Consider the following 61,879-nt stretch of genomic DNA (forward strand, 5'->3'; position numbering starts at 1 on the left):
TCTCTCTCTCTCTCTGTCCCTCTTCCTTTCATGCTCTCACTCTCTGTCTCTCTGTCTCTCTGTCTCTCTGTCTCTCTCTCTCAGAGTAGATAAATTTTTAAAAACATTTAAAAAAATTTAATATCGGATCTGGTGCTGCATATGTAATTGAAGTGCTATCAGCACCAGTTGGTTGAGTGACTTAACAATAATGTTTGTTCAAAGCATAGGGAACATAGTATTGATCTTGTAATGGCGAATGGTGACAGGTGACAGTGACACGGTGGTGAACAAAGCATAAGACTCAGAGGTGTTGAATCACTATGTTGTCCACCTAAAACCAGTGTAACATTGTGTATTGAGTAGACTCAGATTTTAAAAAATGTTTTTTTATGTTTTTGAAAGAGAGAGAGAGATACAGAGTACAAGCCAGGGAGGAGCAGAGAGAGAGGGAGACACAGAATCTGAAGGCTCCAGGCTCTGAGCTGTCAGCACAGAGCCCAACACGGTTGAGGTTACAGCCATGAGATCATGACCTGAGCCAAAGTTGGATGCCCAACCAACAGAGCCACCCAAGTGCCCCTAATTTTAAAAAAAATGTTTTAAGAAAAATATTGTTGATTCAAGCATAGGTATGTCACCAATTCTATTGTCTCCTCTTAGAGTCCCTGGGTTTATATCTATTTATACACATAAATAAGAATTCCATGTAACTGTAACATGCCCTGATCCCAAAGTCTCACAGAATTACAAATAGAGTAGAGGGGCACTGGGTGCCTCAGGTGGTTAAGTGTCAGACTCCTGATTTTGTCTCAGATCTTGATCTCACAGTTCATGAGTTTGAGCCCCCCATCAGGCTCTGCATTGACAGTCTGAAACCTGCTTGGTATTCTCTCTCTCTCTCTATCACTCTCTATATATTTCCCCGCTCCTCCCTCTGCCTCAAAAATAAATAAACTTTTTCAAAGTTACAAAAAAAATTTTTTTAACATTTATTTCTTTTGAGAGACAGAGACAGATCATGAGTAGGGGAGGGGCAGAGAGAGACACACACACACAGAATCAGAAGCAGGCTCCCGGCTCTGAGCTGTCTGCACAGAGCCCGATGCAGGGCTTGAACCCATGAACCGTGAGATTATGACCTGAGCTGAAGCTGGATGCTCAACCGACTGAGCCACGCAGGCACCCCAAAGTTACAAAAATTTTTGAATAGAGCAAGAACGACACTATTAAAAGTCTTATCTAGTTAACATATTGACCTTAAGGTGCATTGAAAACAGCTGTTTCCGATAAAACATTTTTTAGGTCTGGCAATTTTTGGTCCATCATCTCAACATTAACATATATCCAAACTTGCTTTTGTCTTTTATTTTTTAATGTTTTAATGTTTACTTATCTTTAAGAGCGGGAGAGAGACAGAGCATGAGCAGGGAGGGGCAGAGAAAGGGAGACAGAATCAGAAGCAGGCTCCAGGCTCTGAGCTGTCAGCACAGAGCCCAACATGGGGTTTGAACCCACAAGCCAAGCAGAAGATCATGACGCGAGCCGAAGTCGACGGTCAACTGCCTGAGCCACCCAGGCTCCCCCCAAATTTGTTTTTAAATACTAAAGAGGGAAACTGACAAATCTCAAAGAAGAAAGTTGCCAGCTGGCTTTCAGTCTCAAGGCGGTGAGGTGACCTTTCACTTAGCAGTCCGGTCCCCCCACCCTCCCCTCCACCCCGAGTGTCACCTACACTTGTTACTCAGACATTTAGGGTACTGCCATTTACTAAATGTGTAACTAGTCATTCAATCATTAGGCTTCTCTACGTGCTCTACACAAAATCACAACCAACTTCTTTTTCTGACACAATGATATCTTCTTGAAAATGTTTGCAGATGTGAGTCTGAAAGGGAAGAAAATGAAGATGGAAGTAAAGCTTTAGCTCTGGACAGATTTGCTTGAAGTCGATACTGATGAGCCTGTGAAAGAGCGCAGGGAGCATTATACTATGTTCACAAGATTACTAAACAGACATCGGATTCAAGCCCTGACTGGCACAGCATGTAATTGCTACTCTCGTGGTCTATTCATTTTATTTCTGCTTAATCTTGTTGTTGAGCTGACTTAATTTAGCAATCAAATGGGACAATGAACAACTGATTTAGACTATCATTCCAGGGAAAATGTTCATTTAGATCGCAAAATGCAAAATTTTGTCGCTGATCTAGACAGTCATTAGCTTGATGGTGGGTGGCATTGTTGCTATTTGGGAGAGCGTGCTAGCTGGTGCTGGGGGGCTGTTCCGAGCTGAACCTCAATTCTCCTCAGTCCTTCTTCGGGAACTAGTCCGTGAGAAGTAAATGGAGGCTGATTTTTGGACTAAAAATGATCCCACCCCAACGCTCTCACTCCAGATCTCTGTGCTGATTTAGTGGTAGTGATCTTGGCATCGAAAGACAACAGAAATGAGATTCTGGGGAAGGAGCTTCCAGTGGACAATAAGAGCTTCTAGATCCAAGTTACTTTGCCGCTGGAGTATGTATTGGTCAACGTATTTCTAAAGTACAGAGAATGATTCCTCTTTCTAAACCAAATGCTTCTGCGCCATTCAATTTTCCAAGGTAGTGATTTATCATAAAGATCTTCTTTATAAGCATCTATATTTAGTCACTCCATTTTCTTATCATCCATTTTTGTTATCTTAATGAATGTAATAATTATCATAGTCCTGTAAAAGAAATCATATATACATGCATATAGAGATAGGGATAGAAATATGCATATACACTACCAACAAAAATCATATAGTTGCTTTATTTATCTAGTAGTATTTACAATATGAAATCTTATATTTCTCTTATGTTAAGAAGAGTATTAATTTCTCCTGCACCTTAATAAGGATGTCCTATGAAGTATCACTGCTGTAGACACACTCCAAAGGACCCCCAATGAGTCATGCCCTTGAATAATCCTCTTCTCTAAGTGCAAAAACTGTGACTTCAAACCAATAGAATATGGCAAAAGTGAAGGGATTTTACAGATGTTATGAATGCCCCTAATGATCTGACTAGCAGTTAATCAAAAGGGAAATTATCCTGAGTGGGTATGACCTAATCAGGTAAGTTTTATTAGAAGTGAATCTGAATCTTCTCTGAGGTCAGAGACTTGAAGCATCAGAGATGGTGTGTGCGTGTGTGCATGTGTGCATGTGTATGCCTGGTGTTGATGAAGCCAGCTATCAGGAATGCTTCAGAGAAAAGAAAGTAAATTCTGCCAATAACCTCCAGGAGCTTGGAAGCAGAGCCTTCCCTAGCTGAGTCCCCAGCACACGCAGCCCAGCCTGCACCTTAATTTCAGCCTGTGGAAATCTTAGCAGAAAACCCAGCTCGACCATGCCTGGACTGCTGCCCCACAGAACCTGTGAGATGCTAAGCGTGTATTGCTTTAAGTTGCTGAGTTTGTGAGAATTCACCACGAAGCAATCGATAATGTATACAATAAGGTTTAAAGTCATTATTTATGACACCACAAGCATTTCCTCTAAATCAGGAAGGAGACTATGGTGACATCTCTTGTCACTTTCAACACCTCACAGGAAGGAGGTAAAGGTTTGCAGACGTTTTCACTGTTCATCTGGAAACCCAAAGGGGCTCTGTTGTTATCTATCAGAAACAACATGTATGCTAAATTAGTCTACACATATTCATGTTTCCTACGTATAAACCACAGTTAACAACTAAAAATATAAAGAGAAGAAATTATACTGTTTATGATAACAACACAATAAAACACCTAGAAGGAAGCTAGAAGAAATGTTCAGAAACTATATGAAGGAAAAATATGAAACTCTACTCAGAAACATCCAAGGAAACTTGAATTAAAATATATTTTGGAAATCTGAAGGCAATTCAATATCATAAAGATGTTCTTCTGCCCTGATCAATCTACCAATCCAATTCCAAAATAAATAAGCTTTTTAGGTGGCACTTGACACAGTGATACCAAAGTTGGCATGGAAGAATAAAGGTAAGAAAATCTTAACTATCCTGAAAGTGACTGGTAGCTCACACTTAGTGGGTGTTAACCCTGTTCCGAACCCGAGCTGTATGCTAGGCTCATCTAATCCTTGCACAGAAGTATTATCATCCTGATATAGTATCATCTTCATTTTATAGAAGCAAAAACAGCATCCCAGAGATGGTAATTATCTGATACGCATCCAATCCAAGACTTGAACTAAGCATTCATTCCTATATCAGAGCCTGAATCCTTCATTTTCCATTCTGCCTAGAATGAATTAGGCGGTCCCACCAACTCTTGAAGCGTATTACAATGCTACAGCAATTAAAAAAAAAAAACCACAAGTATTTTCCTGGCAGAAGAATAGACAGCAAAAAGGAATAGTTAAAACATAATCAAGATTTCAGATGAATCCTTGTGAGAAGTTGGTGTACACTAAACGTAGCCTTTCAGATGAGTGGAGAAAAAATGGGTGCTAGATAAATAATACCGGGGGACACCCGGGTGGTTCAGTCGGTTAAACCTCTCTGACTCTTGAGCTCAGCTCAGGTCTTGATCTCAGAGCTATGAGTTCAATCCCTACATTGGGCTTCCTGCTGGACATCGAACCTACTTAATAAAAAAAGGTTTTTTTAATTTAAAAATAAATTATATTGGGACAATTGATTACCCATTTGAAATAAATAAAAGTAAAACAACAAAGCTAGATCTTGACCTTAATTGTTACATCAAAATTAATTCCAGAGAGGTCAAAGATGTAATGCAACAATAAAATGTTGAAAGGGCTATAGGAAGACACAAGTATATTGTTGTTTTAAATAATCTAGTAGTGAGTCAGATCTTTCTAACCATAACAGAAAAGAAAGAGAAAAAGAATGATACATATAACTATGTTGAAACTTAAATGTTCATACCAAAAAAAAAAAAAAACAAAGAACAAGATGGGAAAATATATATATCAAACATATATATCAAACATATATATATCAAAAATATATATCAAACATATATATCAAAAGAAATTTCTTACCATACAAAGGACTTTAATCAATCCATAAAAGAAAGATGAAAGGTGAGCACAAGAACAGCAAACTGGACAAATAATTTGAACAGAGTTCAACACAAATATGGAAATACAATTTTTTAAAAACCTCTTATTGTGGAGAATTTTAAACATATAGAAAATTGGACAGACTGGGTCAAGGGACAATGCATGCAGCCGTTCCCAGCTACAGTGAGCACCAAGGCAGCGAGTCACGGCCACTTCTGTTTGATACACACACACACACACACACACACACACACACACTCACACACACACACACACACACACACACACACACACATTTCCAACCTATTCATCCCTACCTACACTGCATTATTATGAAGCAAGTCATTTTATCTGCAAATGTATCAGAGAGTATATGTAGATTAGAAAATGCTGTTTTTCCTATTATAGTGGCAAAGATCAAGCTAAGGGCCTGAAAAGAGGAGAAAACTGAAAAAAATATCAGCTCACACCTGATACTGTCTGAGAGGGGAAAAAGGGGGTTTTGATGGTTTTCAGCCTTCGGCCACAACAGCGTGAATACTGAATCTAACACACAGGAAACCTTCATAGACAAAACTGCTCAGGAAAAGAGTTGGGTCGAGCAGTAGTGGGCAAAGGAGTCTGAAATCAATGCTTTCTTTAAAAACATTTTTTTAAATGTTTATTTATATTGGGGGTGGGAGGGGCAGAGAGACAGACACAAAATCCAAAACAGGCTCCAGGTTCTGAGTCATCAGCACAGAGCCCCAGGTGGGGCTTGAACTCGGGAGCACTGAGATCATGACCTGAGCCAAAGTCAGATGCTCAACTGACTGAGCCACTCAGGCGCCCCCAAATCAGTTCTATCTACGTGCGTTATCTGTGTCCCAAGTATTTACAGTCTGGGGGATGGTGGTGTTAGCCTCTACACTTCTTGAGGACAAGGCACTTCAGCTTTTCTTCTGCGCTAAAGCCTTCCGGTGCATCTGCCCAGAGGTCAACAACAACCATGACTGGCTGCTTCGGTGGACACACCCTCCCTCACAAGGTGACTGACTGGATGCCATCTGTCCAGAAACTCTCTGTGGCTTCATGTCAATAAAATGCATAGCAGCTACTGAGAAGGGCTGGGCGTCCAGGGTTCCCAGGTACATTCAGGAAGGTGAGCTACCTGATACAGAGAACAGGTTTTCTACCTGCGAACGGCCCCAGTCACTTCTTTCACGTGATCAGCACTGTCCTGTCAGCTTCTCCTTCCTCATAGTCCTGCTGCAGGGACGAAGCTGGTGACTCAACAGACTGGGATGAGACTTCGGGTAGACTTGAAAGGCCACGCATGACTTTCGTATTAGGCATTTCCTTTAAGATGGTTTGAATGACCTGGGTTTGGTCCTGGACAGGCTGGATGAGAGACCCTGCTGAGCCTGAATCCACAAATGTCACTTACCAGCCAAGTGAACTTCTTAATCTCCTAAACCCTGACCATGAGCGAGGAGACTTCATTTTGTTCCACAAGCCTTGGGCTATTCAAGCACATGCCTGTATGAACACGCCGGGAGGAAGGGCACGGGTTACAGAAGTGACTGAGACAAAGCCTTCGCCCTGGGCGATTCGACAGTTGAGAAATGATGGACACTTGTGAGTGAAACGAGTCATTTTTGAGTATCCGCAACACTCCAGGCACTGTTTTAGGGACTTAGTGTGCATTATCAAAGGACAATTCAAGATCAAAAGTGCTATGAAAGCTCAGAGAGGTTTTGAAGTTTTCTCGAGGAGCTAACATCAGAACTAGCACTTGAACAATAGGTATAATGTTAACCAGGTTGAAATGGGGAGAAAATTTGTGATAAAGAGGATGTATTCATTGGGACACGTGGGTGGCTCAGTCGGTTGAGCGTCCAACTTCAGCCTGGGTCATGATCTCACAGTTCTTGGGTTTGAGCCTCCTGTCGGGCTCCAGGCTCCATGCTGACAGCTCAGAGCCTAGAGTCTGCTTCAGATTCTGTCTCCCTCTCTTCCTGCCCCTCCCCCACTCATGCTGTGTTTCTCTCGGTCTCAATAATAAATAAACATTAAAAAATTAAAAAAAAAAGAGGATCTATTAACCAAAGTCCAAATAGGTGCTGGGCTTTAGGAAAGGGACATAGGCTGTTTGGGTCTGCTCACCCTTTTCTCTACAACCTAACACTTGCAGTCGCCAGCTACTTGGTCTTCCCGCCTCCTCCCTCTCCCTGGTGCACTCTTCCAACAACTGTGAGATCCATTTTCATCAAACCAATATTGAACTAATCTACTCTACTTTCTTCTAAAAGGAAGAAAGTTAGAGAGGAGGGATAGGAAGAAGGGCAGGAGAAAGGGAGGGGGGACCTTCCAATCCTTAGTCCCTGCAGAACAAGATCCAAACTCTCTTATCGTTCAAAGCCTTGAGCACCTGGCATTTTTAGCTTCTCTCCTGCCACCCCTTCCCCAAAATGCCTCTTGCTTCCTACATTCCGGCCTTCCCTCAAACATGCCAGATATTTATTCTCCTGTGCCTTTATTCATGCTTTGTCTTTGCCCAAAATGGCCTAGATTTTGTCAAAATCAGTTTAATATTTTAAGACTTGATTTAACTGACATTTTCCCTGAGAAATTCTTAACCACTCATTCCAAATCAAGTGTTCTCTCGTCTGTGGCCTCACAGTGAAACCTGGCCTCTATTCTACATTTGTCATTGTCTGTCTTCTAACATTGGATCTGGGGTCATGTGACCTGGGCTCAAACTACAGCTTTATCACTTAAAAGCTCCATAGATTGGGGAACATCTATCTCTCTGAGACTAAGTTTTCCTTATTTGTAAAGATGGAATACTTAAGATCTACTCCACAGAATTAAGATCTACTCCACAGAATTAAGAAATAAGATAACGTATGTGAAGTACCTTATAAACCATTGCACATGTAACAATTTTAGATTTACATTTTTAGACATGTAAAAGGTAACTAGTTTCTATACCACTTAATGTAAGCTCCCAAAGAGCAGGAATTTAAAATAAAAAGCTTTTATTTTTAAAATAATAGTTACAAAAGAGTTGCAAAGATATTTAGAGAATTCCCATATAGTCTTTTTGTTGAAGTTTGTTTGTTTGTTTGTTTGTTTGTTTGTTTGTTTTGAGAGAGAGCATGAGCAGAGCAGAGGCAGAGAGAAGGGGAGAGAGAGGATATCAAGCAGGCTCCACACTGTCAGCACAGAGCCTGATGCAGGACTTGATCCCACGAACTGCGAGATTGTAACTTGAGCCAAAATTAAGACTCAGATGCTTAACTGACTGAGCCACCCAGGTGCCCTGCCCATCTACTCTCTACCCCATATTCCCTACTGTTAACATCTTATCTTTTATATTTATCAAAACTCAGGGCACCTGGGTGGTTCAGTCGGTTGGGCATCTGACTTCGGCTTAGGTCATGATCTCACGGTTCATGAGTTCAAGCCCCAGGTCAGACTCTGACAGTTCTGAACTGACAGTTCAAAGCCTGGAGCCTGCTTCAGATTCTGTGTCTCCCTCTCTCTCTGCCCCTCCCCTGTTCTCTCTCTCTCTCAAAAATAAACATTAAAAAATCTAAAAGATGTGTTTCAGTATAATACTATTAGCTAAAATCCAGACTTAATTTGTGTTTTTATCAGTTTTTCCACTAATATCTTTTGTTGTTGTTCCAGGATCCAAACCAGAATCCGAAATTGCATTTAGTGTCGTGTCTCCTGAGTTTCCTGCAGTCTGTGACAGTTTCTCACTCTTATCTTTCATTACTTTGACATTTTTGAAGAGCGCTAGTTGGCAATTTTTTAGAAGTAGCAAAGTCATCAATTTGTGTTTTTCTTGTGTTTTCTCATGAGCAGACTAAAATTATGGATTTTTGAAAATACCCTACAATGATACCCTTCTCTTTGAATATTGAGGGTACATGATACTAACATGATTTGTTAATAGTGATAAAAGAGAGATTTGGGGCTGTTTGGTTCATATCCAATATCCAACGCAGCCTGGCACATGGTGGAATTTTATATTAGTGAATTCTCTTTTCAGTATTATATCTCTGTGTCTTCCACTAAATTGTAAACTCCTGAATGGCAAAGACTGTATCACATTCATTTTTGTCATTTTTTAATACCTAGTAGACTTATGTTTAGTGGGTGTTCCGTAGACTCTTAGGGACTGAAGTGAAAAGTATATTGGAGTCTGGTTGTATCTTCAGGGAAAATCAAGTTTATCCAATAGTCATTAAGCAGCTCAGTTAAAAAGTTTAGTATTTATTAAATGTCTGTGATGTGCCGACACTGTAAGGGCTGCAGTCCCTACCGTATTTATCAGTAATTGGAAGGGGACAGAGGGGTGGAAAGGTGCACTGCCAGATGCAGGGAGAGAGAGGGCTGGCTCCAAGCTTTGAGCCTGGATGATGGAGTTTTAGTAATGTCAATCTGAGAAGTTTGGGATAGATGATCATTAACTTGGCTTCAATTGTGTTGAATTTGTCTTGTGGGAAAACCTGTGGTTTTTGGAGATCTCTGGGAGGTGGTTACGAATGCTATACAGAGGACACCATGGGCCTAGAGATCTAGATTTGAAGCCATTTCTATTCTATTGCTATCAAAGGCCCAAGATGGGGATAAAATAAGCAGGGATGGAGTAGTTTGATTAAACAGAACATCAGACTCTTGAGGCAATGCTGCATATAGAGAAGAACAAGAAGGGGAGACAATAGGGCACCTGGGTGGCTCTGTAGGTTAAGCGTCTGACTCTTGATTTCACCTCAGGTCATGATCTCATAGTTTGTGGGACCAAGCCCCACATCAGGCTCTGTGCTGATATCGCTCTCTCTGCCCCTCCCCTGCTTGCTCTCAAAATAAATAAACAATAAACTTTTTTGAAAAAAAAGAAGGGGAGAGAGCAAAGGAGACAAAGAATATTAGGACTCTCTACAACTGAGAGTTCTAGAACAGTGTAGTTGACAATATCTAGTAAGAAGGGGGAGGGAAGTACTTTATTTCGGAAACATCAGATGATTGGAAATAATTAGGGAGTGAGTAGGGAATAAAATGGAGGAATGATTAAATATCTATTTCACTTTCCTTTGGGAAGCTTTGGGATGAAGAAAAAGGGGATTTTGACTGCAAACAATAGAAAGGCCAGGAAAGGGCTTATTGTAGTCTCAGACTAATCCCTGATAGGTGATCTCACATAAAGCACTTAACTTCTCAAGTCATTAACCTTCCTTTCAAATGGTGTAAAATATATCTGACTTGCCAGCGAACCGGGAGCTCCTGGAGGGCAGCAACCACACCTTTTATTTACATTCTCAGGACCTCACAGAGCGATGACAACTTAGTGAATAAAGTGTAAAATGTTGAGTAATAGGCGCTGAAGCTTACTGATCACTCAACACTATGCTACTAGCATTTTTAACAATCCTGCGGTGGGTACTATATATAATTAACCCCATTTTACAGAGAAGAAAACGGAATGAATGAGACACAGTAAAGGAACCCAAAGTCCCCAAACGGTGGGTCTTGGGGACGGGGTGACTTTTTCACTCAAAAGCCACTGAACTACAGAGCACTCTCCATGATGTGAACTGAAAGGAGCCCGAACCAATAATTCATCAGACATCTAGAAATAGAAGAAAACAGAACAGATCCTGGCTCTAGGAGGTATCTCCGCCCCTAAGTAAGAGCCGCATTGCGCTTGCGCCCAGTCTGACTTCCACTGGGCCCGGGAGAGCGTCAGGGCTCCTGGCATCGCGAGACCCCAGGGCTGAAGTGAGACCAGAATGGTTGGAGACTGGGTGGCGCGCCTGCTGATGACGAAAGCGGAAGTGCTCCGACCAGAGGCGGGACGAGAGCCCGGAGGGGGCTTGGAATTGCGGAAGTTTTGAGAAGGGTCGGTGGCTCTTGAGGCGCCTAGAGGTTTTGGAACAAGTTCGCGAAGGGGAGCCGTCGCTCGGGGTCCGAGAGCTACCAGCCCGCGCACGTTTGAGGCAACACCGGGCGCGATTCGACGTTGCCGCTGTTGGCTCCTCTGCCCTCGTTCTTCCCCAGGGAGCCGCCTCGGACCTCCGCCATGGCATCCACCTCGTCCAACCTCCAGGTATCACTGTTCTCCCGCCCCCTGGAGAGCCGGAGCCGAGGGGGCGGCGCGGGGTTAGGATTGGAGACCCGGGCGGAGGGAGGAAGCGGCCGCGCCCCTGGTGCCGGACGGAGAAGGGCGGCGTCCCGACCCAGCCGCAGGTGGGAGGGTCGGGCGCTCTCCGCTGGCTCCGCGGTCTCCCAAGCCCACCCTCTGTGTGAGACCCTTCCCTTTTGGTGAGTTCCTCTTTTGAACGGAACTGGGCAGAGCTTTGAACCAGAGGCTCAGACGCTCCAATCACTGTAAGACAGAGAGGAAGGAACGTAATGTTTGCAAAGCACTGCTCTGACTCAGTTGTTGAAGATAGGGTGATCTTAGTTCTCCGTCTCAAGCTGGTGGAGCAAAGCCCTTCCTTTTTAGCTGTCAGGTGAATAGAAACGTGAGGACAGTCTTGGAATTTGAGAAATCCGTCAGTTCATTGAGCTATGCATCCTGTGCACTCTACACTGGCTCCACAATGTCTATAAAATCAGGGAATACCCCACCCTTACCGCAGTGAGGACAGTATTTTGTACATAAAGCATAGAATCCTAAACTTTTAGACGTCGTTGTGGGGCATCCGTGGAATTCATTGAGAAGAGAAATTAGTGAAATCGTGCCTCCGGTCCCCAGAATGGATTTGAGGTTTCGGAGGGATTTAGAATGTGATTTAGCCTCGAGGATTCCCAGCCCACTGGATCGTTTTGGGACAAAAGATCAGCATAAAATACCTGTATTGAATCCTTGTCTTCATCTGGGAGTAGTTGGTCAGACATTTATTGAGTGTCTCGGACAAGCACCAAGGATATCGGAGGACCTGCTCAAACGGCAAGAAAGACCACTGAAAGTAGATTCATTTAAATAGAACTCAGAATTTCACACACAAAAAAAGAGTTGGGGTAGGAAGGAGCGTTCTTGGGATTTTTACCTTGAAAATCGACCCAAAAGATTATGAAGAAAAGTGTTTTCTATATCTCAAAATATAATTGCAACGATGACTTATTCCTTAGAATAACTCATGTGTTGATTTTTGTGTGTACGTTTTTCAACAGGATTGCGTTAAACTAAGATTTAGCGATCTCCGCTTAACATTGACTTTTTTGTACCCCCATTCAGAAAGGGTCTCTTGGGTAAATGTTTTTGGAAAAAGTATTGTTTCTTTGATAAAAGTATTGTTCCTTTAATACCAAAAGTGATTTCTTTTGAAGTACTGTCTTGTCTTCATATTTGTTGGTTTTTCAGTTAATTCATTTTATTTCATCAGCTTTTCATTTGTCAAGACTGCATGTAATTTGGACATTCTGCCACATAATTTTCTCCATTTACTGATAACTTTTTTCTTTTTCTTTTTTTTTTTTTTAGTAAAGGTTTTTATTTTTTGAGAGAAGCATGAGTGGGGGAGGGGCAAAGAGTGAGGGGGACTGAGGATCTCAAGCCGGCTCTGCACTGACAGGCTGACAGCAACTTGAAAACTTCAAGATCATGATCTGAGCCAAAGGCAGGTGCTCAACCCACCGAGCCACCCAGGCACCCCTCTTTTTTCTTTTGCAAGAATTGCACTTTGATTCTGTAGTCAGTTTGCATCATACTCGAATTGGGTTGTTGGATGTTCCTCAATGAATCAGCTAGAGATTGACACATATGAAAAGCTTGTTGCTAGTTTTAAACAGGGAGAGATGTTAAAGTATAATTTATGGTGGTTGGGTCATAGGTGCACTTTCTCATTCAAACTTTTTAACCTTCTAACCTAGGAAATTTGGATGAAGCATATTTGGATAACAAATAACTTTCCCACCAAACAAGGCAAAATTCCCCATAACCAGGTGCTCATAATCTAATGGCGAAATGCAGATCACTAAAACTCAAAATGATAAAATAACACAGTAGTGCTTAATAGAATTAGAGGTTAGTATGGGACGGCAGAAAGGAAGGTCTTATCTAACTCTTCAAAAATAACTGAGAAAGGATCCACGAGGAGATGAAGTGAGCTTCGATAATGTGAAAGCTACTGACACTAATTGCCTGGTGTTTGGTGTGATCTTAATCCTCAAAATAACTGTTCAAGGTGAATATTACCACTTTCACAGTATAAGAAACCAAAGTTTATTAAGGTTATGATTTAACCAAGACATGCAATTAATTAATATAGAAGACAGTTTTGAATCCAGGTTTATTTGTTACATGTTTGTGTTTTTTTTACCATGGAGTCATGCCTTCTTGGACCAGAAAATGGGACGCATTCCAGGTAAAAAAAAAAAAGAATACATGCCTCTAGAAGTATAATAAACCTTGGAGAGGGTTGGGAGAAATTGCGAGTGTTGCAGTATACATAGAACTCCGTTTACTCAGTCCTAAATGTGCCATACGTTTTGCTAAGTCTTAGGGAATCAGAAAAGAAATATATCATCCTCGAAATCCAAGGGCTATATTCTGATGTAAAAAGACATAAAGTGGCTGGGACACCTTGATGGCTCAGTCAGTTAAGCGTCTGACTTCAGCTCAGGTCATGATGTCACAGTCCATGGGTTCGAGCCCTGCATCAGGCCCTAAACTGACAGCTTAGAGCCTGTAGCCTGCTTCGGATTCTTTGCCCCTCCCTCTCTCTCTGTCTCAAAAAAATGAATAAACATTAAAAAAAATTTTTTTAAGTGGCTAACGGGAATACTGTGTGATCTTTGGAACTGTGTCACAGAGGCAGTGGAAATTTAGAGGTAGCATAGGCTAGGCCACTGGGGGGGTATTGGGGATGCTTTGCAGCAGGGGGACATGACTGTGCTGAGTCTTGGAGAAGCTGGAGTTATGCAGGGAGATGACTGGATGGGATATTCCAGGTGGAGAGTATGCTATAAACAAAGGCCCAAAGTCTCAGTTGACCCATTAGTTTGCTGGGCCTGGGACTGGGTACCTAGGGTGAGAGGACAAGCCCAGGTGGGCCTTGGAAGGGTGTGTGCTGACCTTCCATCCAGATTGGGCCTCGTCCATTCATCCATTCATCCAGTCATCATCCGCTGGGAACTCAGCGAAGGTAGTAGCCTCAGGGGTTTGTTTTAGAAGGAAACTACCATGCCTGTATGGGGGCACGGCCTGCTGGAAACACAGAGACCAGTTAGGAGGCAGGGTTCTGGGTGACGGGAGATGGTAAGGGCCAGGTAGTGTGGTACCTCTTACGAAGAAAGGATTGATCAGAGACAGATTGAAGAGGAAGAACAGCCAGGCTTGGCTCTGCATTTAGAAGGTGGGGTGGGGAGGAGTCTCAGGTTTCTCCCAGGTTCCTGGGTTAGATGTCTGTGCGAGGAAGTCAGTCCTGGGATTACAAGACGAGGTGTGGATTTGGGGGCAGGTGACCTCGAACTTTCTGGGTTTGAAATGCATGTACAGACAGCCAGGTGGACAAGTGCAATGAGCAGTTGGATACATATGTGTAGAACTAGAGGGAAAGAGCTGGAAACAAGGGTTTCAGAGTTGTTAGCGTGCAGATGGGCAGGGGGGAGGGCATCTCGGAGAGATCGTAGAGTGAGGGAGAACAGGAGCTCTGTGGAATACTGGCGTTTAACGAGAGAGAAGAGAGAGCCTGGAAAAGAATCACTGCATCAAGTAAACCCGAGAGAATGGTGCTGTGGGTCGGAGCGGGATGGGGGGGGGTGGCCAAGTCCAGATGGTTGCCAGGAGGGTCACGGGCTGGGCTGCGCAGAAACTTAGGGAAATGTGAGACTGGCAGGCAGCGGGAGGAGGAGTCAAGAACCGGCCACGCACTCGCGGGAAGCGGGGGTTCTCTCTGGGGGTGAAGGGATGAGTGAGATGTTAACCAGAGAGGATGCTAGAACTGGGGAGAGCCAGTGTGTTTTCGTTTGTGTTTTGGAGACAGGAGTCTGAGCTAGGACTTGACTTTACATATATTTCAATGCTGAGGAAGCCCCCAATTAAAAAAAAAAAAAGCTTAGGTTGGGGAGAGCAGTGGAGTGGCCTGTGATTGATGGAGCGGATGTCAGAGAAGTGGCCTCCGGAGCACAGGGGAAAGAAATAGCATTGACAGGCAGGAAAATGCCCAGTGGAGAAAAACTGTTAGAGACGATAGGGGTGCAATAACTGAAAGAAAGATTTTGAGAAAGCGTCGGGGGATGTTTTTCGTTTGTTCAGCAGCGTTATCGGGGCCGTGTGCGCCAGGCACCTTTCCGGCCCCAGGGCCATCGCAGCATTCCCGGCGCAATCCCTGCGCTCCCGGAGCTCACCTGTGTGTGAGAGGAGATAGACGCTGAAGGAGTCCACCCCCGTGACCCTGAGGATGGCCCCAGCAATGGGACAGGGTGGGCGGAGGAAAAGCAGGGGTGGAGCGCAGCCTCCGCAGTAGAGTAGGCAGGGCCTCTCTGCGGACTCGGACTTTGAACTGTGACTGGAAAGGAGACTGTGCTGCACCTGTTGGGGACGAGCAGTCCAGGCAGAGGGATCAGCCGAGCACAGGCTGCCTGGGTGAGGGCGGACTGAGGTTTGCGGTGAGACCAGGAGCCAGGGCGCAGGTCATTGAAGGCCTTGTGGACCACGACCCAGGATCTGGGATTTATTGACTGCAGTGCGAACCCATCGGAGACGGCCCGTTGTGCGTGGGCTGCCGTGTGGACATCCGGGTGTTGAGTGGAAGCAGGCTGACCACTTAGGCTTGGTGGTAGTTGTGACCCATGTGGTAGTGGATTCAGCTAAAGTGGTAGCCACGGAAATGGTCGGGATGAGGCATGATTGGCACTCCCAAACCACCCAAGAGAGTTAACTTCATTTCAGATGAAAAATGCTATAGAACCAAGGTTGAAGTGGGGTGTTCAGCAAGGGAAAACAGATGCATATCCTCAAATTATCATTTTTGATTAAAGTTGTAACACACGCTGTCTAGTACTGTAGCTACATGTGGCTATTTAAGTTTCTTTATATTAATCTTTTTTCATGTTTATTTAATTTTGAAAGAGAGACAAAGGACAGGCAGGGGAGGGACAGAGAGAGAGGGAGACACAGAATCCGAAGCAGGCTCCAGGCTCTGAGCTGTCAGGGGCTCAAACTCGGAACCATGAGATCATGATCTGAGCTACCCAGGCGCCCCTATTTAAATTTAAATTTAACTCACAATGTAAAACTCCTCAGTCACACCAGCCGTGGGTGCTCAGAAGCGCATTGTAGCTAGTGGCTCGCTGCTGGTCAGTGCAAATACAGGCCTGTCTATCCTCAGAAGGGCTGGTTTAAAGTCATTGTTACCTGGGTGCCTGGGTGGCTTAGTCTGTTAAGCGGCCTTCGTAGGCTCCAGTCACGATCTCACGGTTCAGGAGTTCGAGCCCCACATGGGGCTCTGCGGACAGCTCAGAGCCTGGAGCCTGCTTTGGATTCTGTGTCTCCCTCTCTCTCTGACCCTCTGCCGCTCATGCTTTGTTTCTCTCTGTTTCAGTAATAAATAAAACATTAAAAAAATTAAGTCATTGTTACCATATTTGGAGCTAGGTAATTAAATACTGATTTTAAGAGTTTTCCTTTAATAATCAGTGTGGTGCCAAAAAGAGGCCTGACTGAGGTGAAGGGAATGTGTAGCCAGAGAGGCAAGCGGCACAGCGACTCAAAATTCTAGAAGATTGTAGCTGGAATAAGAAAGAACTTCTTTCTCCTGCGTGGCTTAGCCATGGAGTCATCTAGGTGCATTTTTATATGGCCTGGTGCACCTGACCACCTGTTGCCCACGCATGTGAGTGCTGTCAGTTCAGACTTTTGAAAATTTAGCATCAAGTTCAGGCTGTTTGAACTGTGAAACATCTTATCAATTCTAAAACACCATTTCCCTGCTCCTGCAATCATAAAGGGAAGGTCTGTTCCTCTCATTTACAGCTTTCCTCCCATCTGTCTGCATTCCATTAGCAGCTGCTCCAGAATATAGTATCCTGGTGTGCGATTGGTTTGGGATGGTTTGATTTTTTCTTAATTATATGCTTATTTTTAATATAGCATAACCATGATCCTTTTTTCCTACTGCCTCTTATTTTTGTTCAATACCGTTTTACTACTCCGATTAATCCAAGTGGAGTGTTTTCATAAACCATGCTTGATCTTTATTTACATGTTTGTGTGCTCCTAAATATTAAAGATGGTTTTTTAATGAAAACTTTACTTTGTTATAACCACAGGTTCACCTGCAGTTGTGAGAAATCATATAGAGAGGTTCTCTGCACCCTTCACCCATTTGCTCCCAGGGGTTGCATCTTATAAAACTCTAGCGCAGTATCATAACCCAGATGTTGACATTGATACATTCCACCAGTCTTAGTCTTACTCAGATTTTCCAGTTTTACTTGTGCTCGGGTGTGTGTGAGTGTGTGTGCGCATGCACGTTTGTGTGTGCGCGTGCGCGCAGAGTTATGTCACATGGTAAGTTCCTGGATCCTCCATCACAGTCGTGATACAGAATAGTTCTACCCACAGGGACCCCTCCTGTGGCCCTTTTATAAATTTTTTAAAACTTTATTTTTTGAGAGAGAAAGAAAGCATGTGGGGGCAGGGCAGAGGACTAGGGAGAGAATCTTTTTTTTGTTTGTTTTATTTACTTTTGAGAGAGAGAGAGAGAGACAGCTTGAGCAAGGGATGGGTTAGAGGGAGGGAGGGTAAGATACAGAATCTGAAGACAGGCTCCAGGCTCTGAGCTAGCTGTCAGCACAAAGCCTGATGCGGGGCTTGAACCCACAAACCGCGAGATCATGACCTTAACCTAAGTCGGATGCCCAACCAAGGGAGCCACCCAGGCGCCCCCTAGGGAGAGAATCTTAAGCAGGCTCCCCGCCCAGCACCATCTCCTCACCATGAAATCCTCCCCTGAGTTGAAATCAAGAGTCAGCTGCTTAACCAGCCAGCTGAGCTATGGGGGGGAGGGGGGGGGGGGCTGTGGCCCTGTTAGAACCACAGTCACCTCTCTTTCTCTCCCCGCCACCATCTTTATGTCCTGACAATACTAATATGCTCTCCATCTCTGGTTTTGTCATTTTCAGAGGGTTATATAAATGGAATCATACAGTATGTAACCTTTTGGAATTGGCTCTTCCTCAAGGTCCATTCATATTGTGTGTATCAAGGTAGTTTCATTTTTGTAACTCAATGGCACCCCATGATAACTCTGAACCACAGTGTTTAACCATGCTGTGGTTGAAGGACATCCGGAATGTTCATGTATAAGTTTTTGTGTGAACATAAGTCTTCATTTCTCTGGGATAAATAGCCAGGAGTGCAGTTGCTGGTTCATATTTGTAAAAACAAACAAACAAACCAGGTTCCCGGAGTGACTGTACTATTTTACATCCTACCAGTAACGTGAAAGTGATACCAGCGTTTGGCAGTATTGTCACTATCTTTTTTTTTTTTTTTAGCCATTCTGATGGATGTTTCAAGATATGGTGGTTTTAATTTGCATTTCTCTAATGACTACTGATGTTAAGTGCCTTTTTGTGTGCTGCTTCACGATGTATATTCTCTTTGGTGAAATGTCTGTTTTTCTCTTCAGCCCATTTTCTACCTGGATTCTTTTAAAACTGTATTCTAAATACGAGTCCTTTTCTAAATATGTAGTTTGCAAATAGCAAATGTTTCTCCCAGTCTGTGGTTTGTCTTTTCATTCTATTAACCGGATTTTTTTTTTTTTTACGGACTGAAACTTTTTAATTTGGTGAGGTTTGATTCATCATTTTTCTTTTCTTTCTTATTTCTTTCCTTTTCTTTTCCTTTTTTTTTTGGAGGTATGATTGACATGTAGCATATTCATTCCGGTTGAACAACAGGATTCATTATTTGTATATAGTGTGAGCTAACACCACAGTACGTCTAGTTAACATCTGTCCCCTGTCAGTGTTACAAAAATGGTTTTCTTGTGATGAGAATTTTAAGACTTACTTTCTTAGCAACTTCCAAATATGCAGTGCAGTGCTCTTAACCGTAGTCCCCATACTGTATGTTACATCCCTGTGACTTCTTTTATAACCGGAAGTCTGGATCTTTGGACTCCCTTCGCCTAGTTCACCTTTCCCCACCTCTGGTAACTACCAGTATGTTCTCTGTATCTGAGCTTGGATTGTTTTATTTCTGGATGTTTTGTCTTCCAATTTCGCACACAAGTGAGATCATATGGTACTTGTCTTTCCTTGATTTATTTCATTTAGTGTAATGCCCTTAACTCTATTCATGTTGTCACACATGTCAAGGTTTTCTTCTTTTTATGGCTGAATAATATTCCACTGTATACATAACCACATTCTCTGTATCTATTCACTTGCCTGTGGACACTTAGATTGTTTCCATAAGTTGGCTATTTTATTTTTTTAAGTATTTTTTAATGTTTATTATTTTCAGAGAGAGCGCGCACGCACGCGAGTATGAGTGGGGGAAGGGTAAAGAGAGAGAGACACAGAATTTGAATCCAAAGCAGGCTCCAGGTTCTGAGCTGTCAACACAGAGCCCGACGTGGGGCTTGAACTCACGAACCACTGTGAGATCGTGACCTGAGCCGAAGTTGTATGCTTAACCTATTGAGCCACCCAGGCACCCATAAGTTGGCTATTTTAAGTAATGCTGCATTGAACATTGAGGTGCATGTATCTTTTTGAGTTCATGTTTTCATTTTCTCTGGAGTGAAATTGCTGAATCATATGGTAGTTCTATTTTTAATTTTTTAAGGAACCTCCATTGTGTTTTCCAGTGGCTGCACCAGCTACAGTCCCAGCAACAGTTCACAAGGCTCCCTTTTCTCCACATCCTCCCCAACGCTTGCTATTTCTTGTTTTATTGATAAGAGCCATTCTAACAGATGTGAGGTGACAGCTCACTGCAGTTTTGATTTGCATTTCCCTGATGAGTAGTGATCCTGAGTGCTTTCATATACCCTTAGGCCTCCATATGGCTTTGGGAAAATATCTGTTCAGATCCTCGACCCATTTTTTAATTGGATTACTTGGTTTTTTTGCTATTGAGTTGTATATTCTTCTCGATATGTTTTGGATATTAACCCCTTAGCAGACACACAGTTTGTAAGTATTTTCTCCCGTCTGGTGGGTTGCTCTTTATTTTGTTGCTGGTTTCCTTCGCCGTGCAGAGGCGTTGTAGCTTGAAGGAGTCCCACCTGTTTATCTCTGCTTATGTTGCCTTTGCTTCGTTGTCCAGTGCAAACACTCGTCACCGAGTCTGGAGTTGGAGCTTAGCTTGCCTATGTTTTCTTTAAGGAGTTTTATGGTTTCAGGTCTTATGTTCAAATCTTTGTAATCTATTTTGAGTTAATTTTTGTAGCTGGTGTAAGACAATGGTTAATTCCATTTTTTTGCATTTTGCTGTCCAGTTTTCTCAGCACTATTTGTTGAAGAGATTGTCCTTTCCTCTCTGGATATTCTTGGCTTCTTTGTGGTAAATTAATTCACCACATATGCATGGGCTTATTTCTGGGGTCTCTTTTCTGTTCCATGGATCTATATGTCTTTTTATGCCAGTACCATATTGTTTTCATTTTATATATTGTGCTTTTTTGGTATATAGTCTTAAGAACTTTGCCTAGCCCTAGATGCTGAAGATTTTTAGTTTTTTCTAAAGATTTTATGGTTTCACATTTTATATTAAAGTACATGATCCATTGTGATTTAATTTTTTTTAAATTTAAAACAGCATTAGCTTATTATCTCTGTTTCTGTGGGTTAGAAGTCCAGGTCCAGCATTGCTCAGCGGGGTTCTAACTGAGAGTCTCACCAGGCTGACATCAGGGTGTCGACAGGGCTGCATTTTTGTTTGGTTGTTGGTTCATGAAGTCTCTGGGGATGTGCTGCTTCTATTTTGAATGTTTTTTTTTTTTTTTAATCTATTTTGATACAGAGAGAGACAGAGCATGAGAGGGGGAGGGGCAGAGAGAGAGGGAGACACAGAATCCAAGGCAGGCTCCAGGCTCTGAGTTGTCAGCATAGAGCCCAACACAGGGCTCGAACCCACGAATGTGAGATCATGACCTGAGCTGAAGTCGGAGGCTTAACCTACTGAGCCACCCAGGCGCCCCTGGGATGTGCTGCTTCTAAACACATTGGGGTTGTTGGCAGATTTCAGTTCCGTGTGGTTGTCAGACAGGGGTTCTTTCTTGTGGGCCAGCGGAAGGTCATTCTCCACCTGCAAAACTACCGCATCCTCTGACATCATGCTACTTGCTTCTTGGATGCCAGTGTGGTCGGCTGGATTTTCATCAGGGCTCTATTCTTTCTGACCTCTCCTTCCGCTTTCTATCTCCTCCTTCCAGCCAGAGAAAATTCTGTGCTTTTAACAGCTTATGTGATTCTTTTTTTAGGTTCTTCTTTAATTTCCAGTTAGTTAACATCCAGTGTAATTAATATTAGTTTCAGGTGTACAATATAGTGAGTTCATTTTTATACCAAGTGGTTTAAGTCAAGATACTCTGTCTCTGTCTTTTTTAAATTTTTTTATTTATGTTTTGCTAAAGATGTCTGATGGCTCCAGCACGATTTCTTCCGCCATTAACTTGCTTTTGCATCTTTGTCAAAAGTCCGTTAACAAATTTGTATGGATCTATTTCTAGGGATTTTGTTTTTTTAAATACTACAGAAGTCCATGTTCATTATGGAGATTTTTAGAAGATATGAAAAAGCAGAAAAAGAAGAAATGGAGTCTTAATCAAAAATGAGTTGTGCTCAGTTTTCTTTTGATCTATTTCCTGGGTTTTGTTTGTCTTGCTCTTGTTTCAAACAGTAGAACTCCTACCACCTGTTACGATTATACTGTGCTTTTTAAAAAATCCCATTAAAACACTTTTCCATACTATTATTAATGTTTTTAATATTATTTTAGTGATCCTATAAAATTCCAATTGTGTGGCATCTTTTTGCTGTTTAAAATTCAAGTTCTCAAGTTTTGTTTTGTTTTTTGAAAAGACCCCTCTGGTTACTGTCTTACTGGATTTAAAGATTTGGGTGTTTTCAGATTCTTGGTATTTCATTGCCCCATTGCTTCTGAGGGGGTTTTACACCATTTACATTTTACTGTTGTTGTGTGCTTTATCTGCCACAGCATTGCATTTCTGAGAATTTCCCTGAATGCTTTTAACTTGAATTTTCAGATTCTTTGATTATTATTCCTTTCTAGCTTTAAGCTTGACTTATGTTGAATGAAAATTATATGAGAATCTTAGTGATTGGTACTAGATAAAGCACTTACCCACGTAACAAATGCAGTTTACATATTGTAAATCATTACATTTTATAATAACATCCAATTGAGATTTAGGGAAAACAGGTGAATTTGTTTTGAGGTTGCTTTTATTTATTTGTTTATTTAAAAATGCTTATTTACTTTTGGGAGAGTGCAAATGAGGGAGGGGTAGAGAGAGGGGCAGAGAATCTGAAGCAGGCTCTGCGCTGACAGGCTCACAGCAGCGAGCCCAACGTGGGGCTCGAACTCAGGAACTGTGTGATCCTGACCTGAGCCGAAGTCAGACACTCAACTGACTGAGCCACCCTGGTGCCCCTAAGGTTGCTTTTATTTAAAAAAAAATTTTTTTTTCAATATGATCATTCACTTCACAGTGATGTTGATTTGATGTTGATGCTATGAATTTGCCTCCCTTCAAACAGAAAGCAATAGATCTTGCTAGCAAAGCAGCCCAGGAAGACAAAGCTGGGAACTACGAGGAAGCTCTTCAACTCTACCAACACGCTGTTCAGTATTTTCTCCATGTCGTTAAATGTAAGGCATAGTTTGTTTTCTATTTTAAAATGTTAAAGGAAAAGATTATTCTGTGTAATTTATAAAAGTTGAAATATAATCCCAGAAAATTCTAAACCATTCATTTACAAGAATTTCCCAGTAGCTTGTTAATAATTTTTAAGTAGTCAGCAAACAAATGTGCACAGCCATCCTGGTTGTTGTTGCTACTTTGTCTACCTAAATATATTAAAATCCCATATAACCAATGGCCATCGTTTTTATTTTACTGGTAATATACCCACGTTATGTATGGACCACATTTTCTAACTGTGTTTGAAAATACTCTTTTAAGTACTTAAAAAAAATAGGTCGGGAGCCATTTTGTTCATATTTTCCAGACACGTATTGCAAGTTTCCCATGTGCCAGGACTGCTGTAGGCACCGGGCACAACGGTGAGGGGGCCGTGGGTGAAAAACCCTGCCTTCGTGTCTTCAGCATGTAAGCTGAGCGCACCCAAAAAAGTGTCTTTCTGGCAAACTGAAAGTTTTTAATAAAAAGTTTAGCAGTTGGATAATTTAGGATTTTCTTTTGAGCTTCCCCATTTCATTTTGAGGTTTTTGTATCAAATAAAAATGAAACTAAATATGCATCCTCAGATAATTGCGGCCGGTCCCTGCCCTGCATGTACTGCTCAAGTCTGCTTTTGAAATAGCTCCCAAAGCGACCTTTGTGGAGTAAAATCCCCGTGTGGGGAGCTCCCGCCATAGACGGGGCTTCAGTCATTCTTTGACATGAAATGAAACTTACGTAGACATTTATGGAAATGGTGGATATCACTTAACTGTCATTGGTCTTATAATTAATAGGTTTTGTGTGAGAGCAGCCGCTTTCAACTATCTGCACAAAATGTTACGGGAAGAATATAAAACCCACAGGATATGAGAGAATTTCTTTTTATTATTTAGCGTTAACTTAAGACATCCTAGCGTGGTGCTCGGATTTCGCTGTTGCTCCCAGCCGTGCCGGAGGGAAGCAGACAAGAGCTGGTGGTGGTCTTTGGTCACGAGGCCTAGAGATACTCTTCCTCCCTCCCCCAGACTAGATTGGTCTTTCTCAAAACTGTGTCTAAGAGTTTAAACCTCCCTGTGTAGAAGACTAATGGAAAAATCTCTCTCATTTCCCTTTAACAGATGAAGCCCAGGGTGATAAAGCCAAGCAGAGTATCAGGGCAAAGTGTACAGAATATCTTGATAGAGCAGAAAAACTAAAGGAGTACCTGAAAAAGAAAGAGAAAACTCCACAGAAGCCGGTGAAAGAGGGGCAGCCGAGTCCAGCTGAGGATAAGGGGTATGTATTTTAGAGTGTTAGACTTTATTATAGCTAATTAAAAGAGAAAATGACATTTAACTTGAGAAATCGTTTCCTTTGTTTAAACCAGCTGTTGGCAACCCAGGGCTCAGAGGCCAAATCTGACCTGCTGCCTGTTTTTGTAAATAAAGTCTTATCGGAACAGAGTCTCTTAAGTCTAAGAAAACGAGATTGTGGGACGGGGTCCCTGGCCCGGGTGGGTTTGCAGGCAAGAGGTTCTGCTCTGCTCTGCAGCTGCGATGCTCGTGGGTCACGGTGCGCAGTGGCACAGCGTACTTCGGTGATCCCTGCGGTCGCCGGGAAGGGGGTGCCTCAAAGGCAGGGCTCCGGGGTGAAGGACATAAGGAATGGAAGAACGAGGGGTGACTAGCTGCTTCGCACCACATGGAAGGGTTTGAGGCAGTCACAGATTCACAGTTTTATATCCTCTATTGAAGACGTGGTCAGGGAGCCACTGAGTTCCTGCGACACCTAAGAATACTGTATCTCCTGCACCTACAACACGGGCGTCACAAACCTCAGACCCCAGCTGGCCTTACGGATTAGTGAGTGTCAGCATGGAACCAACTTCAGGGCCTCTTCCATGAAAGCTGGGCCATGTATTGGGAGACGGATGAAACTATTAGGAACATTTTTGTTAGCCTCGAGCGACCCCCTGACTCTTCCTGGGAGTCCCTTGCCAGGAGAAGTGCCCTCTCCTTCCTGTGAGTTGAAGCCCCTGTGGGGTCCCCTCCTGAGATGGCTCCCTAGCAGGGAGCCTTCAGTTCTGTATTGAATAGCAGGACCCACCTTTGCCAATTGAAGCAAAACGGATAACCTTATCGATTTGGGGGAGGGCAGGCAGGGAATCCATCGTGGGTTCCGTAGCGTTAGGAAAAATGCCCACCTTCCCCGGCGTGGTTCTGGTAAGGGGCCCGCTGCTGCCGCACACCCCCTGCCCCCGCCCCCAGGCCTCCTGATGCCAGGTGGGGGGCAGCGGGACCTCCGCAGAACCGGGGTGTTGGCTCGCAGGGATGACCTCCCTGCCCGCCGCGGCCGCCTCGGCTGCCTGCCTCCACCTTCGCGGAGGAACCTGACCTCACATGGAGCCCCCGCCACACGGAAGCCCAGGAGGACGGCTGTGTGGGAGCACCCTCTTCACTGGGCCGGGGAGCTCGGTGGATCAAGGCCGAGTGGGCGTCGGGCTCGCCTGGCCGTCACTGCTGTCCTCGGATGACCAAGCCAGTCCCATTCGGGGGGAAACCGTGTCCAGCTTTTTAATCCCCCTTCATAGCTTATATGTGAAAAATGACAAAAGGCCGTATTTTTTGCTTTACGACTTTTTCATTCAATATCGTGTTGGAAACATCTTCCCAGTAGACTGTTTCTACAACATCATTTTTAAAGATTGCAATGTGCTCTGGCGTATACTAATCCCTGTAATTAAACATACTCTGTTTCTAGTTTTTTCCCTCTTGGGAACAGTGTGGGCACAATTATCCTTGTAGTCAATTCTTTGAACTCATTTCAAATTACTTTTTTCAGAATCAACTCTTAGATATGAAAACTCTGGGTTGATTTACTTGTCTTTTGGTCTCAGTTCATTTTCATCAAAAGCTTCATCCGTTCTTTGGAACCGCCAGCCTAAGGGTTACAGCTTTATACCTTCAATAGTTAATATTTGGGGGTTTTCTCTCCTGGTTATGGCTTCTTGTTCTGACACGTAGTTGGCCTGGTTTGGTGTTTTTATGTTGTTTACAACTGTCCTGTACTTCATCGTGTCTTCTGTGGGGTGAGGTGTGGGGCATGCGTGTATGCGTGTGTACATACGTAGGCATGTCATGGGAATTTGGAGCTGGTTCCTGACTTCATTCTGGTCTTTTTGCCCCTTTCCTGTTCATGATTCCATATTAACGGATAATATGCCTGCTTACTATTTTATTTAATATATTCTTATTAAAAGTAATAAAATAAGGATAACTTTTAATGTGAATGTCTTATTTTGCCAAAGTACAAATATTTCAGATTAATTTTTCCTTCATTTTTGCCTTATTTCGATAGTGATGAGTGATCATTTGAATATATTAAATTCTTTTTATTAGGAATGACAGTGATGGGGAAGGAGAATCTGATGACCCTGAAAAAAAGAAACTACAGAATCAACTTCAAGGTTGCTTTAGATTTCTTTTTTAAATTTACTATCTCATTTAAAAGAAAAAACAGAAAGCTCATAGTGAATTGTCTATTTGATTTGCTTTTTCCACCTGTATTCAAATGAGGTTCAAGAACTGGCTTTGGTTCCCAGTGGCCCCATGCTGGCTTCGTTTAGACCATTTTCATAGGATTTTCTCTCTAGGATCTCTACTAAATTTTTTTTTTTCTGTGTAGTAAAAATACGGTTTGGTTTTATATGTGCCTTAAAAACCTGTTAGTCAGCTTACTCGTTCTCGTTTTGTCTTATTTGCCCCCTTGTAGCGGAGGCAGCATTTACGTTGCGAGCTCGCTGCAGAATCTCGCGGTATTAAAATCCCCAGCTGTCAGAGGGACAGGATGAATTAGGACTCAAGCACTCGTGGCTTCTGTTGCTGTTGCTGTAACATATCCATTGATGGGTTATTTCATGTTTCCAGACCTTTCTCATCTGCTTTTTGTTCTTTCAGTGTTGCCATTTATATGCATCTCTTCCAGCTTTCTGTTTTTACCTTCCACGCCCGTAAAAGCCTTTTCGTCCTCCTGTGCTCGCAGTGCAGGGCTGTGATGGGGAGGGTGTGGGCTCAGGTTCCGTGCAGGTCTGGACCCCCCTCCAGGGCCGCCCGCTGAAAAGCTGTCTGATGTTGGGCGGGTTCCCTAACCTCTAGAGTAGAAGACCCCAGCTCTAAAATGGAAACTAATAATGCCCTCTTTTCGCGGTTAAAAGATTATGACCGTGTAAAAACCCACAGTGTTCTGTCGGACAGACTTCAGGGACTCAGTATGGTAGTCGGTCTCTGTGAAAATGGCCTCTATTTAATTGCTGGCTAGATAGACAGATTTGATCGTTCTTCGATATGTTAGCTGATGGCTTTGGGGCTGAGTTTTACATATTTTGTTAATTTGGATCTTACCGAATAGAATGCATAGCTGGGAAGGATTTCCATGATTCAGGCACAGCCGTGGTGAGCGAATGGTGACTATACTCAGCCTGGCCAGTCTTTTAATCTTGCTACACTAACTGGTCTCTTCGTTTTTTTTCTGTTACCTGTTTTACCAACCCCACTGGGACATAGGAGAGTACTAAGGGCAGTACCTGGGAAATGCTACAGCGGGTGAGGATGTTTTTCTGTCCGGAGAACGTGAGTGCCGGATAAACTCCGGAGGAAAGGCCGGGTTTCAGCTGCCACAGCTGCGCTGCCCGGAGCCGTGTGAGCACACGCTTCCTAGTGTGAGCACGCGCTTCCTAGTGTGAGCACACACTTCCTAGTGAGTCTTGCTGGACAGCCCTGTGGTCTGTGCCAAGCCAAGCAGCCTTGTTCTGATTGTAAAGCAAAAAAGCGTTTCTTTCTGTCCCCCTGGCTTTGTTTCCCCTCTCTCCCCCACACAGTAAAAACTGGGTTGTATTTTTAGTTTTGGAAGAGACACAAGCCAATTTTTAATAGGGAATTTTTCTTTAAAAATCAGTAATGATGGGGCACCTGGGTGGCTCAGTCAGTTCCGTGTCCAACTACCACTCAGGACATGATCTTGCAGTCTGTGAGTTCAAGCCCCGTGTCAGGCTCTGTCCTGACAGCATAGAGCCTGGAGCCTGCTTCGGATTCTGTGTCTCCCTTTTTCTCTGCCTTTCTCTTACTCATGCTCTGTCCCTCTTTCTCTCTCAAGAGATGTAGAAAAATACAAATGCTGAGAACACATAAATGAGAAAATGTATTTGGAATTTCAAGATGAAGTGGAATATGAAATCCTAGCCATTAATATCAGAGTCCATTTTTTCATCTTTTCATTTACTAGTTGCTCATGGATTTCACTGTAAAATAGCCTTTCTTGAATATTTCCTTTTTTCCCTGAAAGAGTATTTTAAATCATTTGTTTCTGTTTTAAGTTATCACTTTAAGTATAATAATTGATTATTAAAATTAAAGAATTTATTATTTGAGTTTTCTGTTAGCTGTTTTTGATGCTCACAGACTTTTTTTGAGACTAAATAACATTAGTGTAATAAAGAGTATAATCAAAGGCTGGATAAATTTAATTAATTGGAAAACAAATCATTTGGCTTATAATCCCAATAATCCCTTTTCTCCTTTTTAGTTATTACTTTTATTAATTAATGTTACTTTTATCTGAATCTTTTATCACTAAACATTCCAAAGTCACCTTTAAACTTTGAAAAGTATTAATTAAATGTAAAGATAAAGTATGACATATTTAGAAAATTCATACCTAGATAAAACTTTAGTTGACCAGATGATACTTCTATAATACAAAATAAATTTACTTTTGTTTAACTGTCACAAAATCCTATGGGATGATGTAAATGTTTGCTTACGTAGGGTTACTAATCTGGAGCAGACCATAGAAAAGAAAAGGTGACTTGGCTTTAAATTATACTTAATGTGAACTTTTAGGATGTTTATCGTTTCATTTCAATTTTTTTTTAAGATTTTATTTTTTTAAGTTATCTCTGCACCCAATGTGGGGCTTGAACTTAAAACCCTGAGGTTGAGAGTCACATGCTCCATTGACTGAGCCAGCCAAGTGCCCCAGTCTCATTTAATTTCAATCTATAGCTAAAGATTTCCATAATTTAAGCAGGTTGTGCAATGTAATTACTCTTAGAATAGTAGATGATCCTGCCTAACAAGAAGAAATACCCATACAATTAAGCTCACTGGTAATCAGTAGAGGGGGTAAGTGGTAATGTTTTGCTGTACTTAAAACAATTACACATCACCTTAGAACTGGCTTTTGGAAAAGGTTTTATTGTTGTTAATTTTTTTAATGTTTATTTTGGAGAGAGAGGGAGAGAATATGAATGCGAGCTGGAGAGGGGCAGAGAGAGGGAGGTACAGAATCCGAAGCAGGATTCTGACAGCTCTGACAGCTCAGAGCCTGACCTGGGGGCTTGAACCTATGAACCGTGAGCCACAGTCGGACGCTTAACCGAGTCTCCAGGGAGCCCCTGGAAAAGTTTTTGATGAAAAAAACACTGAAAACGTTTGCCAGTAAGCTATATTAGAAGACATGTTTTGTGGGTTCTTATTGCAACAATTAGTGTGGCCTTTGAATATATTATAAATTCACTTTTTTAATGTACAAAAATTTTAAGTAGGTCTGTTTAGAAGCCACAGAAAAATTGGCAAATCTTAGGAAAAAACTGCAAATCTATAAGAACACGCTTTTTCTTTCTCCTCCATCATCCCCTCCCTTCCCTTCTCCCTACTGTTTATCTATGCATCCATCTGTCTGTCTGTCATCAGTTACAACTTTTAAGTACATTGTTCTTTTTGTGGTTATGGAGAGCATTAGATCACTGGGTATTTTTGTTAAAAAATAAAAAAGCAGTCGTAGATCAACCCCATTGAACAAGTACTTAGGATACTTCAGTACATTCAAACATTATAACCACTTGATGTAATGGCTGGTGCTCTTCCAAACTCTCTAATATTTGTTATGTCATTTGATCCTTACACTAACCCATCTTACGCAGTTTGGGCAGATAATATTGTTTTCATTTTACAGTGAGGAAGTGCAGATAGGAAAGTTAGGTGACCTGCCCTAGGTGATCTAGGCCCCCATCCCAGCTTTCTGACTCCAGTTGACTCAGCCCTAATAACTACCTTCTAATCACACGATTTCAAAAAGGTTTTCATAGATAAAACTTTTCCAGGCAGTTGTATGATGTATCTTCTGAACACCGTTATCTTGTGTTATATTCTACGTTTGATGGAATAGTTTTCCTTAATTTAAAGGTGACATGATATTTTTGTAGGTGCCATTGTTATAGAGCGACCAAATGTGAAATGGAGCGACGTCGCTGGTCTTGAAGGAGCCAAAGAAGCACTTAAAGAGGCTGTGATATTGCCTATTAAATTCCCTCATCTTTTTACAGGTGAGATGAATGTTAAATTTTTTTTTGATGATTTTTTAAAACTGCATTGATGGCTGAAGTAGAGTATTGTGAACTTTGGTCACCATCGTATAAGTTAACAGCTTAACTAAATTGTTATGAGATGGTGACATACCTTCACACAAAGGTAGTAGCTCATACACATACTTGGAACACCTGCGTGTAGCATGTGCCCCGTGAAAGTCAGCCAGTGGGGCGCAGGGTGAGTCACCAGCAAGCAGTGAGTGCTGGTGCTCGTTAAAATGTGGGGTGCGTTTGCAGATCTGCGTTAACATGAGAACACGTCCACATGTATGATAACGGTCAAAACCCAAGTTATAAATATGTGTAGCACGACTCTGTATTTGTGTGTGTGTGCTGAGAAGTAAATGTAGACTGACAAAATGTTAATGTTATGCCTGGGTGATAAGATTAGGGGCGAGTTTTACCTTTTTTTGAACATTCATCTGAAGGTTTTGCAGTGGCCATGTACTAGTTTTATGAGAGTTCTCCCATTTCTTAAAAAGAGAAATAAGAATTACTTCCCATTTTCAGATGAAGTAGCTCTCCTCTAGGGACAGCTGTTTCTCACTGGGAGAGATTACTCGCCCATCCATCTGGGTACAGTTGAAGGTGTAGCTCCAGGAGTCGGTGATTTGTCTGCTGAACCGTTCCTTCCTGTGTCTTTCTCGTGTCTGCTCGCCGGCCGGTTTTGTGATGTGACTACACCACAGTGTAACAGTGAAACAGGACTTCCCTTTTAGGAACAACCTGGTTTAGGTAGAGAGCCTCAAGCCGAGCACTTTCAGAAAGTGCTGTCGGACAGAGTAGTGATGAGCAGAGAGCCCGTGGGCCCCCAGGGGTCCACACATCGAGCTATGACTTACAACCTAACTTCAGAAACAGGAAATGAATAATGTAAAAGCTGACATCATGGAGGTGCCTGGGTGACTCAGTCTGTTAAGTGTCAGATTTCTGCTCAGGTTGTGATCTCTTGGTTTGTGAGTTCAAGTCCTGCACCAGGCTCTATGCTGACAGCTCAGAGCCTGGAGCCTGCTTCAGATTCTGTCTCCCTCTCTCTCTGCCCCTCCCCCTCTGGCACTCCATCTCTCTCTTTCAAAAGTAAACATTAAAAAATTTTTTTATTAAAAGTTGACATCATGATCCCAATTGAGCTCATTTTATATTACTTATGTTTTGTAAACACAAGTCATTTGTATCTTATGATTGTTTCCATATATGTGTACCATTATTTTTTTTAATGTTTTTCTTTAAATCACTCACTTAGAGCAAATTTGTGTAGCATAAATATACAGAGACCAGCAGGAACCCTTTAGTGTTCAGCGTCATATTATTAGAAAGTAAGTATATCTATGTAATCATCACACAGATCAAGAAATAATACTAGTAACCTAGAAGTCTCTCTCTGCCAAATCTTTCCTCTGCAAAGGTAATCACTCTATTGACGCCTAACACCATAGATTGTTTTGTCTGTATTTGAACTTTGAAATCATCTCTTATTTTTCTGTGTTAACTTCATCTTACAAGATTGCTTTGTGTTTACTATAAATGGAAACATTAATAATTTTCAATATATATTTAAAAACACAAAGTATTCGTATGCTGCCTAAAAAGCGCTTCATATGCCACTAATTATATGTACCGCATTTAAGGGAACACTGACTTACAATTGCAGACATTTAAAATACGAAGTCAAACTTGAGGCCTAAATAACAATAAATATAACAACATTTAGTATTGCCATTAGTAATCTGCATGTCATTCTTTTTTTATTTAAGTTTATATGTTTATTTTGAGAGAGAAAGAGCGCATTCAAGCAGGGGAGCGGCAGTGGGGAGAGAGAGTCCCCCACAGGCCCTGCGAACAGAGCCAGACACGGAGCTGGAGCTCATGAACTGTGAGATCACGACCTGAGCCAAAATCAAGAGTCCACAACACCTAACCCGCTGAGCCACCCAAGGCGCCCCACATGTCATGCTCATATAGATACCATGTACCATCCAGCTTGCACCTAGAAATTTTTTTAATGTATATTTAATTTGTTTTGCCACATGTAACTCAGCCTGTTTTATTTTAGACAGCGTTGATTTCTCGGTAGGAAAATTGAAATATAAAGTTGAACTTGAAATAACAAGTTCACTTGTTATATTTTGGCAAAACTAGGATTTCGGGTAGAGTCCCCTTATCATTAGCCAACCACTTGAATAAGATTAGGCTGTCTGTGATAGTAACCTGTGCCTCCTTGTGGAATCAGGAACTGAATAGAACTTTGCAAGAGATCCCCCAAACTGTGTTAGTTTCATTTCTCCAAGAGTCTTAAATACTTAAAATGTTTCCAGTTGCCCTTGCCCTGTGTATGGATGTAGTTTGTCCGGCAGTATTCTGATATTAAGTGTTGTACACAGGAGATAATCAGGTAGTGCCTTTTAACTGGATGGTTCTGCCTTTACTAGACCGCAAGCCTGTGCAGGGCAGAGACCCTTTATACTCACAGTTCTCTCTGTAGGTTGTGGTTTCAGTGCACAGCGGTTGAATGAGTGAGTGAGCAATTGAGCCTCCTGTTAGAAGGATTCTGTACCTGTGTAAACACATTTGGCGAAGTGGTCTCTAGAAAAAGCAAATATGATACTTCTCAGACATACTTACCTTAGATTGGTTTATTTAAAAAATTGTATTCTATTAGCTGTTGGGTGAAAACGTCTCCACTGTATTCTTTAGTTTGGATGATGGCTCTGGTAACTGAAACCAACAGTCTCCAGATTCTCATGTTAATTTTCTCATGTGAATTTTAGGCAAGAGAACACCTTGGAGGGGAATTCTGTTATTTGGCCCACCTGGAACAGGAAAGTCCTATTTAGCCAAAGCTGTGGCAACAGAAGCAAACAACTCAACATTTTTTTCAATATCTTCCTCCGACCTTGTGTCTAAGTGGCTAGGAGAGAGTGAAAAGTAAGTAGTAAGTTATTTTGTTTTGTTTTGAGTTTCTCTTTGCCAGGTAGTCATTCTATCAGTCTATAAAGTAAGAGGCTTCCTACATCATGAATAGACATTCAGAGAAGTGACAGAAGTATTCGTTTTGCTGTCAGATTGGTCCCTAGTGTGACATTTATTTGACAGGGGAAAGACAGCATGTATGTATAGTTATACGTAGTGTAGTTTAGTAAATCGTAAAGTGAGTCATCCAGTTGTAGCATTCGTATTTTCTGGACCAAAGCATAGCTGGACTTTTCAGTCTGTAGAGTTCTTACAATACTGTGTATGTGTTGCTTTCGTAGTTGTTTTTTTTTCTTTTCATTAAGTCATGTGTCATTTACTATTTTTTTTAAGAAGCTGAAAGCTTTTGCTTCTTTTTAGGCTAGTTAAGAACTTATTTCAGCTTGCCAGAGAGAATAAACCTTCCATTATCTTCATTGATGAAATTGATTCTCTGTGTGGCTCCAGAAGCGAAAATGAAAGTGAAGCTGCCCGCAGAATTAAGACAGAGTTCCTAGTTCAGATGCAAGGTAGGCCGGCCAGCTCCACACAGTTTCTGTCTAGTGTCTAACTGTAACCCTTATCATCACAGTAACAAGACCCCGAGATTCAGGCTGGATCTCTTCATTTTAGCCGACCACGTGTTTCATTACGCCACGCTTCATTCCCAGCGTCCTCTGCATTGTAATCATCCGTAGGCCTCTGGTAGCAACAGGAAGATTTGCACATTCACTTACAACATACCAGGAACAGGATTGGCGAAAGGAATTTGTAGACTTCATGTGCTCGCTTCGGCAGCATATATACTAAAAAATAGGACTTGTAGACTTCAGATGAAAGCTTTCAAGAAATATTTTGTAAAGAATATTAATAGTATTTGCCCACAGTCTAGCAGATTTGATTCTTGGGAATAGTTGCATCCTATTTTAATAATGTGATACTTGATTTTTCAAAGAGACGCAAGATGAGGCACTGCGACATTAAAACACCACATTCTTCACAGAACATATAGGCAACGCTTAAGGAACACTCAAATGAAAAAATATTTAAAATGTTAACTTATTTTGGTGCAGGCGTTGGTGTAGACAATGATGGAATTTTGGTTCTGGGAGCTACAAATATACCCTGGGTTCTGGATTCTGCCATTAGAAGAAGGTATGAAAAATACAGTGACGGTCTTATTTCTAACTACAGATGTAACGAGTCAGTAGCAATTCCCTTTTTGTCTAGCGGAGACGCATTCTGATAACTCTTCAGAGTTTGTTTGACGTGCCCTCGCCCTGCTGGCCCCTGTGCTGGGGAAGAGAGGCGGCGTTTGTGCGGTCTTACAGGTACACGATACCCACTTACAGAATCTGTCGTATCGGAACACGTATTACCTAAACACGCACTCTTCATTCCAAGATTGGAGGGCACTGATGCTTGAGAAATTTACAAATATAACTTGATATTTCAGTGGAAAACTTTCACATAAAACTTTAGCAAGATGAAAATTATGTAGGTTAAAGTATGGTAGATAACCAAGATACATTTTCATTAAAAAATTTATGTCTATGGGGTGCCTGGGTGGCTCAGTCGGCTGAGCGTCTGACTTCGGCTCAGGTCATGATCTCACAGTTTGTGGGTTCAAGCCCCATGTTGGGCTCTGTGCTGACAGCTCAGAGCCTGGAACCTGCTTTGGATTCTATGTCTCCCTCTCTCCCTCTCCCCTGCTCACGCTCTGTCTCTCTCTAAAAAATAAATATTAAAAAAATGATGTCTCTAATTTTTAAATTGCATACGAAACTTGAGCTACAAGGAAGGTATATAGACTCGTTACTTTTCATGGACACAGCTCCCTATTCCGTTCACGGCATTTTGCGTGGTGCAAATGAGCACCGGTTCCTGCCGCTTTACCACGTTCACTCGATGCTTTGCTAAGATGCTAGGTTACCGTCCAGGATCAGGAAAGGAAATCTGGTTATTTTTGAAAAATCTCCAGAGATCATGGAAATTTAAACTTCTCACTGCCACAGTTACCGAAAGGGAAAAAATCTTCACAGCCACTTAAGTTGCCTTTCGTTACTACCTGTCTCCAAATACTGAAACTCTAAGAAGGCAAGCAAAATTGTTAATAAAACAGTGTTTACGAGATCGTAGAACTAGTTGTTCTGAACGTACCTATTATAATAAAGTGGACGTTCTATGTAGACCTATGTTTATTATATAAAATTTTGAGTAACTTTACTGTTTTGGATTTAGAGAATTATTTTGTCATCTTATTTCATATGATGAACCATATTAATCCCTTGCTCAGGAGTTCAGAGTATAAATCTATGGGAAGCTAATCTGGTGAGACATACCAGGTTGTGAACTTTAGACATACAAGGACTGTGGCCTCAAAACCCAAAAATCCTGTGAGAAAGACTAAATCACTCCAAAACGGTTCTCTGGCTATTTCGGTTTTACTTGTTAGTTGTTACTGCGTTCTGGATATCTTCCCATTATTTAACCAAAATACATATGTTTACCTCTGACACATAGAATTAACCAGCTCAGCTTTGTATAAGTGAGAATGTCTGAGAGTCTTGTTTCTTCTTGAAAAATCTGAATTTTCAGCTGAAATTCAATATGTGTAGTAATATTCGTGGTATAATTTTTCTTCAAAGATTTGAGAAACGAATTTACATTCCGTTGCCTGAGGCGCATGCCCGAGCGGCGATGTTTAAGCTGCACTTGGGGGCCACGCAGAACAGCCTCACAGAAGCGGACTTCCGGGACCTCGGCAAGAAGACGGACGGCTACTCGGGGGCAGACATAAGTGTCATTGTGCGCGACGCGCTTATGCAGCCTGTCAGGAAAGTGCAGTCCGCTACTCATTTTAAGAAGGTAAGGAACCCTGAACCACCCTCTCACAGGGGTTTAAAGTCAGGTTTTGAGACCATCGTTGATTTGTCTTCAGAGAATTTCGGGAAGGTTTCCTTTCTGTCAAATAAAGTGGGTTTGTAGAATATTTCCATTTCACTGAAAATAAGTTCTCCCACACAGTTTATGAATAGCCTTAAAGTATTTTAAAATGTTACGTGCAATGATTTCTTAAGTACTTACTATTTTGATGTAAGTATAGAAACTTTATATAGTTACCTTTGATATAACTAGAAGAAGTATCCTTGAGCAGAATCTGGCGCGTTTACACTTCAGTAACGAAAACGGGCGCCTGGGGGGCTCAGTCTGCTGTGCGTTCAACCCTTGATTTCTGTTCGGGCCCAGGCGTCGTGGATCCGGCCTTGGGTTGGGCTCTGCGAGTGTGGAGCCTGCTTAAGGTTCATTCTCTCTCTTTCTTCTCTCTCTCTCTCCCTCCTCTCTTCCTCTCTCTCCTTCTCTCCCTCTTTTTTTCTCCCCCCCCCCCTATCTCCCTCTTCGTCTCCCCTCCCTCACCTCCCTCCCTCCGCTCCTCTCCCCTTCTCCCCCGTTTGTGCTCTCTCTCTCCCTGTCTCTACAAAAACAATGGTAAAAATAGTATTGGCAGATACTAAATACTCACATGCCTGGCACGGTGTTCTATTCTTTATCTTACTGTTTCGTTCGGTCCTCACAAAAACTCTGCAAGGGGTGCCTTTTGCCACCTGTTGATAATTCATCTGAGACTTGGAGGTTAGCATGACGAAACTGGGGCTTGGACGCTGACCCGGTCTGCCTGGGGGTCCCGGGGCGTGCAGAGGGACGAGTGTTCTCCAGGTCACGGGCACCTCAGAGCGGGAAGCCTTGCTTCCCAGGCACCGTTGCGTCTGCATGAATGAGTTGAGCATACAGTGTTTCGTAAAACGACCGTGGCCTTGGGACATCCATTGTAAGGAGCAGTGGGGCAGGTAATTTGGACTAAGCCTGTCCTGAGGGCCGCAGTGTCCAGTATTACTCAGGAACGTCCATGTGAAAATCCGGAGAAGCTGTCAGCAAAGCTAATCCAGCAGTATACGACCAGGCTAATACATCATTACGTATGTGTGTTAACCCCACAATAAAATAAGTTTTTAAAAAAATGACGAACTTGATGTGCTCCTTTCAGCAGCACTTATACTAAAAAAATGACGAACTTGAGTTAAAACCTGAACTTGAAGCCTGAGGTCATCATCTCTGAAGTAGACGTGATAGCGCCCCCCTCGAGTGCTACGTGAGGAAGGGAGGAAGTGGGTTAGGGCCCCTCTGGCCTGGGGCGCGGACAGCCCAGGACTCCCCTCTTCCGCAGCCTCGTGGCATTGCTGAGGGAGATACTGGAGGCTCAGGGTCAAGTTTATGTCTCTGCCATTGTTATTTTTTTTCAAATTCTCTTTGCCATTTAAAAACTAGATTCTTGGGGTACTTGGGTGGCTCAGTCGGTTAAGTGTCCAACTTTGGCTCAGGTTATTATGATCTCACGGTTCGTGGGTTTGAGCCCTGCGTCAGCTCTGTGCTAAGAGCTCAGAGCCTGGAGCCTGCTTCGGATTCTGTCTCCCTCTCTCTCTGCCCCTCCTCTGCTTGCACTCTGTCTCTTTCTCAAAAATAAATAAACATCAAAAAAATTAAAAACAAAAAAAAGAAACTATAGATTCTTAGGAATTCAGCCCCTTCTTACCCAGAACTTTGCGTTCGGTTCTCCATGTCACTACGCGGGCCGGGCTGCGTGACCCTGAAGCCACGTCCTTACCATAGAGGCAGAGCAGCCGGACCGGGTGAGCCTCGGGCCTTGTCTGCATCTCCAGCTTCGGTGGGGCTCCGAGCCACTCCCCCCTTCACTCCTGTTCTTACGGCTGAGTATTTCCATCAGCAAAAAGAAGATTGCCTGTGTGTTTTGTCAGATGTCGAAAGTACTGCTCCCAGCCCAGCGAGAAGCCGGGAGGTGCCACAGTCTGAAACCTGAGTCCCTTGTGCTCACCCTGCTGCCACATTTACTGCAAACAATACTCCCCGCAGCTGAAAGGCTTGTGGGGAAAGACAGACACGAAAATACACATGATAAGTAAAAGTTAGACTGTCTGTTTTCTGCATCTATCCTAATCCTGGGATAATATTTAAGATTGATCATCAAATAAATATTAAATGTGAAAGCAGCCCCCAATTTGGTATAGATTTGTTGCCACCTTAAAAATACTTGCATGTGACTCTGTCACAAAGGTTCTCTCTCTGGGTGTTTTTAGAATTTTATTTTAAATCTGTTACAAATCACAAAATAGCACAGAAATGCTCAGCATTTGTTTTTGTGCTTGTATTTAAAGTAGCAATTTTTATTGAAAATGACAGATTCAGTGATTTCACACTAATTAATCTAATATCACAGAAACTTTCTTAGCTTTGAAAAAAAGAGAAACTTAAGAGACTTACTGAGGATTACCTTTTTTTTTGGTCTCTAATCCCATTTAATAAGCAGTAGAGAAGAAAAGAGAACTCTTAATCACAGGTAACTATTTCTTTTTTTTTTAACTCATTTTCTCCTTGTGGTCACGTGAATAATTTATGGTAGGAAATTTCAGAATATAGGAAAGCATCAGGAAGAAAATTAAAACTAGGCCAAACCTATCCCATAACCCAAAGACAACTAGCTACGTTTTGTTGTATATTCTATTTATTTATAGACGTCAACATTTTAACAAAGTATAGGAGAGTACATTTTCACATTTCCTGGTAATGGCCTAAATCTTAATTTCATTAATTTGTTCAAGTAAATATTTCTAATTACTCTTTATTCCAGGCTCGCGGACCTTCACGAGCGGACCCTAACAAAATAGTGGATGATCTGCTAACGCCGTGTTCTCCAGGTGACCCTGGTGCCATTGAAATGACGTGGATGGACGTCCCTGGGGATAAACTTCTGGAGCCAGTTGTCTGCATGGTTTGACACTTTGTTTGCTTTTAAAAAAACCTCAAAACATACTTTATAATTATTGAGACAAATATTTTCAGTTATGTAAGGTTAGCTAGAAAATGTTAATGTGTAATACTACTCAGTTAAAAAGATGTAAAGATGAATTAAACTTAAAATATAAAAAAATAATTATCTTTAAAATATTTTCTTGGGCTTTAAGAAAACTTAATTTTAAGTGAAAAAGCTATTTTTCAAAAACAGGTTTCTAAGCTTATAGGTCTTAGAGCTGGGATATAATCACCAGAATACTTAATCTATAAATTATTGTCAAGAGTTAATAAAAAGTGGAATTGTTGAAAATTTCTTTTCTGGGGATTCTAAGATTTTTATAAGATATCCAGAAACCCTAATGCATATATCATAGTATTATTCATAATGGTATTTTTTTTTAACTTCTTCAGGATTCACAGAAAGTTTAAATATTACAGTGCTTGAAAAAAATTCCTGAAACCAAGTTTTTATGATAAAAAATTAAACTTCTGTATTTTATATTGGAGGAGTTAAAATAATTCATAAGACTTATTTTGTAAGGTATAGGAAGCTTACTATGATTGAAAAGCTACATTTACTGTTTATATGTTTTCTTATTGGTAAATGCTCAGTTTTTTAAATCTTCTACTTCAGTTACATATTTTCAAAGAGCTTTATGTCAGAATTAACAGTAACTTCCAGAAGAGAAACTTATTTACATGGTGTATACCGGTAGGTCTGTAGACATACGTGTACCTCTGTAAGTGCATAAGTGCGCATATAGAAATATTTGTGTTAACCATAATGCTCCTCCGAAAAATTATATTTTTTAAAGATTTTGTTCTGACCATTTTTCATACAGGAGACATAGCCTAGAACCTGATTTTTTATTGAATCCCTGATATTAGCATATTTTCTTACCATTTGATCATAATTTTAACTAAAAGTTAAAAATTCCGATTAGTTGGTTTTAATTAAATGGTATTGTATTTTACATAAGTTTAAGTGAATGATTTCTATAGTGAATGATTATATTCCTTTTTACTTGCACTTGGTGAGCTCCCCTTTCAGAAGAAAACAGGTAAGACCAAGAAAAAGATCAGGGAGTGCCTAGATCCTTAGGCTAACAGGATTGCACTTCTGATGGGCAATGGGGAGCCATGAAAAGTTATGGTGAGAACAAGGGAAGCAGTTTAAAGTTGCCGTGCAAAACAACAAAGTGGTAGAAGATTTCCTTTAGAAGAGTAGGCGAGTTTGTTGTTAGCGCCTTGTGGCACACCTCAAAGACTTCGACTTAATCTTAGGTGGAAAGTCTGTAGTGATAATGATAACGCAATGATTTTTAGTTAATTAAACCTGTTACTAATACCTCTCTTCTTTCTCCCTGACAGTCGGATATGTTACGGTCACTGTCTAATACAAAGCCCACAGTCAATGAACATGATTTGTTGAAACTAAAGAAGTTTACGGAAGATTTTGGCCAAGAAGGCTAAACCAAAGAAACAAGGAGGACGTTTACCATGTGTGTTCTTTCTTTCGTAGGTACTTTTGCCTTTCTTGATGGTATTCAGATCGTTTCCAGTTAAACTCTCTTACTACAGGAAAATACAGATCTCACTCCAGAGTTCCTTTAATTTTATATGTACTTGGCTCCAGTACCAGTTAAATGCTCCTGTTAACAAAAATGATAAAATAATAATGGATTGTAAGGAGATCAGTGATATATGAAGGGCAAAAAACAGGAATTGCCCAGTTCAGAAGAGGATTAAAATTGATTTTTAGTATTTACCAATATTTAGGATTGGTAGTCTTTGCAAAGAGCTTTTATTCTTTATTTCTCTCCCTCCATCTCCATCTCTCTCTCTCTCTCTCTCTCTCTCTCTCATTTTTTTTACCAGAATGAAATGGGGCTTATTTTATATTTTGAAAACAAAAATTGTTAAGCATCATTCTCTTCAATGTAAAATTCATTTAACTAAAAAATGTAAAATGATAGAATCTTTATTCTCAGGGATGGGCAATAAACTAGCAAAGAGCACTGTGATTGGGCTTGAAAAGTTTTGAATTGTGTTCTAGCCGAGTCTCCTTGAGTTCTGATAGGCTGACATTTTTCTTTGTGTAGATTTCAGTAATTTCTTTAAAAACAACAGACTTCTATATTTAATTAAATAATACCTTTCACTGTGCAGTCTCAAAAGAAAGACTTCCTAAATTAGGCATTGTCTTTATCTTGAAGAAGAAAATTGTCTATTTCAGTGTCTTTTTGTAGCAAGATTGACCAAAACAGATGGCAAATAAATACATACTTTTTAAATAACTCCGTCCTGAAATGCTATAATGGGAACCTTTGCTAAAAGGAATAGCCTCCCTTTGAATTGTGGGAAGTTTCTTGTGGGGGTGTGTGTGTACATATATATATAATTTTTTTTCTTTTAATATAGGCTACCAAGGGTCTTATCTTTTAAGTTCAGGGAATAGTTTGTCCTGGCCACAACTATGTTATCAGTATAATGCTTGTGAAGCTTCAAAAATGAGCTAGTGTCTCATTAAATAATAAAATACAAACATGATACATTATTTTAATATCTGCAAATAAATAACCTGAGAGTGTGTGTTATACATGTTAGCATCAACACTAAGTTGTGCCTTGTGCATTTGCATTGGCTATATATGCAAAAGGATTATTAAGTTAGCTGGAATGAGACAGGTTCCTTAATTACTGTAATGTCCTACCTTGCAAATGCTATAGAGTAATCATTTTTAAGTATATTTGCACATTTTACATGTAATGCTCTCTGGTTGCCTTTGGGTTTTCTGTACAGATTGTTTTTGTTGATACTAAATGGAAATCATAGGCTTGAAATATGCTGTTCTTATGTGAAGTAAATTGATATAACCTACATTGGCTATATTCTGTGTATGCTTCTTTATTTTGGGATCTTCTATATGGAGGAAAATAGTATCTGAATGGACTGGACACAAAGAAATCATTAGAAATTATTAAGAATGTATCCATGAAAACGCTTGTTCAGCAACTTTTAGGTAAGAGTTGGGAATTAACTTGGCAGACGAACACAGTTCTTTGTGGCTGCTTATAAGATAATTTATATTCTTTATCAGCCTCGGAATTGTATAGTGTTGCTATTAATTATATCATTAGGAGAATTCACATAACTATATTGCCATAGTGACATAATAGTTGAAATCCAGCATTTTTTTGTAAGTCCAGAATTTGTTTTGAGGAAGTATTTTAAATAATTTGGTAAATACACACCCAAGCGTGTGTAACTGTAGTATTGATGATAAATGAATACTTTATCACACTTGATTCTTACACAGACTCTGAGAACTATATCTCAGTATCCATGTCACTTCTGGCCGTAGCTCCATTTTCTACGTTGCATCTTCTCCATTTTTAACATTTTCGGTTCTAAACCTATTTCTGGAGTCAAGTAATTTTAGACTTACTCTAGATGGGAGCACACAGGCCATTTCCCCAGAGTTCTATGTGGGCAGGTGAGGACTCGGGCTCTGTCTGACCCTTGACCATCATGGGATTTGGGTGGATGGTTTCTGAGGCTACTTGAGTTCCTCTACGAGCTGTACATACCCTGGATGTTAAAGAACTTTTTTTCGAAGCCTGAAAATTAAAGGTCTTAGTAAAAAGAATTTCAGTAGAAAATTGACTTTTGAGTTCAATGTCATCAACATGCAGAAAAAGAGAATGCATATGTATATTTGATTATTAATGTGAAATATCATTGACCCGCTTGCATGGCTGAGAAATTGAAGCACAGCTCCTTAACCTTGTAGCCGTAGATGTTGGTTAACACTGTTGCAAACGAAGCCACAGTGAGCATCCACGGCAGACGCCAACTTCATGTCAACTTTGTGAGCTCTCTACCTCCATACCTTCTTTTCTTCTCTGTCAGTTGTCACTCCCTCACAGAGTCCCTTCTTTGCTGGTCCAAATCCCATTCTCTCCATGAAGACCTAGCTCCTGACCTGTACGATCTCTTGAAGGAGCATTCCTAAAGTCTCCCCATCCTACCTTTGGAGCCATTAGTAATAAACTTGTACTCCTATCTTAAAATTGTTATCCAAATCGCAAGCACATTCTCTTCGTCACGTTTAGTCATTTACACCGGAAGCTCTTCAGAGCAACGTTCCGTTTTCCCCTGCAGCCGCTCAGTGTGCCAGACCGCTCTGATTAGGTGTTTACGAGAGACTTGAGAAATAAGGGAGTCAAGTCCTTCTCTACTTCCTGGATTGTCTCTGATACGGTCTATAAAACGGAGAATTTGAGGTGACTTCCTTCTCGCTGGTCTAGTGGAATGACAAACTTCAGTCTTGGTTACCGGGGACCAGAGTCAGAGGTGTGCCGGCGCGGGCTCCTGTGGGCTATGACAGCCAGTGCCGTCGCTTCCCGCCCGGGCGGCTCTGGGGCTCGTCCCCGTAGCTTGAAATCTGCCATGGCGGGAGGTGTCACCCCACAGAGGTCACATTTACGTTCACGTGACCTCGTACAAAACAAAGCCTGTCCATAATTTAAATTGAAAAATGAATTTATTGCATCTATAGAAATAAAGTACAGAAGTTACATTTGTAGGGTCCCTAAAAGCATTGGATAAAATCCAATACCCACTTATGATTTGTTTTAAAAACTTAAACTGGGGGCAGAAGGGAGCTTCTTAATAAAGGGCATTTACCAAAGGAAAAAAAAGAAAGAAAGAAAAAAAAGGAAAAAGCGCTACCGCAAGCTCCACACTTAACTGTGAACGATTGGAAACGCTACTCCCCAGAGATCAGGAAGAAGACAGCGGCGCCTGCCCTCACCACTTCTTGTCACCTTGGGACAGGAGAGCCTAAGTGTAGGGATTGGAAACAAAGAAACAAAATTGTCCTCAGGGGACCGCGGACATGCAGCACATCCAAATTAATAGAAACTTCAAAGTTGAGTTTAATGATGACAGGATGCAAAGTTAGTAAAATCATATTTATCTGAGCAGTGGTCAGGAATTGAAGTTAGGAAAATAGTACAATTATAATAGCACCAGAAAGCATCAACTACCTCAGAATAAAGCTGAAAGATGTGCAGACCTTCCCACGGAATGCTAGGCGACATTACAAACGCAAACAAGAATGACACGTGAGTGGTGAGGTCCTGTCCATGAGTCGGAAGACTTAGCAAAATACCAGTTCTGACCGAGTTGATACTAGACTAGGTAATCCCAAATCTGGATCTGAATGACACATAATCTGTGTATATATTATGTATCTCTCTTTAAAAAGTTTATTGGTGACTAAAAAGAAAAAAATTTTGTCATTTGAATCCATTTTTATAATCGTATATTTCTCCTAGCTGTATCTATTTATCCATATAATCATTCATCCAGATACCCGTACGCACACAGAAACAGCAAATTATTTTCACCTTGTGTTCGTTATGTCATTTGTGGGTAGTGCAATTTTGGTTGATGTTTAAAATTTTCTCTGCCTCTTTCATCTCCTTCAGGTATATTTTCAGACGTCACCTTTTCGGTGAGACATTCCCTGATCATCCTGTTTAAAGTTGCAGTCCGTCCTGATGCTCTTTCTACCCGTTCCTGCCTTTATGCTCCTCTGTAGCACTTACCAGTAACATGCTGTGAAGCGCACTGTGTTTCTTATCTGTGATTTCTCCTACTGACGTGTATTTTGTGGGGGTTTTTTTCCTCTGCTGTGTCTCAATATCTGAAACAGTGCCAGGTGGGTGCTCAATAAATATTTATTGAGTGAATGAATCTTTGGGTTTTTTCTAAGTTCCACTCCTTTTCAGTGAGTATTTATTATTTTTGCCCCACCCCTCCCCCATTTTTACCTTAAAAAGAAAAAATTAGGAATAAAAACATATATCAAGAAATTAACAGTGGTGAGGTCTGGGTGGTAGAAGTATGGACACTTGTTGGTTTTTCCTTTGTTTTCATCTTTAAATATTTGAATTTCCCAGGGCGCCTGGGTGGCTCAGTCGGTTAGGAGTCCAGCTTGATTTCAGCTCAGGCCCAGATCTCCAGTTCCTGAGAATCCGGCACTGCTTGGGGCTTCCCGCTAACAGCTCAGAGCCTGCTTGGGATTCTGTCTCGCTCACTCGAGCTCGCTCGCTCTCTCTCTTCTCTTGCTTGCTCCCTCCCCACCCCCATTCTCTCAAAATAAATTAAAAAAAAAAGTTTTAGTTTCCCAAAAGAACAAGTTTTAAATTAAGAGTTAACGGTCAGGGGGCGCCTGGGTGGCTCAGTTGGTTAAGAGCCTGGAGCCTGCTTCGGATTCGGTGTCTCCCTCTCTCTCTGCCCCTTCCCCGCTCATGCTCTTTCTCTCTCTCAAAAAATAAATTAAGGGCGCCTGGGTGGCTCAGTCGGTTAAGCCTCCGACTTCGGCTCAGGTCAGATCTCACATTCGTGGGTTTGAGCCCCACGCTGGGCTCTGTGCTGACAGCTCAGAGCCTGGAGCCTGCTTCGGATTCTGTGTCTCCTTCTCTCTCTGCCCCTCCCCCTCTCTGTCAACTGACAGCTCATCACAGGAATTTGTCTCCCCGTTGGGAACCCTATAAAATAACAGAACAGGTTTTACAAAGAGAGAGAGTAAAAAAGTAAAAATAAAACAAAAAACAGGACAGCAAAGATACCCCTCTAGCAAGTGTACTTGGAGGAGGGCTATTCATCCAAACTGCCTTCCTGGTTTGGAGATGCCCCTGGCCTCCCTCTGCAGGAACCCCAGTGGGGACATCCTGTTTTTCAGCTGTCACCGGGGCCCCTGACTAGCCTTGGTTAATCAGGTGCTGCCACCTAGGCCTGGCCATCTGGAGCACCACAAAGATGGCATCGCGACGTGAAAAATAGGATCGTAGGGGCATCAATATCATCCGACCCACTGGGAACCCGGCAGCTCGTGGTGAGACAGCTGATTAACTTCTGGTCTGCAGTTGCATGGAATTGTACCCAGATTTTAATATCGCCCCCAGAAACCAGAGACCGCCAGGGAGGCCAAATCACGCATGCAGAAGCAAAGGGCTTTATTATGAATGTAGGCCCGCCAGCCTAAACTCTGGATCCAACACTGGATCCAAGTGGAGCGAGCCGAGCATGGCGGGGTGGGGGCTTTTATGATGAGTTTGGGAAGGGGGAGTTACAGGACATGGGGACACAGGTATATTGACAGCAGGTTTAACCATTCATTGATACTTTTGGTGGGGGCCAATCACAACACCTAGAGTATTGACCAATCACAGAGTGGGCCCAGGACCCTCACGCAGGGCATGACTAGCCTTAGCCTCCATCTTTAGGCCCGCCCTTAGAAATGCTAAAGGTGTTAGCTGGCCTTCCCTGATGGGGTGTTACAAGGGTGGTCTGAGAAGCTGACACTTAGGCCTCCAAGGTCAGAGTCAGTTTGATTCAGACCTGTCCTTACATTATGAAGGGCCCAGTGAGGACAAGACATTGGGGAGCCACTTCATAGCTGCTGTAGAACAGAACTCAAAGGACTGCTAGCTGAGGTCAAGGCTGGGAGAGAGACCCCAGGGTCTTCCGGGACTATGACTATAAACTAATCTTGAGGTCCATCCACTTTCCTACAAATGGCCATATGTCATTCTTTCTCATTGCCATGTAGAACTCCATTGCATATATATACCACATCTTCTTGATCCATTCATCAGCTGATGGACATTTAGGCTCTTTCCATGATTTGGCTATTGTAGAAAGTGCTTGAGGGTGTCATGCTAAGCAAAATAAGTCAGGCAGAGAAGGACAGATACTATATGTTTGCATTCATAGGTCTAACAGGAGAGACCTGGCAGGGGACCATGGGGAGAGGAAGGGGGAAGGAGAGCGGGGAAGAGTGAGGGACACAGATCAAGGGAGACTACTGAATACTGGAGACGAACCATGGACTGAAAGGGGAGGGGGAGGGAGAAGGGGGTGATGGTCATGGTGGGGGGCACTTGTGGGGAGAAGCACTGGGTGTTATATGGAAACCAATTTGACAATAAACTATTATAAAAAAATAAAAAAACAATAAAATGGAAATTTCATGTACTTGGAAACATTGTGAGTTTGTAAAGTTACCTTTGTTTCTTTGGCATCAAATGTTTACACTAAGAATAATAAAATAAGATGACACTTTTCCATTTAAATATAAATAAATTTTAATTAAAAAAACAAATAAGCTAATCTTGCGTCCCCAGTGCTAAAATAATCAGGTGGAACTTAATAGTTGATCCTGTAGGTTTCCAAGTAATACCAGTTGAATTCAGATTCAACGAGTTTGAGGTTTGGGTTTTTGTGGGTTATTTTCTTTCATGTGAAGGGAAGGAAATTTGAGAGGGAAAGAGCAGGGTGCACAGTATTGGGATGTGTATATTTAGGAGGCTCTGGGGGCTTCTGAGTCTCAGAAAATACCTGGAACATTGAATGTGGGAATGGAGAATTTGGGTGATCAGCCAAGAAAGGGAGAACCTAGTTTCAGATCGAATCTATTGATGTGAGTTCAGAGACTGAATTTACTATTTTGGTTTGAGCTGCTGGGAGTGGTTTTAATTGTTTGCTTGGCCGCTTGACGAAACAATTGAACAATCGACTCACTTGGAACTCCATGAATATATAATGTAAAAGGAAGAACCCAAATCTTCAGGAAGTAGAAATGCTGATGTGAATTTCTCATGTGAGAATCATTCACAAGGCCTCCCTGTTCCCAGGGAAGACTCATCGCCCAGTCCCTTGACCTAACCTTTGCTGGGTGAAAGAACGCTTTCCAAAGTGTTTAATTGGCTCTTTGAGGTCATTGTTGCTGGAAGGATCACTTGGTTGCAGAAGCCAAGTGGCAAATAACCATTAGAAGCCAAGGGGACTCAGCTCATTATGCAGTAGAGCTAGCGGGATCCTTGGAATGGTCTTTGCCACAGAGGTCGCAAGCAGTAGTTCGGTGATGACGCGGTCCTGAAAACCAAAGTAAATGAAGCTGCTACTTCATCAGTATTAACAAAAACCTCCCAAGAAGCCTGACCATCATGGCTTAAAGCACTATTTTCTCTCTTGATTTCTGTGGGTCAGGAACTCCTGAGGTCTAGCTAGAAACCATGTGCCCAGTTGGGGTCAGACAGTGGCGGGGGCTGAAAGAGCAGAGGGCTGAGACATCTGGGGGTGGCAGGACATGCCCGTGATGTCCCAGGGCCACTCCAAGCAGTCTCTGCATGGGCTGGTTTGGCTTCCACACAGCATGGTGGCCTCAGGACAGTCAGAATGAAGGCTTCGAGATCAAGTATTCCTGGGAAGCTGGTGGTCCCAGAAGTCACACAGTGTCACCTCTGCCATACTCTACTGGTTGAAACAGTCACAAAAGCCCTCCAGTTTCAAGGGGAGAGACTATGGATCCCACCTGTCCCTGGGAGAAATAGCAAGGTGACATTGTAAAAAAGGCATTTGAGTTGAAAGAAATCGTGGCCATTTTTCAGGAAAAAAATTACAAAAACCAAACCTAAAAAATTGAAAGGATCATCCGTGGTGTTGTTGAGGAGGGTTTGAGGCCAGGAATGGCTCGTTTGTATTACTGGCCCACTAGACTGTTTTTATAATGATGTGTATTCTTGTGATTAGAAAATGAAATGAAAAAAATATCAAAATCACTAAGAGACAAAGCAATTGCACCATTTAAAAATTGGCAGATATTATCTAAGTAAGGTGAGTAGGAGGATGAGAAACCTAGTTTCACTTAGAACTTCCATGTACTTGGCTTGTCCAAGACCCTGCGCTCAAGAAACATACAGTTCACCAAATGAATCAACAATCAATGCAGTCCTGAGTTCAATGACATATGCATAGGGACAAATATGGAGGACAGACACCTAAAGACTAGAAAAGAAGTAGAGAGGCAGAGAACCTTATTTGCCATCTTTGGGGGCTGAATATTACAACTTTTTATTCTGAAACTGATACTCAGTGGGAAAGAGTAGGCATTTACCCTTCATTTTTAGGAGGAACAGTGGTTTGTACCTAGTTGATGAGAGAAAGCTGGTGTGTTTCTCTCTCCTATCCCGTGGCAACCCCAGCGAAATAACTGACCCAGGCAACTATCATCAATGGATGCTAAAACTATTCTGTGAAACAGAATATTTGCAAGGGATTTGTTTCCTGAATAACAAGCCACTCAAAATCAGTCAATGCTGGCCTAAAATACCATTTTTTCCCCTCATGACTGCAAATCAGGCAGGACTCTGTGGAGACCCTGCTGCATGTGGTGCTGGCGGGGTGGTGTGACCAGGGCTGGCGAATTCAAGATGGCTTCACTCATGTTTCTGGTGCCTCCAGTGGGGCTGGCCGGAACTCTCCCATGCAGTCTCTCATCAGTCAGTTGTCCAGCCTGAGTTATTTTTGGCAGTTTCAACCCAAGTGGACAAAAAGAGAAGCCTCAGGGCCTCTGAAGGCTTGGGCCCAGACATCAGGAAATCCCATTACCACGCCAGTCCCCATTCAACGGATGAACAATCAATTTCTACCTCTTGATGGGAGGAGCAGCATACTCGATGGGAGGAATTATTGGTGACAATGTGCCAACATTTCATGATGTCACTCCCAGACCACCTGCTGATTGCAGAGGGGAACATGACCTTTACAATGGAGAGACAGGGTTGTTACCACCCTACCCAAAAAAGCAGATTACACTGAGTATCACTCAGAGGGGACAAAGTGACATGTGCTGCGGGGTGGGATGCGATACAAAATACACTTACAAAGTGTGCCTACCAAAAATGTGTAATCTGGATCTAACCAAGCCATAGACCTAAGTGCTGGGTTACAGGAAAATCAATGGGGAGAGAAATGAATAACATCAGGAACAGGAAGAATAAATCAGTCAAAAGAGAATATAGGACATCTACTAGACGACTGGCCTGGTCTCCAAAAAGTCAACGCGGTGGAACAAAACAAAAGGTTGAGGGACTCCTGGATTAAAAGAAACTGAAGACACACAACCCAATAACCCAGTGTAATATGCAATGTATCCCCCAAATCCTTAACTGGAACCTGGTTTGAGGAGAAAAAAAAAAAAAACAGTCGTAAACATCAGTTAAGAGGTAATCGAAAAAATACAAATATGAACTAGGTGTCAGATATTATGGAATTTCTGCTGTTTCGGGTGGTATGATGGTGTTGTGGTTATATTGGTGTTATTGCACCATTATCATTTTTTAATGTTTATTTATTTGTTTTGAGACAGGGAGAGACAGAGAGTCCCAAGCAGGCTCTGCATTATCGGCTTGGAGCCCGACACGGGACTCTAACTCACCAACCTTGAGATCATGACCTGAGCTGAAATCAGGAGTCAGACACTTCACCAGCTGGGCCACACAGGTGCCCCTACACTGTTATTTTTGGGGGACACATCCCGAGGCATGCACATCCAGGGATGAAAGATGAAAATCCCTAACATCAGCAACTTACTTTGAAGTTATACACACACACCCCCACTCCCACATAAAGCAAATGTGACTAATAAATAAGATTAAAGGAGTAAGGATCATTTCTGAAGGAGGTGAAATCTGGGGCCAATTTGAAAAACCCATAATGGTAGAACCCACGACTGACTGACCTTGATATTCCCCAAGTGCTAACACAGACCCACGAGTTATCTATGGACGAGACCACGGAGCCGCCCTTGTTATGTACAACTGACCACTATTCTGGCTGTACTGGCAAAGCGTTTGGACAGAGGCAGTCCTTGATAGGGGAATAGTTCTGTCTCGGAAGTTGCTGGAACTCCCAAACTTCTATCCTGCTTTTCCAATGCCTTCTATAAAATTATCAGTGGATCCTTAACAGAATTATCTATGGCCTAAAACATCATTCACTGCAATATTAAAATGCTTTCGTATTTTTTTAAAGTTCATTTATTTTGAAAGAGACAGAGACAGTGCAAGTGGGGGAGAGGAAGGGAGGAGAGAGAAAGAGAGAGAGAGAGGAGATTCCTAAGCAGGCTCCATACTACCAGCAAAGAACCCAACGTGGGACTCGAACCCATGAAACCTTGAGATCATGACCTGAGCCGAAACCAAGAGTCAGACGCTTCACCAACTGAGCCACCCAGGCGTCCTAAGGCTTTTGTATTCTTAAATGCAACATAGGATGTCTTAGGCCATAAATAATTCCACTGACAATTTGATAGAAACCTTTGAAAGTTTTCTAAGGTGATTACATGAAAAAGTATCATCATGCAAAAGAGCTCTAGATTATTCAATAAAAACCATTAAAACTGAAAATGGAGGGAATTGGTAGCAGTCACACGAGAGGGAACAGGGTGGTGTGGAAGTGGTTAGCAGGTGTGCGGAGTGGCACAGCCCTGGCCCATCAGAGCAGCCAGCTGCTATCAACAGCCGCTCATCTCCAAGGTGGTAATATGCACTTGTGCGCATGTACACAAACACACACACACACACACACACACACACACACACACACCTTTCCTTTAAAAGAGAACATTAGTCCTCATAGATTCCTTCTGGTAGAGCTTTGACTACAAAGTAGAGGAAATACTTTGACATTTTTCTATTACTCAGGGCACATTGAAATTATGGGCACTCACGTATGCCAAGTCTAAATTTCAGTCCACAGATTCCAGTAGGCAAAGAATACCATATTTCTACATCACCATTACGTCAAATCCAAGTCTGCTGTGCTCCCAGGAACACCACTGGTAAGTCTCCATTAGGTCTCTTCGCCAAAGGGCTGCTTTAGGGCCCAAGGGGCTTTGCTGGTGCTTAGACAGGAGAGAAATCTCTAGAGCACCAAGTCTGCTACTGGAATTCTTACTGCTCAAGTCCACGGATGTCCCTCAGCTCTTCCCTTCCACGCAGAGACATCTTGAGGCCGGAATCTCAGAGCCACCCTATCTCAGGTTTGGCCGCTGGTGGGTGTGGGCACCTCCAACCCTCAGACCTTCTGAGGTGATTCTGGCCCCGTTCCTTTCAGTGGTCTACAAAATCTCTTTTATTCCAGTTGCTCTCAAAGTCTTTAGCGCAATCTCTTCAGTGACATGACAGATTAGGATTTGTTCGGGTGAGTCAACACAAAGGAAAATATTTCGCCAGCCATGATGTTTTTGCCCGTCTACACAATGCAAGGGAAGAGAAAATCCAGAGAGGAAAACATGAACATCTTCATAATGTAGCCACATATTAGATAAGGGTCATCCCAAGATGTGAGAAAAGCCTGGAGCCAAATCAGCTGCCTTGCCAAGTGAGAGCATGAGAACTAATTCAAAAGTTATTCTTTATTTTCTTATTTTTTTTAATTTATGAAGTGAGCATTTATTTTTACTGTAAAAAGTGCATGACATAAAATGTACTACTTTTTTCTATTTTTAAGTGTACAATTCAGTAGCATTAAGTACATTCACAGGGTTATAGAATCATCGCCACTATCCATTTCCAGAATTTTCATCAACCCGAACTGAAACTGTCTACTAAATAATAACATCTCATCCTCCCCGCCCACACAACCCAGCCCTGGTGGCCACAATTCTACTTTCTCTGTGAAATTTGCCTATTCTAAGTACCTCGTATAAATGGACTCATACATTATTTGTCCTTTGATATGTGGCTTATTTCACTTGAGATAGTATCTTCAAGGTTCATTCATGTTGTGGCATATATCAGAACTTCCTTTTTTTCAATCTGAATAATAGTCCATTGTATGTATGTATATGCTTATCCATTTATCTGTTAATGACATTTTAAGTTGTTTCCAACTTTGGCTATTGTGAGTAATGCTACCACGGACATGGGTGCACAAGGATCTGTTTGAATCTCCTTTGGGTATAAACCTAGGCGTGGAGCTGCTGGGTCATATGATGATTCTATGTTTAACTTCTTGAGAAACTACCGCAGTGTGGACCATTTTACATTCCTACCACCAAAGTAGGATGGCTCCAATTTCTCCACATCTTTACCAACACTTGTTATTTGGGTTTTGTTTAGATTTTTTTATAAACAAAAATGTGAAGTATATTTATTATTTTTCAATTCAGAAAAAAATGTTGTAATCAACAATTTTTAAAGACCAAGAACAAGGTGATGACCGGCTTTGGGACAGTGACCATAGGAATGTAACCCCATTACAAACTTCTGTGACTCAGTCAGCCAGTCGTGTTAAGATGATCTTTACAATTTTGGTGTTTTCATCGTGGAGTTTTTGCATTAATTTTTTTGGTTTTTGTACCATTGTCTTAAAACATTGTTTATCTTGATTACTAATTATCTTGGCTTCCCATCAAACTTCGTGCCCAAGTCAAGTGCCTAAGTTCCTTCACCTTCATCTTGTGCTGCCGTGTCCATAGACTGGAAGTATGGCTTAAGTTGCCAGATGTGAAGTCAGATGTAGTTGACTAGGGCTTTTCTTTGCTAAACCTATCAGACTAACAACCACACATATTTTACACTACAGCTTTTGAGAAAAGAGCTCCTACCGATGTGCAGAAAAGGGCCATTTAGCACTACCCATACTCATCATGTGGAATTTCCTAAATGACTCATACCAAAAGTAAGTTTTTTTATAGTTGGGTCTAAATTCTAACCAGGTTTAGTTTACTTTTTGTATAATTCAAATGTTAGAATTTGAGGAAAGCACAAATTACATTTTATAATACCTAAGAGGCACCTGGGTGGCTTAGTCGGTTGAGAGTCTGACTCCTGACTTCAGCCCAGGTCATGATCTCACAGTCCTGGGATTGGACTTGGCATCAGGATCATGCTGGGTGTAGGAGTCTGATGCGGAGCCCAGAGTCTGCTTGGGATTCTCTCTCTCTCTCTTTCTCCCTCTGCCATCCCCACCCTCAAAATAAATAAATAAATAAACATTTATATTACCTAAGAAGGGAAGATGTCAGAATAAGGGTTGGGTGACATTCGTTGTTACAAGTAGAGTTCTCCAGAAGCCAACAAGAGAAGTTTAGGAGGCAAGAACTGGGCAAAAAGAAAAGAAGTCAAAATCTACAATCTGGGCAGGGCTCAGCGTGGGTGGCTCATCTCTGCTCTGTGAGGCCTCACTGGGGCATGGAGGGTGAACTTTCAAAATGACTCACTCACTTGGCTGGCGAGTCTGTGTTAGTGATGGCTGGGAACTCAGCTGGCACTGTGTTCATCACAAGGCCGTCGGCACAGACTTCTTGAGTTTGCCCAGAGGGTCATGGGCCATGTCAGGCTTGATGTCCCAGGAAAACCAGGAGGAGCTAACTGGGCTTTTGAAGCCTGCTCTTGTACGTCCTACAGCATCATTTCTGCCACGGCTGATTGGTCAAAGCAGTCCAAAGGCCAACGCAGGTTGAAGGGGAAGGGATGTAGGTCCCACCACTCAGTGGAATGGGTGGCACCTTAGAAATAGTAACTTCCAAAGCCCATGGTCAAGCCAACCATTTGTGGTTCCCAAACTCACAATAGTTAACATAACTGTACTTGTGACAGATATGTGGATTTTAATGAAGGACGCGATTGTAAATTTCATCCCAAATATATAAAACTATTAAATTTACCCTTATTAGCTTTTTCAGTATGCTGGCTTAGTGTAGATTAGAGTTGAGTAAATTACTCTAACACGAACTGATTTCATTTGTTTAAAATGAATACTACAAGGAAAATAAAATCCTCTTCCTTTTCTTAGAAAAAAAAAAGAAAAGAACACGGGATTGGAGATGGTGTGGCAGCCATCTTTGGAAAATCTAGCTCACTGCAAAAGTAATCCTCTATATGAGCCACTTTTATGCATACTTTTAACCAAGAGCCTAGCAGTTTTGTCATTCTTTTTCTCGATATTATGTTTGTTCAGATTAGATTTACTATTTGTAAGCCTGTTGACCCTAATAGCAAATCATTAAAGCTTGTATTTTTGCATGTGTCTGTTTTGGTTAGTTCTCCTTTCACTTTTCTGAGTGGTTTGGCACAGAAGGAACAACGAAAGGAAACTGGACCTTCCTCACAGTTTGAGAAGCTGAGAGCCCCGATCTCAGCCACCAGTGGAAAGGGCAGGGCCGCCTGGTGGGTGCCAGCCAGCCCCTCGCAGCACAGAAGGACGGGCCCAGAAGCAGCAAGCTGTGGAAGCCGAAAAGCATTCGACCCTGCCATCACTCAAGGGTGTTACTTCCCCTCTTCCTTTTTTTCAGGCCTGTCATTAGGAAAGTTAGGAGCGTTTTGTTTACCTCTATAATTACTCCTCATTTGGCCCCATGTCCCTCTACTTCCTTTGATAATATCTTAGTCCTTTGCCATAAACAACGATAAAATGTACATACTTCCTCTTTCTTCCCCACTCACCTGATTTGGGTCACTATTTCTTAATTTTTACCTTCATGGTGTTAAATGTGTATACTTCTTTTTGTTGTTGTTTATTTATTTTGAGAGATTCCGAGACAGTGCGAGTGGGAGAGGGACAGAGAGAATGGGAGACAGAGAATCCCAAGCAAGCTCCAAACTGTCAGCACAGAGCCCAGCACGGGGCTCAAAACTGTGAGGTCATGATTGGAGCCAAAACCAAAAGCTGGACTCTCAACTGACTGAGCCACCCAGGTACCTCTAAATGTCTATATTTAAATTATTTGATTTGTCAGATTGAAATGATATCTTTGGATTGCAGTTATAAATGATGTAATTTATAAAGTCACTCCCACCTTCCACGTTTTTCTCCTTCCACATTATCCTCCTTCCCCTTCTAAAATGCATGTCTTTTTTTATTTTACATTGTTAAGGTGTGTATCAATTACAAAGCTTTCTTTCTGTTCCCTAGCCCCTACATTTGTTTCAGTCTTTGTCCTACTGTTAAATATACTCATTTCTCAAAGTCTCCAAAGGCAGTACTATACTTTTCCAGTCACCTTTTGAGCTGGCTACCTACTGAATATTTGTGTTCCCACAATTCTTATGTTACATCCTAATGCCCAACAAGATGGCATTTGGAGGGGAGCCTTTGAGAGCTGATTTTGGTCTCAAGAATGGGATTAGTGCTCTTCTAAAAGAGACCCCAGAGAGCTCCCTCCCCCCCCCCCTCCACGTGAGGACAGTGAAAAGCCACCACGTGCGAACTGGGAAGTGAGCCCTTATGAAACACCACATCTGCCAGCACCTTGATCTTGGACTTCCCAGCCTCTAGAATGCTAAGAAAGAAATCCTGTTGTTTATAAGGCACCCAGACTCTGGTATTGTTTCAGAGCAGCCTGGGTGGGCTCACTGCATGAATACTTTCCTCAAGGAACACTCATGGGAAAAACATTTCCTCAATTATTACATGTTCAATGGCTGAAATGCAGATTAGCAGGCTACATTCGTTCCTTGAGGATCTTATAGACGTGTCATTGTTCCCTCATGTTGAATGTTACCATGGAGAAATCTGAAACTAGCCCGATTTCTTTTATAAATTAGTGACCTGATTTTTTTCTTTTTCTTTTTCTTTTTCTTTTTTGCCTGACAGACCAAAGCCTTCATTCTTTTTAAAATCCAGTGTTTTCTTTGGGGTGCCCAGGTGGCTCAGTCAGTTATGTGTCCGACTTTGGCTCAGGTCATGATCTCATGGCTCATGAGCTTGAGCCCCACGTTGAGCTCTGTGCTGACAGCTCAGAGCCTGAAGCCTGCTTCAGATTCTGTCTCCGTCTCTCTCCCCTCTCCCCTACTTGTGCACGCTCTCTCTCTCTCAAGTATAAATAAACATTTAAAAAATCCTTAAAATCCAGTGTTTTCTCTAATGGTTTTATAGTTAGTTTTACATTGAAGTCCATGATTCCTTCTGCATTAGTCAGGGCTCTCTAGAAAAACAGAACCAATAGAAGATTGATTGATTGATTGATTGATTATCAGGAATTGGATTACACAATTATGGAAGGCGACAAGTTCCAGGACCTAAGCAAGCTGCAGACCTGGAAACAGCCAATATTTCAACTCAAGTCCAAAGGCAAGAAAAAAAGGCTGATGTTCCAGTTCAAAGGCCATCAGGCAAGAATGATCCTGTTACTTGGTATAGGGTCAGCGTTTGGTTCTTTTTTAAGCCTTCAACTGATTGGATGGGACCCACCCACACTGAGGAGGGCAGTTTGCTTTTACTCAGTCTATGGATTTAAATGTTTATCTTACTATATAAACTCTCACAGAAAAACCCAGAAGTATTTGACCAAATATCTGGACATTCCTTGGTTTGGTCACATTGACATATAAAATTAACTATCACACCATCTGAATTAATTTTTGTGTAAAGTATAGTGTTCAGGTTGAGTTTTTTTTCTTTTCTTTCTTTTTTTTTTTTTTTTAGTCTATAGATGTCCAACTGTCGCGGCACCATTTACTGAAAAGGGTACCTTTCTCTCCGTGAAACACTGGCGTGGTGTATTTGTGCAGGTCTGTTTCTGGTCCTTTGATGTATGCATCTGGCCCTCTGCCAACACTACACAGTCTTCAATACTGCGGTTATATGAGAAGTCTTCAAAATAAGGGAGACTGATTCCTTGAACTCTATTCTTCTTTTCTAAAAAAGTTTTGTGGGGCAGCTGGGTGGCTCATTTGGTTGAGCATTTGACTCTTGGTTTTGGCTCAGGTCAAGATCTCATGGTCATGGGGCTGAGCCCTTGCATCAGGCTCCGTGCTGAGCCTGCTTGGGATTCTCTCTTTGCCCCTCCCCTTTCCGTCAAAATAAATACACTTTAAAAAAATAAAAATAAATGAAAGTTTTAGCAATTCTACTTTCTTCGCCTTCACATATAAATTTTAGGATAATCTTGTCGCTATCTACAAAAATCTTGCTGGGATTTTGATGGAAGTGTATTAAAACAGCATATCGATTTTAGGAAAATGTCAATTGTAATAAAATACACACGACATACAATTTACTATCTTAACCATTGTTTTAAGTCAGCAGTGCAGTAGTATTGAGTGCATTCATGTTGTCGTGCAAACATCACTCTGCTGGTCTCCAGGATTCTTTTCATCTTGCAAAACTGAAACTGTGGACCTGCTGAACACTAACTTTCCATGCCTCCTTCCTCCCGCCTCTGGGAAGCAATATTCTACTTTCTTCTTTTCCCTTTTTACTTTCTTCTTCTTCTTTTTCAATCTCCCCTTCCCCACAACCCCCAGCCTCTGGTGACCACCATTTTGCTCTCCGTTACTATGAGTTTCACTTTTTTTTTTTAAAGATACCATGTATAAGTGAGATGATGTAATATTTATTTATATTTCTGTGAACTCTTTCCATCTTCACTCAGCATAATGTCCCCTGATTCATTCATGTTGTCAAAATGGCAGAATTTCCTCATTTTTAAAGGCTGGTTAATATTTCATTGTATATATTTTTACCACGTTGTCTTTAGTCATTCTTCTGTTGATGAACAATTAGATGGTTCTAAAACCTGTTGGTGAAGTCCTAACAGGGACCGCAGTTGGGCTAAGAGAATACGAGGTTGCAGTGGTTGATGGGATTTGGTGAAAATCTGGATGAAATTTGGATCCTTTGAACAGGCTCTGTAGAGTGCTTGCCTCTCCTTTATGTGAAAGTGCTAGATGGATGGATTTTGCGTCTGACTGGGGAACACTTCCTCTACCTAGAGTTGTAAAACAGAGGATGCGTAAACTGGTCTTTCAGGCAATGTTGACTGACGATACTATATTTTTAAACCATTACACTAGAAGACAATGATGGGGCGGATCCTGCCTCTACTCCATCTGGCAAAATTGGAATCGATAGCAAATGGAGCCATGTTGCCTGGGGGTCAAGAAAGCCCACAAGTTGTGTAGCTATGTTCACCTTACCCTCTATGAATGGGAATGGACTGAAAGGGTTTTTTTCCCTCAAGTATCAATCAGTACTGGCAACCTGCAACAGCAAATCACTAGGCTGAACCTCGCGTTCCTTCCACTGGGAGTTAGTCTGAGTAGAAACAAATCACAAATAGAAGGAGCAATAGTCGCTAAGGGGAAAAGAACAGATAAATAGGTTTTGTAACAAGAAAACTCCACTATTACATTAATATCTTGAAGGGGGGACTCAGAGCAAGAGATGATATTGTCTCCTAAGAGAGTCATTATTGCAGATGTCTTTGGGGGTGCAGACCTCTCCCGTTTCTGGAAACTGGTCAGAGTTGAATGGAAGCCTGCAGACCTGAGTGGGATTGCTTTGGGAGACATTTTGGTCTTAGGATGTGATGATGAACTGGACCAGTTGTTGGTGATGGAATGGAATTCCAGTAACCTGCCACTAACTTGCGACTCTTATTCTTTAGGTTATGTCTACTACTCGTATTGTGATGTGGTGCAACATTGGCACTGTCTCATCGGGAAGATCGCACTACTGATATTGATTAGTTTGTTTGTGTGAAAATGGAGTTAAGAGCCTCCTACTCCACACAGGTGGCGGGCTGTGCGGTAAAGAACTTGGGCTTGCCTGAAGAGAAGGTCCGGCCTTTGCCTTTGGCTTCTAGGAGATAATCAATCTATGCTGCACCTGTTTGTTCAGATGAGGGCGGGCGGATCCGTAGTCTAAGGTGGAGGCCGGTGGTGCCAGAAAGACCAAACATGCGATTTAGGTGGAAGATGGTATGGCGCAGCATCAGTTGACCTGATGACGGAATCAGCCATATGGATGATCAATCAATCATGCCTACATACCGGAAGCTCCAGTGCACACCCGGAACAGCAGACCAGCTTCCCAGCCTGGGGAAGCGCATGGGAGGCGGCAACAGCCTTGCACGCCGAGGCCTCCACGCTTTGCCCTTGGTACTTCTTCCCTTAGCTGACCTCGTCAGGAACCACAGCCTCGGGGAGTGCCTCTGTGAGTTTCGGGGGGCCTCCCAGAGAAGTATCAAAAGCAAAGGTGGTTTGGGAACCCCCAATTTTGTTTATTTATTTATTTTTTATTTTTAGTGTTTATTTAATTTTTGAAAGAGAGAGATAGAGAGCAAACTGTGGAGGAACAGAGAGAGAGGGAGAGACACTCGCAAGCAGGCTCTGCAGTGTCAGCACTGAGCCGGTCGCAGGGCTTGAACTCACCAACTGTGAGATCATGACCTGGGCGGAAACCAAGAGTCAGACACTCAGCCGGCTGAGCCACCCAGGCACCCCTGTTTTTTAATTTTTTATTTGTATTCTTTTTTGTATTTTGGGGAGAATCCCCAAATTTGTAATTGGTGTCAGAAGTCTTGGGGGCTGGGCCCTCAAACCTTGCAATTTGCCTAACTCGGGACGTAATACAATTAAGAAGAAATATTAGATCAGTTCCTTTGCCCCTGAGCTCCTTCCTATATATTTGGTTTTTTTTTTAATGTTTATTTATTTTGGGGAAGCAGGAGTTAGGTAGGGAAAGAGAGAACAGAGAGAGGCTTCGCACTGTCAGCACAGAGCCCAACATGGGGCTCGATCCCAAGATCCACGAGATCACAATCTGCGCTGAGATCAAGAGTTGGAGGCTTAACTGGCTGAGCCACACAGGCACCCCTCCTTCGTATTTCTAAGAACAACAACAGAAAGGAAAAGCAAGGAATCAAACAAAAATATGTGCCTATGCAAATCAAAGCCATGATGAAATGTCACACCCACTGGACAGGCTATCATGATAACAAGTGTTGGTGAGGGATGTGGTGAAATTGGAACCCTCACATATTGTTGGCAGAAATCTAAAAGGGTGTGGCTGCTTTGGAAAACGTCTGACAATTCAGGTTAAACATGACCCAGCAGTTCTACTCCTGGGTATGCACGCAGGAGACATGAAAGCGTATGTCCACACACAATCTTGTACATGAATGTTCAATGCAGTATTATTCAAAATAGCCCCCAAATGGAAACAACCTATATGTCCATCAGTTGATGAAGGGATAAATGAAAAGTGGCATATTCGTTCAATGGAATACAAGTTGTGATAAAAAGAATGAAGTACTGTGACGTTGTATGACATATGGGGGAACCTGGAAAACACTGTGTTAAGTGAAATAAGCCTGACAGAAAAGGTTGCATATTGTAGAATTCCATTTATATGAATTCTCCAGGTTAGGCAAATCTACAGAGACAGAAAGATGGGTGAGAGCCTAGGGCTGGGCGTGGGTTGGGAGGAATCCAGGAGTGGCTGTTGATGGGTACAAGAGATTTTAGGGGATGTGTAACCAAATGCCCTAAAATTGATTATGGCGGTGGTCGCACAAGTCTGTGACTGTACTTACTATGCACTCTAAACCGGAGAATTGTACTGGATGTGAATTAGATCTCAATAAAGCTGTTTTTGTTTTGTTTTGAACCCTGCCTTGGGAAAGGAAATTTGACCTGAGTGGTGGGTTAAACTCCACGGTAAAGCTTTCCCGGCCCTGGGGAAAGCGACGGTGGGCTGTGACCAAGTTCCTAGCACGCCGAGAAAGCGTGACCTGGGGCCAGGATGTCAGCTGGCGCTCAGGGCTCCCACGCTGCGACAGGGGCTGCAGATCGCCGCGCCGGAGTTTCCAGCGCCCGGGATCGCGTCCCTCCCCCACCCCCCACGACTCCTGCAGAATCTGGCTCCGAGCCGCTCCCACCCCCAGACGCGGCTCTGGGAGGCCTGGAAACCGGCCTCCGCCGTCCTAAGCAGCACCCTGACCCCACCCCGGAGCGTCACCCGGCCCTCCGGGAGGCGCTCGCAGGCAGCGCGGCCCGGCCCTGCCGCCTCGCGCGCTCGGGGCCGGCCCCTCCCCCATCCCCCATCCCCGGAGGTCACGGCCGCGCATCCCGACCCTCGGGGACAGGCCCCGGC

At 42.2% G+C, this 61,879-nt stretch overlaps 1 protein-coding gene across 7 annotated transcripts; it reads left to right on the forward strand.

Moving 5' to 3' along the window:
- Positions 1-10,843: 10,843 nt before the first annotated feature.
- VPS4B (vacuolar protein sorting 4 homolog B) lies at positions 10,844-44,898 on the forward strand. 7 transcript variants are annotated; one of them, XR_003902509.1, is made up of 13 exons: positions 10,844-11,135; positions 22,775-22,886; positions 24,039-24,195; positions 26,298-26,365; positions 30,161-30,280; positions 33,091-33,247; positions 33,653-33,801; positions 34,345-34,426; positions 35,920-36,139; positions 38,976-39,116; positions 40,511-40,661; positions 42,072-42,161; positions 44,635-44,898. XR_003902509.1 is itself a non-coding variant. In XM_029922140.1 (12 exons), exons 1-11 carry the CDS (start codon positions 11,109-11,111, stop codon positions 40,610-40,612), a joined length of 1,335 nt encoding a protein of 444 aa, XP_029778000.1. In that variant the 5' UTR covers positions 10,844-11,108; the 3' UTR covers positions 40,613-40,661; positions 44,635-44,898. The 7 variants fall into 7 exon arrangements, 3 of the variants coding, with proteins under 3 accessions (XP_029778000.1, XP_029777999.1, XP_029777998.1); XR_003902510.1 differs by having other exon boundaries at positions 42,080-42,161; XR_003902507.1 differs by having other exon boundaries at positions 40,511-40,657.
- Positions 44,899-61,879: the final 16,981 nt, after the last annotated feature.

This window comes from Suricata suricatta, chromosome 14 (assembly GCF_006229205.1).
Source record: "Suricata suricatta isolate VVHF042 chromosome 14, meerkat_22Aug2017_6uvM2_HiC, whole genome shotgun sequence".
Taxonomy (NCBI): domain Eukaryota; kingdom Metazoa; phylum Chordata; class Mammalia; order Carnivora; family Herpestidae; genus Suricata; species Suricata suricatta.

What these genes read in the sequence shown, in the direction of transcription:
- VPS4B (XM_029922140.1), top strand. Translation starts at nt 11,109, where the DNA reads ATGGCATCCACCTCGTCCAACCTCCAG. An exon ending in TTTTCTCCATGTCGTTAAAT is followed by an intron (nt 22,887 to 24,038) that starts GTAAGGCATAGT and finishes TCCCTTTAACAG; the next exon opens with ATGAAGCCCAGGGTGATAAA. An exon ending in ATTCCCTCATCTTTTTACAG is followed by an intron (nt 30,281 to 33,090) that starts GTGAGATGAATG and finishes TGTGAATTTTAG; the next exon opens with GCAAGAGAACACCTTGGAGG.